At 26.3% G+C, this 67,686-nt stretch overlaps 13 protein-coding genes across 13 annotated transcripts in view; 3 read left to right on the top strand and 10 right to left on the bottom strand.

The window, feature by feature from the left end:
* LOC134830429 (uncharacterized) overlaps positions 1-3,467 on the top strand; it is a 7,113-nt gene extending 3,646 nt beyond the window's left edge. Inside the window, exons 2-3 of the mRNA XM_063843916.1 lie at positions 1,847-2,376; positions 2,943-3,467. Coding sequence (XP_063699986.1) covers positions 1,847-2,376; positions 2,943-3,372 — 960 coding nt within the window. The 3' untranslated portion in view covers positions 3,373-3,467. The remainder of the gene's footprint in view (positions 1-1,846; positions 2,377-2,942) is intronic.
* Positions 3,468-6,775: 3,308 nt separating this feature from the next.
* On the bottom strand, positions 6,776-7,456 carry LOC134829112 (nucleolar protein dao-5-like). The gene has a single exon (XM_063842109.1). It carries the CDS (start codon positions 7,454-7,456, stop codon positions 6,776-6,778), a length of 681 nt encoding a protein of 226 aa, XP_063698179.1.
* Positions 7,457-13,537: 6,081 nt separating this feature from the next.
* Positions 13,538-15,494, top strand: LOC134830200 (probable cytochrome P450 6a13). Its single transcript, XM_063843604.1, has 3 exons — positions 13,538-14,670; positions 14,735-15,324; positions 15,473-15,494. Exons 1-2 carry the CDS (start codon positions 13,581-13,583, stop codon positions 15,148-15,150), a joined length of 1,506 nt encoding a protein of 501 aa, XP_063699674.1. The 5' UTR covers positions 13,538-13,580; the 3' UTR covers positions 15,151-15,324; positions 15,473-15,494.
* A 541-nt stretch (positions 15,495-16,035) lies between these two features.
* On the top strand, positions 16,036-20,177 carry LOC134829111 (uncharacterized). The gene is made up of 4 exons (XM_063842108.1): positions 16,036-17,161; positions 17,217-17,626; positions 17,959-19,060; positions 19,673-20,177. The coding sequence occupies exons 1-4, from the start codon at positions 16,072-16,074 to the stop codon at positions 20,089-20,091; spliced, it is 3,021 nt and encodes a 1,006-aa protein (XP_063698178.1). The 5' UTR covers positions 16,036-16,071; the 3' UTR covers positions 20,092-20,177.
* Positions 20,178-20,346: 169 nt separating this feature from the next.
* LOC134831879 (luciferin sulfotransferase-like) lies at positions 20,347-21,766 on the bottom strand. Its single transcript, XM_063845709.1, has 4 exons — positions 21,279-21,766; positions 21,083-21,215; positions 20,701-21,022; positions 20,347-20,643 (listed from the first exon to the last, which is right to left on the bottom strand). The coding sequence occupies exons 1-4, from the start codon at positions 21,602-21,604 to the stop codon at positions 20,444-20,446; spliced, it is 981 nt and encodes a 326-aa protein (XP_063701779.1). The 5' UTR covers positions 21,605-21,766; the 3' UTR covers positions 20,347-20,443.
* A 1,615-nt stretch (positions 21,767-23,381) lies between these two features.
* Positions 23,382-29,268, bottom strand: LOC134829110 (uncharacterized). Its single transcript, XM_063842107.1, has 6 exons — positions 28,358-29,268; positions 25,964-26,209; positions 25,386-25,733; positions 24,383-24,515; positions 23,660-23,981; positions 23,382-23,595 (listed from the first exon to the last, which is right to left on the bottom strand). Exons 1-6 carry the CDS (start codon positions 29,227-29,229, stop codon positions 23,396-23,398), a joined length of 2,121 nt encoding a protein of 706 aa, XP_063698177.1. The 5' UTR covers positions 29,230-29,268; the 3' UTR covers positions 23,382-23,395.
* Positions 29,269-29,845: 577 nt separating this feature from the next.
* On the bottom strand, positions 29,846-31,557 carry LOC134831121 (luciferin sulfotransferase-like). The gene is made up of 4 exons (XM_063844776.1): positions 31,181-31,557; positions 30,425-30,696; positions 30,107-30,368; positions 29,846-30,053 (listed from the first exon to the last, which is right to left on the bottom strand). Exons 1-4 carry the CDS (start codon positions 31,504-31,506, stop codon positions 29,939-29,941), a joined length of 975 nt encoding a protein of 324 aa, XP_063700846.1. The 5' UTR covers positions 31,507-31,557; the 3' UTR covers positions 29,846-29,938.
* A 103-nt stretch (positions 31,558-31,660) lies between these two features.
* LOC134831758 (luciferin sulfotransferase-like) lies at positions 31,661-32,815 on the bottom strand. Its single transcript, XM_063845569.1, has 2 exons — positions 32,206-32,815; positions 31,661-32,152 (listed from the first exon to the last, which is right to left on the bottom strand). The coding sequence occupies exons 1-2, from the start codon at positions 32,801-32,803 to the stop codon at positions 31,755-31,757; spliced, it is 996 nt and encodes a 331-aa protein (XP_063701639.1). The 5' UTR covers positions 32,804-32,815; the 3' UTR covers positions 31,661-31,754.
* Positions 32,816-33,772: 957 nt separating this feature from the next.
* LOC134831881 (sulfotransferase 1E1-like) lies at positions 33,773-35,107 on the bottom strand. Its single transcript, XM_063845711.1, has 3 exons — positions 34,749-35,107; positions 34,276-34,535; positions 33,773-34,221 (listed from the first exon to the last, which is right to left on the bottom strand). The coding sequence occupies exons 1-3, from the start codon at positions 35,090-35,092 to the stop codon at positions 33,821-33,823; spliced, it is 1,005 nt and encodes a 334-aa protein (XP_063701781.1). The 5' UTR covers positions 35,093-35,107; the 3' UTR covers positions 33,773-33,820.
* A 443-nt stretch (positions 35,108-35,550) lies between these two features.
* On the bottom strand, positions 35,551-37,410 carry LOC134830258 (luciferin sulfotransferase-like). The gene is made up of 4 exons (XM_063843677.1): positions 37,029-37,410; positions 36,511-36,668; positions 36,061-36,442; positions 35,551-35,680 (listed from the first exon to the last, which is right to left on the bottom strand). The coding sequence occupies exons 1-4, from the start codon at positions 37,334-37,336 to the stop codon at positions 35,551-35,553; spliced, it is 978 nt and encodes a 325-aa protein (XP_063699747.1). The 5' UTR covers positions 37,337-37,410.
* Positions 37,411-37,533: 123 nt separating this feature from the next.
* Positions 37,534-39,673, bottom strand: LOC134830257 (luciferin sulfotransferase-like). Its single transcript, XM_063843676.1, has 4 exons — positions 39,338-39,673; positions 38,545-38,702; positions 38,109-38,487; positions 37,534-37,736 (listed from the first exon to the last, which is right to left on the bottom strand). The coding sequence occupies exons 1-4, from the start codon at positions 39,661-39,663 to the stop codon at positions 37,607-37,609; spliced, it is 993 nt and encodes a 330-aa protein (XP_063699746.1). The 5' UTR covers positions 39,664-39,673; the 3' UTR covers positions 37,534-37,606.
* A 2,304-nt stretch (positions 39,674-41,977) lies between these two features.
* On the bottom strand, positions 41,978-52,262 carry LOC134831964 (uncharacterized). The gene is made up of 6 exons (XM_063845818.1): positions 52,253-52,262; positions 44,398-44,795; positions 44,173-44,332; positions 43,934-44,108; positions 42,425-43,049; positions 41,978-42,002 (listed from the first exon to the last, which is right to left on the bottom strand). The coding sequence occupies exons 2-6, from the start codon at positions 44,781-44,783 to the stop codon at positions 41,978-41,980; spliced, it is 1,371 nt and encodes a 456-aa protein (XP_063701888.1). The 5' UTR covers positions 44,784-44,795; positions 52,253-52,262.
* A 4,873-nt stretch (positions 52,263-57,135) lies between these two features.
* On the bottom strand, positions 57,136-58,425 carry LOC134829109 (uncharacterized). The gene has a single exon (XM_063842106.1). The coding sequence runs from the start codon at positions 58,423-58,425 to the stop codon at positions 57,136-57,138; it is 1,290 nt and encodes a 429-aa protein (XP_063698176.1).
* Positions 58,426-67,686: the final 9,261 nt, after the last annotated feature.

Raw genomic sequence — 67,686 nt, 5'->3', positions numbered from 1 at the left:
TCCCTTTTGTGTTTTGTTTGTAAAAAAAATAAAGTTCGACTACCTTTTTTTAAATAATTTATTTACTTATATTTTTTTATAAAAAATGACAAAAAAAAACAAAAAAAAAATCGTGAGGTAAGAATTAAGTCTGTGACATTTTAAAAAAAGGAAGATGTAAATTTTTTAAGTGTTTTCATTTCTTTTCAATGTCACCTGAAAAAAAAAGAAGATGATGTCTTATTTTTTATTTATTTATTTTTTCTTACGTAAACGACAAAAATGGAAGATTTATGACCTTAAACTTTTTTTAATGTAATAAATTTCTATATAAAAAATTTTTTTTTCTTAGAATTTTTTTTTTATATTTTTTTCTAAAAAAGATATAAAATTTCAATAAAATTGGATAAAAATCTTTGGTGAATTTTGTAATTTATTACAAAAATGCGCAAAAGCGTTAAACAACAGAAAAAGATGATATCACCCAGAAATGGTCATTTGTTTACACTCTCGTGCCTATTATCTCTAATAGAATGACGTTAATCCGTGATCAAATACAAATAAAGATATGGGATTAGGGTTTTTCTACATTTTATTTTATTTTTATTAAATAAAATGTCAAAAAGGTTAAAAAACGTGATTGAATGTGTGTGGTATTTGACTAATTGGGGTGAGAATTATTGAAGGGTGAGGTTTTTGTTTAATAAATTATTTTTTTTTAAATTTTTTTTTTTATTTTTTTTTTATTTTTTTTGAAAATTTTTTTAATTTATTTATCAAATTTTTTAGAAGATTCAAAAATATTTAATTTTTTTAAAACAAATTTTCATTAATTTATTTATTTTTAATAAAATTTTTCGTTTTTTTTATAAAATATTTGGTTTAAAAAAAATCTTCAAAAATTTATCAAAAAATTTCAAAAAAATTAACAAAATTTAATTAAAATTTTAAATTAATTAAAAATTAATTAAATAAAAAAATTAAATTAAATAATAATTTATTTTAATTGTAAAATTTTAAATAATAATAAAAAAAAAATTTTCAAGGAATATTTTTCAATAAAATATTTAAATAATTTTTTAAATATTTAAAAAATAAAAAAATATTAGGTATTTATTTAAAAAAAAAATATTTATTTTAAAAAAAATATTTATTTAAAAAAAAATTATTATATTTTATATTAATTTTTTTTATTTAAAAATTATTTATTTTTTTAGTCAAATAATATTTTATTTAATTATTAAAAAAAAAAATAAATGCTTCTAAATTGAAAAAAAAATTATCAAGAAAATTTCTATAGAACAGAAATCTATAAAAAAAAAATAATTCTTAAACTTTTATTCTTTGATGATCGATCATCATTTTCTATTCTTCTTCTTGATTTATTATTTTTTAGACACTAATTTCCTATTCACACAATAACTTTTTTTTACTTCAATTCTAACAAATTTATTTGCGAAAGAAAAAAAAATCTACGACGCATTAACCAGAAGTCGCTTTGTAATGCTAATCAAATATTGATACAAAAATTGTTAATTTACCTTTTCAATAAAATTCTTTCAAATTAAATTCCAACAACATCGCCGCTTTTTTTATACAAAGAAAAAAATCATAGACAAAGGCTTAAAAAAATTCAAAGAAAAAAATTCCACAAAAAAAAGATTAGCTTTAAATGATAAAAATGCAACAAATAGGCGATTTAACGGTATTTTAACGACCAAACATGTCCCATAAATAGAGAAATAAAGAAAAAATGAAGATTTTTCTATAAATTTGTGATAAGAAACGTTCGTCGCTTGTTTTTTTCTTCAATTAAATGAAATCTTTTGTTCTAACGTAAATTTTTCTTCTTCTGAATTTCTTGCAGGTACCCGCAGTTTTGTGCGAATTGGTTCATCACAACATTCTTACGCCCGAAGAAGCTCGTGGTTTCTTGGAAAAGCAATCTTTGGACTTGAAATATGCGAAATTGCTCGAACAACATCCAATTCCCTTTGGTCGAAGTGATGAGGGACCTCGCGAATATTGGTATCGCGGCAGAAAAATCGACAATCCCGACGATTATGTCGAAGAAGTTTACGACGTGAATCAATTCCATGGGCAAGATGGCGAAGGACGTGCCTTGTTCGGGTATTCGGACAATCAACAATCTCGCGTTGAAGCCATCAATGGAGTCGGAGACGTTCGCGGTTCGTACAAATGGTTGACACCAAGCGGCGAAGAGATTGAAGTTAAATATTGGGCTGATTCGTTGGGATTCCATCAAACGGATAACAGACCAGTTGTTGAATTGAAACCAGTTGAAGAGACGGAAGAAGTTCGTGCTGCTCGTGAAGCTCATCAAAAGGCGTGGGAAGAAGCTGCTGCTGCTGCGTCGAATAATCCTGATCCTAATAGGTGAGAAAATGTTTAAAAAATAATTAAAATTTATTTTTAAATTAATTAAATTAATTTAAATAAATTTAAAATCAAGCAAAACTTAAAAAAAAAAAATAAATTAAATTAATTTAATTAAAAAATTATTTAATTATTTTTTTTTAATTTTTAAATTAATTCAATTTTATTTTTTTTAATTAAAAAATTAATTAAAAAAATTATTTAAATTTTTTAATTCAAAAATTAATTTAATTTTAATTTTCAATTTTTTTTTAAATTTTTTAATTAATTATTTTTTGAATTAAAAAAAAATTAAATTTTAATTAATTATTATTTTTTAAATTTTTAAAAATTTTCAAACATTATTTTTTTTTAATATTTTAATTAATTTAATTAATTTAATTTTATTTTATTATAAATTTAATTAAATATTTAAAGAATTTAAAATTTAATTTAAAAAATATTTAAAATTAATAAAAAAAATATTTTTTTTTTTTTTTTTATAAATTTAATATTTTTTTATTTTTTTTTTAATTAATTTTTTTTTAAATTATTTAATAAAATTTTTAATTATTTTTTATTTTTAGCGACATTTACAACCGTGCCGCCATCGCTCGCGACGAAGAAATCTCCCGCCGCGAACAAGAGCAAGAATTGATGCGCGCTGCCCAAGAAGAAGAACGCATGCTTAAACTCCAACAACAAGCTCGTGCCTACGAAGAATCCGAAGAACCCAAAGGCGAACCACGTGGTTTCTTCTACAGCGTCAATTACCCCGCTCCCGTTATCGTACCCAAAGAAGGACATGCCGAAGTTCGTGCTTACCAACAACAACGTGCTCTCGAAGGTGCCGCTTCCGAAATCCAAGCTGTTGCCGTGAAACCCGATAACGCAAGAATTTCCGAAATTGCTCACAACGAAGGCGCGATTCCCGTTGATGCGGTTCACGATGCTCAAGTTCACCCCAAATTGATGGCTGGAATTGTCAACAGTCAAAAATTGCCAGTGCATTCGTAAAAAAATGAAAATTTAGCGAGTAAGGAAACTGGATTGCCATGACCTTTAAAAGTATTTTTTTGTCAATAAAATTTAAAAAAAAATGAAATAAAGAAAGAGATTATTATTGAATAATAATTAAAAGTTGTTCTAATTTTTTTTCTACTTCGGCATCTTTTCATCATATATGAGAGTTTTCACGCATGGCAAGTTTAACGGCTTTAAATTTTCGCACAATTATGAGCATTCAAGAGTGAATTTTGCTTTGAAAGAAAGAAAAAGTTACAAATTATCGATTAAAAAATGCAGACAATGGGAATAAGGTCGAGATTTAATTATAAAATTCTTTGAATTAGCAAAAAAATTTAATAAAAAAAAATTTTAAAAAATAAATTTATTGTTTGAAAAAAAAATAAATAATTTTAAATTAAATAAAATTTAATTTAATTAAAAAAAAATTAATTAAATTTAATAAAATTTAATTAAAAAAATTTAAAAATTTAATTAAAATTTATTTATTTAAAAAAAAAATTAAAAAAATTAAAAAAATTTTTTAAAATTATTTTTTAAATTAAATTTCATAAATTTATAATTTTTTTTATTTTAATATAAAAAAAAATAATTTAAAAAAAAATAATTAAAAAAAATAATTAAAAAAAAAATATTAAAATTTTAATTGAAAGTTTTAAATTTAAAAAAAATATTTAAAAAATTAAAAATAAATGAAAAAATATAATTTTTTTTAATTGAATAAATAATATAAAAATAATATTTATTTTAATTAAAAAATTTAATATTTTAATTTTAGAAAAAAATTTAATTAATTAATTATTAATTTATTTAAATTAAAAAAATAATTTAAATTTTTTTATTAAAAAAAAATATTAAAAATTAGTTAATTTTTTTAGAAAAAATATTTAAAAATTATTAAAAAAATATTTTAAAAAAAAAATTTTTTATTAAATTAAAAAAATAATAACTTAATGAATTGAATGAAAAAAAAAATTAAATTATCCAAAAATTTCGCTCATTACTTTATTTTTTATTGCTTTTTGTTTCACATTTCATCGATAAAATTAAAAACAAATAAATACTTCAATTAACGTATCTTCACACTTTTTTTCGTGAATTTGATTGATTTATGCGAATTTGACGTGTTTCCATTCGAAATTTCATCCAAATGTGGGCCACAATCCAAAAAGCCCCATAAAGAAGTAATAATAATTCGTATAGTCAATTACTTTTGTGACTTCCTTGTCATCTTGGTACTTTTTCCTTCGCTTCTTCTTTCGCTTTTTCCTCTTTTTCTTGTCTTTATTCGGCTTTTCTTCTTCCTCCTTTTCATGATCTTCCTTGTGATCGTCTTCCAACGTCGACATTATTGGCTTTTTCTTGCGATTCACCTTTTCTTGTCCCCATTTTTTCTTTATCTTATTCGTCACAATTGGAATTTCCTCTTCATGCTCGTACAAATACGCGGGAATTGTCGGTTTTGGCGTCGTTGGTTTCCTCGAACCTCCTTGCTGTTGTTGCCACCATTCCTGTGCATTGGCCCACATTTGTTGCATGCCCGACGATAAATCCGTTACGGTATCTTGTACGTTAATTTCAACGGGCACAAGACCCGATTCCTCCAATTGTGACCACAAAAAGCGATTACCCTTGATGTCGTTTGCGGTAGCTTCATTTGGACCGATTATGAGAAATGCCGCGAGAAATTTCAGCAAAATTTCATGCATTTCTTTTTGTTATTTGGAAAGAGGCAAAATAATGAATATTATTAGCGAAAAAGTAACAAGACATGTGTGAGCGTCTTATTCGTTGCACGTTGCTTGAGAAACTAACTGCGATTTCTTTCATGATTTGATAATTTTTTTTATTTTGATAAAAGCAGTTTGCTCATATTTGTATAAATATTTTTTCGATGCAGTTGTAGTTTTTATTATTATATGTTGTTTGTGTTGTTTCATATGGAAAAACATGCTTGCTTCGTGTAATTGCGAAAACAGAAATATATAAGTATGTGAAATAAATATGGGGAATGAAACGAGGTAAAGCACGTTAAAAAAAACTCGACCAATGCAAGTTGACAGAGTACGATGAAACCGCATTTCCGTCCTACACGTCAAAAAAAAAATAAGCAAATGACAGAAACTCGTATTCAAGAATTGAAGAAATTGAGTTCAATAACTTAAAAAGTTTTAGAACTTGAAAAAGAAAAAAATTGTCGAGGTTAAAAAATTATTAAAAAAATTCAAAGCAAAAAGTTAAATTAATTTTTAATGTGATTCAAGTAAAAAAAAAAATTAAGACAATTAAAAGAAATTTTGGATCTTTAAGAAATCGCAATCTTGTCTTAAGCATTTTGATGTTTAGTCAAGGGCAGCTTTTGTAGAAACCTTTTATTCGATGTTTTGTTTTGGATACTCGATTACTGAACTGAAGTCTATGTATTGTCATTCTCCAATGCAAATAGAAGCATTCAAGTGATTTCATCTGTAGGCGACTTTTTGTGTTTACCTTTAACAGCTCCATCTTAAAATTTGTTGAGACTTTGTTTTTCTGATGAAAACTTTTTAAAGAATTTGTGAAGAACATGATTGAGAATTTCATTAATTTCTGAACTGTTTTCTGCAATGTAATAAGCTTAAATCCAGACTTTGAAGAGTAATAAAAACTTTTTCATTAGTCTTAAAAAAATTAATAATTTGATGAGATGTCGTTCAAAATTTTCCTTCAAAATGTTAACGTCTTATAATGTTTGAGTTCTTTGTGGCTTCTGCTTATTTTCAAAATCCATCTGAAATATTCAAGAAACTTAAAAATTGTTTTTTTTTTCATTAAGAAGATTTAAAAAGAATTATTGTTAAAGTTTATGTTATTATAAAATTTAATGATGATCCGTATTAATTTATACCTTAAACAGACAGACCAAATTTTTTCCACACAGGAGCATTTTTTCTCACAAAATGCCATGTTAATGAAATGAACGAAGATTCACTCGCCTCAAGCAGGTTTTTCTTGAAATTCATCATTAAGCAGTTAATTAAAGGAGGTTTACCAAAAAAAAAATCCGACATGAAATTTTTAATGATAATAATAAGGATGACACTAAAATCGAAAGTTTTTCTCATGAATTGCTGTTTAACACTTTTTCGTAAAAAAAAAAAATAAAATGATAGGAACTAATTTTTTACAAAATTTAACAGTGAGAGTGAATTATGAATGTTATTTTTTAACATTTTTGAATATATTTGCGTATTCTCGTGTTGTCAAGAGGAATGCGGATATTTATGAGCTTCTTTTTCGACAGTGAAATTTTTGGAACAAATAATTTGTCACTCAGCATTAATTTTTTTTATCAATAATTTATTTTTTTTTAACTTAATTCCCTTAACTTTCTTTTTTATTGCTTTTTTGCATTTTATCTAATGCCAAATAAGTCTAATACCGTTACGATTCCCCCAAGCACCAATACAATTTTATTCCAATCGAACCATCCTTCAGGCTCTTTTTTAAGCTTTTGATCTTTCTTTTTTGGCGGAGGCTTTTTCTTTGCCGGCGGTTTCTTTGTAGTTGGCGGTTTGGTTTTGCTCTTTTTCTCTGGTCCAATACTCAAACTGTCTTTTTTGACTTTTTTTGAGGGTCCTTCATAGGTTATGGGAGTCACAGCGAACGATGATTCGAGATCTTTCCACCAATGGTTGATTTTGGAGTAAACTTTTTTGTATCCTTGCGTCAAATAGGGGAAGAGATCTTCGGAGGAGTCGTCGTCGTCATCTATGGGTTTTTTCTTATTGGCAACTTTTTTCGTAGCAGGCTTCTTCGTGGCTTTTTTCTTTGTGGGTTTTGTAGTTGGCTTTACTCGAGCTTCGACGAGTTCTGTTTCGTCAGAATCTGTTGGCACTTCATCTTCGTCGTCTTCATAGTCGATCGTTGATTTTTTCCTCGAAGTTATCTCGAACAACGGTGCACTTGAACTTGTACTTTCCGGTTCTATTGCAGCAGCGGCGGTCGTTGACTTGTTGTTACTACTATCCGTAGGAGCTGCATTCGTGTGCAATGTTATTGTTAACAACAAACAAAATAGGACTTTATACCACATTTTTTTTTGTTTTCTATTCTTTTGTTTTTTTTTCTTATAATTTTTTTCACTAATATAGATTTTTTTAATCCGATAGAGAACGGAACAATGTGTCAGACAACATCTTAAACGGCGCACAATCAACAAGCGACTAAATCAATGAGTTCCGTAAAGAAATTGTCTGATCAAATTTCTTTTCGTATATACTTTCTTCAACTGTGTATGGCGGAATGTACGGCAATTCCTGCGCCAACGTGCTCGCGAATAGTAGATACAGTGTTGCGATCGTCGTCGTACCTTTATTTGCTTTGGTGACGATTAACAGACCGAAGATGCTTTTTTTTCACGCAAAAGGCAATAAAACCGTTGGTTTTCGTGTAAAAATGTAAATAAAAATAGCTCTGGATGAATTGTAAAAGATGAGAAATGAAGCGACAGAAAATTTCTCCTTGACCCATAAATTAATTCAGAAGTCTACCTAAAAATTTTTTTGATAAAAAAAATCGAGCATGCGTGAGTTTCATTTTTAATTTGATTCAAAACATAAAAATAATAATAATAAAAACTCACCGGAACGAAAAATATTTACTTTCGTTTGGATTCCGTGACTAACAAGTGACTTCATCCCATTTCATCTTGATTTCATCCGAACTAATGTACTTTTAAAAATGGTACTAAAATCGTTCGTGGTCTGTTGTTTTGGTAAGTATCATTACGAAAATTGTCAATAATAATTTGTAAAAAAAAACTTTTAATTTCGTTTCAATTTAATTTTTTGTTGGTAGGTTTCATCTTATTACGCACAAAATGTGTGTTACTGAGAGGAAAAGAAGAAAAAAAAATTAAAAAGTTTATTGACTCTTTGACTGACATATTATTATAATGAGACATAATTATGCGTGCAAGAAAACATTTAAATTTTTTGTGTAGAAAATGAGACAAACACAAAAAGTGAGTTGTTATCAAAAAATAGTGTTCGAAATAGAATTGGGCTAAATTATAAGAGAAAAACCGGTTAATTGAATTTTAATAAATTTTGGGTGAAGGCTTTGAATAAATTGATAAGAAAAGTGATTCTGTAGACTGAAATTCAAAATTCGATACTTTGGTAAGTAAAATATTGATTTTTTAAGTTTTTATCACTTTTCTTATTTTTTCAAGTTTTTTAGGTAATTAGAAGACTTTATGAATGAGTCAATTGTCATATGTAGCTGAAAACAATATTCCTTTGAAAAAACTTCCTGAGCTTCAAATACATATTGATTTAAAAAGAACATTTGAAACAAAGAAACATTTGAATATTTACACGATGACTTAAGAGAAAATCGTACAATTGAAAAAAAACATCTTATCAAAGGCTGAGCTATATTTTGCTAATAGAACTAAAATCGCATTATTGTTCCTGTATACTTAATATAGGTAACCTTACATAAAAAATTCCTGTTAGAAACTTTCTTAACATTTTATGGCAACATTTGAAAGGAAGGATCATTAGAAGAAATACAAGGTTGATGACAGAAACGAATAAAAAATCCATACCTGAGGAAGTATGAAAAAGAAGAAATTTTTTCTAATTCAAAATTTTTGATTTTTTCTTTTTAAATGTCTTCTAAATTATTATTTATAATTAACGAAAGTTGAGTTAACGTAATTTAAAGAAAATAATTAGAATAGGATCTTCTTTTTATCTTTTATTCAACCTTTTCATTTCAAATTTTCAACATATTCGTACATTCCTGAAAGATTACAATTTTCCTTGTTACTGTTCTAATCTTTCAATAAAAAAACAATTGAAATTTGAAAAATAGAATTTTACATTTTCATAAAAAAAACGAAAACCGTTTGTTAAAAAATCGGTTCACAAACCTCATTTTAACACAAAATTAAATTGCTACTATTTTAAATAAATACAATGTCCGCCTATTTTCCCTCGAACTTCTGCTTTATTTACCAAATCAATCAAGTTTAATCAAATTTCACCAATTTTCTACAATATTCTGTTTCCTCTTCGCAAAAGAGATAAACAAACATGTGAAAAACAAAGACTGCAGTTAACATTGTCTTTCTCTTCTCTATTTGTTTTTAGACATTTAAATAAGTGATTCTTTCTGTCTTCCGTCTGTCGTTTTTTTCCTTTCATTGGATATTTCGCGCGATGTTTTTATAAAAAAAAGCTAATTAAATATTTCCGTTAGCTTGATTAGTTTCACATTTTTTTTTCATCACACACATCCAAGTCGAGAAGAGAAGTTTCGTCGAAAAAGACGCAATTATTGTTCCACTTAAAAAGTTAAAAGAAAGAAAATAAAAAAGTATAATTTATTTTCTCATTTCTAGACATTTAAAACTAACAGTTATTTACGACAATTAAAGCTAGTTAAACACTGACAGATGAAGTGACTGAAAAAAAAGGGAGAGAAGTAAATGCATCAAATCCTTGAACCCTGTTGAGTGACTGTCAATGGCAATGTCAAACAACGAAATTACAACAACACCCGTCAATAAATATTTAAAAATAAATAACTTAACAGCTACGCTTAAATACTTTCTGGATCTGCAGATACGCTTGTCGAAGCTGCAGTACTGGCATCAATTGCTATGGCACTAACGGCAGGTTTGCGATTTCCTTTGCGAACGCCCTTGCGGCGTTTTTTGTTTCCCTTTGTGCGACGTCGTTTCTTCGTTGGATTTGGGGCAGTTGTGACAGCTTCATTCTCATCATATTCAACATCGCCTCCAAGGGGTCTTCTCGAGGGACGAACTCGAGTTGTTCTTCGTGCGAGTTTTTGTGTCGTTGTTCTCGGCGTACGAGTCGTTCGCGTTGTTCTTGGTTTTTTTGTAGTTGTAACTCTCGTTGGAAGTCTTGTAGGTTTTTGAGGAGCTTTAGTCGTTGTAGTTTTAGCAACTTCCTCTTCTTCATCGATTCTCAAGCCATCATCTTGTGTTGATTCTTCATCAATTTCTAATTCAACTCCGTTTGGTCTCTTCGAAGGCTTGACCTGAATTTGGTTCTTTTCGACTTCAGCAATTTGGGCGTCAGTTCCATCGGATGTATCGACAGAAATTAGGACTTTTTGATTCTTATTGAATAACATAAGAACTGATTTCTCGGATTGACATCCTGCGTTAACGACACTTATCTTTACTAAAGTAACATTTTTGTTTTCAGTATCGATTAAATTTGTAGCATCAGCAAGTTCTGAACTGATCTTGTTATTTGGCATCCTTGTTGGATAACGAATAGTTGGCTTCTGAAAAATCAAATTTTTAGAAAATGTCTTTTAAAAAGTATCAGAAGAAGTAACTTACAGGAGTTGTTGTCTTTCTCCAAAAACTGGTAGGGAAAAATTTCCTCGTCGTAGTTTCCATTTCCTCAAAGTCAGCAGGAATTGTTTGCCCATTATCGGCGGTCGTAAATCTCTGCCTAAAAGTTGTCCATGGATAAGGTCTTCTTGTAGTTCTAAAAGTCGTTGGAATTCTCGGTTCTTCGTCACTTTCTTTCAAGGTCGTTGATTCAACATTATTTGGCAAAGTTACTCCAAATTGTTCCAAGAACGATTGAACGTTATTAATTGACTCGACAGTTTCTTCCTTAATGATATTATTTGGAAAAGTATTACTTCCCATCGTCGTCGAAGGAGTAGTTTTAGCTTTTGTCGTTGTTGTCGTCGGCAATTCATACGAATAAGTATAACGATCAAAAACTACATTTGGCTTATAAGTAAGTTCTTGTTTCCCTTGATTTTTGATCCCAAATCTATTTAAGATTCCATTGAATCGATCGCCGAATTGCTGAATGGGACTTCGAACAGTTGTCGTTGTTTCTGTAACTTTTTCAGTAGCGGAAGTTTCAGATGATTGTTTTTCACTTGTAACAACAACATTCGCTTCTGTTACGATTTCTTCCATTTTTGTTGACAACTTTCCAATTAATTGTGACCCAATTTCGTTGATGGTGTCTTCGAGAATTAGCGGTTTCGATGTCACTGTAGCAGATTGTTTTTCCGTCGTCGTCGTTGTCGTTTGTAAAGCTAAGATTTCCTCCTCTGAGGGTTTTGGAGGCATGTTAGCTTCAGTTTTGTTATTTCCCAAGAGATTTACGACACGATTGTAGGCGTTAGAGAAAAAGGGAGGCAAAGTAGGAGAAGGAATCTTTTCAACTAATGAAGTTACGACATTTTCCTTTGCTTGAGGTAAGTCATTGTTCAAAGTTTCCTTGATTTTTGTTTCAAGCTGTGAGATGTTGTTTAATTTCTCGTGTTTTTTGTTCAAATAATTCGTAATTCTTTGATTAATTTGATCGTCTAAAGACATAGGTTTTGAATCCCTTTTCGAATCAGTTCCTTGATTCTTGCGTTTATTGTTGCCACGTTTCAGGGCAAAGTTTACAGCATCATTGTTCTCGATTAAGTAATCCAAAATTTTCTCCGCCGTTGACGTGTCATTAGCAACCAGAACTCCTCCATCTGCTGTCGTTTCGATTTTAATGATGGGAGAATCCTCTTTGGGATCTGCAGGAGCTGTCAGAGTAAACGTCAAACATCCTAACAAGAAGAGACACTGAAGCTGTGCTCTCATTTTAACAAAAAAAAAAAATTCAAAAATTGATACGCGACAGAAGATGCAGAAGAACAACCGATCACTTCTACTAACCGTCGTTTACTAACATGGATCATTTCTTTTACGAGAAAGAAATTAAATATACTTAAAAATGTACTAAAATGCGATAACATATACAGCAACATCCATACGAACGCAGGTAACATTAGGCTTGCCATTCACGTTGCCATTGCTAATTTATAAGCGGAAGACGTTCACACTCTGGTTTAGTTTTAAGTTCATTGCCAAAGAGTTGTTTTGCTAATAAATTAACGGCTCATACGAGAAAAAAAGCATAAAAAATGGATTTCCTAATATTTTTGTAAATGAACACATTTAAACGAAACGATCGGTAACAAATTACCGAGAAAAAAGAAAGGAGAGAGAGAGAAAAAAAGAATGTTCAGCAAAATCAACAATATCACAAGATTTTTTTTATTTGTTACCGTTATCTCAAACTGATTAACGCTTCAACGTGCAACTCTTTTTTAAAAAAGTTTAAGAAAAGAAAGTTTTGCCCAAATAGGCGATAAAGAGTTAAGAACTTATGAGAAAGCGATGAGACACGATAGGAAGCAATAACAACAATAATAATCGATAATTATGTAAATTTATATTTTGGAAAGATGTGAAAAGAGATGGTTATGAAATTGGAGGTTTTATGACATTAATGACGCCTACAAGTGGTTTTATAGGTCAATTACAATACAATATGGGACAAATATTGGTAAGTTTTTATAATTTATGATTAATTCAATTAAAATTTTTGATCGAAAAAAGCAATTTTTAAATCTATTGTTAAGAAAATTTTAAAAATTTTGTTAAATATTTTTAAAAAATTCCTTTTATGCATAAAATTGAATTAAATTTTTAATTAAAGTAAAATTAGTAAATTAAATTAAATAATTTTTCTTATTTTTATTTTTTTTTTCTAGATTTACATTTTGTAAATGACTTTTAAAAAAATTAGATTTGAAAAATTGAATAAAAATGTTTTAAATACTTTTTTTGTTGAAATTTTTTTAAAAAGGAAAATTTATTTTTGTCTTAAAAAAATTTTTTTTTGTTATAATTTTTTGTTACAATAACTCGAAAAATTAAAAAAAAAATTTTTAAATTGAAAATTTTAACTTCAATTCCTTATCTCGTTTTATATTTTAACTTAAATTTGAGCCCAAAAAAGCAATAAAGTGTTAAAAAGTAATGTAGGTTCAATTGCATAGATTCAGGCGTTATTTTGATTTTTTAAAAATTATTTGACATATAGAAAAACTTGCCGGTTTTATGATGATAATATAAACAGTGAGTGACTATAAAAATCAAAACAATGAGATACGATGAGTTTCATTCAGTAAGTTTCACAATGCTGACGTAATTTTTGTATCGAATTGCTGTCGGTGTATTATTATCTATCGCTCTCTTATAATTCAGCATGCGAATAATAAAAAGGCACGATCAAAACAGAGAGCTCTCAGTCTACAATTCTCTCTTGAGTGAAACAGAACAAAAATTATTAAATAATACTCCAGACAAAAGCATATTCAAAATGTTTTTGACTATTCTTCTAATTCTCGTAACCTTGACAATACTATATTTGTACATTTTTAAGTACAAATACAAATATTGGGAGCGTCATGGCATCCCATATTCAACTCCTGTATTCCCATATGGAAACATCATTCTTGGAAAAGAATTACATTGGGGACAACAAACTCTTCGTGATTATTTGAAGTTTAAAGATCAAAGTCCAATTTATGGCGGCTTTCGTATGGTTACGCCTTGTGTTTACGTTACGTCACCTGAACTCGCAAAAAGCATGATGATCAAGGATTTTCATTCATTTTACGGAAGAGGAATGTACGAAAACTATCGAGATGATCCATTATCGGCGCATTTGTTTAATCTAAGCGGACCTCGTTGGAAGAAATTACGTGAAAAACTGACTCCTGTCTTCACAACTGGCAAAATAAAGTACATGATGCCAACTTTGACAAAGGTTGGAGAGAATTTAGTTGAAGCTTTAAGTGACGAAGTAAAAATTGAATCAACAGTCGATATGAAGGAATGGATTGCTCGTTTTACTACAGATGTAATCGGTACAGTAGCATTTGGATTGGAATGTAACAGCTTAAAAGATCCTGAAGCTGAGTTTCGAAAACAAGGAAAACGTGTTTTAAGTGAAATGAATCCATTAAAAATTTTGATGGCTTTGAACTTTCCGAAATTCTCTCGAGATGCTTTACATCTAACAATTACTCCAAAGGATTTGACAGCTTTCTTCTTAAAAGCTGTAGAAGATACTGTCAATTTTAGAGAAGAGAACAACATCCAAAGAAACGATTTCATGGATTTACTCATCAAAATGAGAAACAAAGACAAATCTAATGATTTTGACAAGGATCAAGACAAAGAAGGGTTTTCTTTATACGAAATGGCGGCACAAGCTTTCATTTTCTTCGTTGCTGGATTTGAAACATCTTCAACATTGACTTCGTATACTCTATTAGAACTCGCTTTAAATCCTGAGTTACAAACAAAAGCTCGAAATCACATCAACGAAGTATTGAAAAAGCACAATAACGAGTTAACGTACGAAGCTTTACAAGATATGACTTATATCGAGCAATGTATGAACGGTAAGATAACAATTTCAATAAAAATTAACGATATAATTACCTGTTACTTGATAATTTGTTTTAGAATCATTACGCAAGTATCCAACCTTGGCTTTGTTATTCCGTGAAGCAACAGAAGATTATCCAATTCCGGAAATCAATTATACGATCAAAAAAGGAACTTTTTGCCTTATACCTTCTTACGCCTTTAACCATGATCCAGAATTGTGGCCTGAACCGTCAAAGTTCGATCCAGATCGTTTTGAAAACTTTACAACCGCAATGGGACATGAAAAAGGATTCTATCCATTTGGTGAAGGACCCAAAAATTGCATCGGAGAACGTTTTGGCAAAATTCAAACCAAACTTGGACTTGTAATGATTTTGAAAAACTTTGAGCTTATGAAATCAGAGAAAACGGAATTCCCTGTGAAGTTTAATACAACAATTGCATTATTGGCGCCCAAGAATCCCATTTATATCAAAATGGAAAAACTGTAGAAAATTCGCAGTTAATGTGATATTTATATAATTTTTGCATAATTTGTGTTTCAATGAAAAATAAAATGATTTAATCTATATACATCACACTATATAAAGCGAATTATAAAAAGATTTTCTGTGGCAATATTTGCATTGTGATAAAGTGTTCATATACAATTATTGAGTTTTAAGGTCAAACTTATTTTTCAATTTGTTTGTTTAATTGGCTTTAAAATGTTTTCAATTTTTGATTTTCGTGGAAAAATGCACTAAAAATATTTTTGAAAATATAAGTGAAAATTTCGTGATAAAGTGTTCAATACAATTATTGAGTTTTAAGGTCAAACTTATTAATTTTTTTTCAAAAGATAAAAAAGTTCAAATAAGTTAAAAAAAAGATACCGGTTAAGTAAACAAATTTTGATAAACAACGCTAAAAACTTTTTTGATAATAATAACAAACAAAAAATGAATTGCCATGACAAACAAAAAAATTAATGAAAACAATGAGATCTGGATTCATTCATCTCGCAGTTTCACAATGATACTGCAATTTTTGTACTATCAACTGTTATCTGTCGCTCTTTAATTATTTATTCACGCAAAGAAATCTATTTAGAAAATTCGTTATATTTCAATATTTGCTTCAATGAGTTTTGGTGAGTACATTGAAGGTTAAAAACTGGCTTTAAAAAATACTTCAATTTTAGTCAAACTTTTTCATTTGATATATACTTTTTATTCCTTATTGATTTCTGAAAATAAAGAAATCATATAATAACGAAGAAAAATTTGGTAAACATTTGTCTCTGCGTGTATTGTTTATTCAAAAACCCTCTATATAAGGGTACGATTAAGACAACGAGTGTTCAGTACTTTCTTCTCTTTTGACTGGAATAGAATAATAATTTAAAATAATACTTCAGACAACATATAAACATGTTTTTAACTTTTGTTTTAATCCTCGTGACTTTTTCATTCATCTACTTGTACATTTTTAAGTACAAATACAAGTATTGGGAACGTCTTGGCATCCCATATTCAACTCCTGTATTTCCATATGGAAACACAATTCTCGGCAAGGAACTTCATCCGGGAGAACAAGCTTTACGTGATTATTTGAAGTTCAAGAAGCAAAGTCCAATTTTTGGAGGCTATCGTATGGTTAAACCTGTTATTTACGTGACATCGCCTGAACTCGCCAAAAATATTTTGATAAAAGATTTTCATTCATTTTACGGAAGAGGAATGTACGAAAACTACCGAGATGATCCATTATCAGCTCATTTGTTTAATCTTAGCGGACCTCGTTGGAAGAAATTACGAGAAAAATTAACTCCTGTGTTTACAACTGGAAAAATAAAATACATGATGCCAACTCTTTTGAAGGTTGGAGAAGATTTAGTTGAAGTATTAACGAATGAAGTGAAAATTGAATCGACAATCGATATGAAGGAATGGATCGCTCGTTTTACAACTGATATTATCGGTACAACAGCTTTCGGTTTGGAATGTAACAGTTTAAGAGATCCTGATGCTGAATTTCGTAAACAAGGAAAACGTGTTTTTGCTCCTACAAATCCATTGAAATTGTTGTTTGCTCAAAATTTTCCTTCGTTTTCTCGAAATGTCCTTCATCTATCACTGAGACCTAAAGATTTGACTAAATTCTTCTTAAAAGCTGTTGAAGATACTGTTCGTTATAGAGAAGAGAACAATATACAAAGAAACGATTTTATGGATTTACTCATTAAAATTAGAAACAAGGACAAATCAGAAGACTTCGATAAGGATCAAGACAAAAAAGGATTTTCCTTACCTGAATTGGCGGCACAAGCTTTCATTTTCTTCGTTGCTGGGTTTGAAACATCTTCAACTTTGACTTCTTATACCTTGTTGGAACTCGCTTTAAATCCTGAGTTACAAACAAAAGCTCGAAATCACATCAACGAGGTATTGAAAAAGCATAATAACGAGTTAACGTACGAAGCTTTACAAGATATGACTTATATCGAGCAATGCATGAACGGTAAGATAACAATTTCAATCAAATTTATTGATAATTACTTAAAATTTGTTTGTAGAATCATTGAGGAAATATCCAACCTTGGCTTTGCTTTTCCGTGAGGCAACTGAAAACTATCCTTTACCAAATATGGATTATACGATCAAAAAGGGAACTTTTTGCCTAATACCTTCTTATGCTTTCAACCATGATCCAGAATTATGGCCTGAACCATCAAAGTTCGATCCAGATCGTTTTGAAAACTTTACAACCGCAGTGGCTCATGAAAAAGCTTTCTATCCATTTGGCGATGGACCCAAAAATTGTATAGGGGAACGTTTTGGCAAAATTCAAACTAAACTTGGGCTTGTAATGATTTTGAAGAACTTCAAGATGATGAAATCCGAGAAAACAGAATTCCCTGTGAAGTTCAATACGAGAAGTGCATTGTTAGCTCCTAAAAATCCAATTTATATCAAACTCGAAAAATTATGAAAAAATGCTGAGTCATTGTATTAATTCTAATTAAGTTATATACAAGATTTTATGTCATAAGTTACTATTGTATTGAATATTTTGTTATCAAATTTGCCATAAATAGAACGTAAATAGCATTAAAGTTTTACATTAATAGATTTCAAATAATCTGAATGCATATTTTGTACGAAAATTCATCAAAACAGATACCGATAGTCAAAAAATGAGTTCTTCACACTTGAATTCTCTCATTTTTTGTGTTTGTTAATATTATCTAATCAACTTTTGATGATAAATACAACAAACAATACTCAAATTCTCTCAGTATTTGTTCGTATTCGCAGGTATCAACACTCCAAGTCATGATTCACGGTTTGCTTTATATCGCAGCAATTTGCGTGGCAATTTATTATTTCATCTTTAAATGGCGCTACAAGCATTGGGAACGTCATTCTATCAAATACGTCGAACCTAAATTCCCTTTTGGTACAGTATCGTACGGAGGTGAACTTCATTGGGGACAAATTGCTTTAAGAGATTATCTAAAGTACAAAAACGATGGTCCAATTTACGGAGGATTCCAATGTTTAAAACCTTTGATCTATGTGAACGATAAAACTTTGGCAAAGAACATTTTGATCAAAGATTTCAACATTTTCTATGACAGAGGAATTTATAGAAATCCTCATGATGATCCAATAAACGAGAATCTGTTCATTATTGGAGGTCCCAAATGGAATAAACTACGTCAAAGTTTGACTCCTGTTTTCACTTCAGGAAAAATCCGAAATATGTTGCCAATGGTTACGGATATCGGAAAAAATCTAATTGAAATTGTTAAGGATGAGATAAAGATCGATCCTGTTTTAGACATGAAAGAATGGGTTGCCCGATTTACAACTGATGTCATTGGCTCTTGTGCTTTTGGCTTAGAATGTAACAGCTTAAAAGACCCGAATGCCAAATTTCGTGAAATGGGAAAGCGATACCTTTCCGATATGAGTATCATTCAAGCTCTGATCTGCGTAAACTTTCCAACGATCGCTTTGAAACTCGGCATGAAATTCTCACCGCAACATGTCACAGACTTCTTTATTAAAGTCGTTGAAGATACAGTCAAGTATCGCGAGCAAAATAACGTGACGCGAAATGATTTCATGGATTTGCTTATCAAGATGCGTAACAAAGATAAATCAAACTCTGATAAGGATGCCGAACTTGAGGGACTGTCAATGAATGAAATAGCTGCACAAGCTTTTGTTTTCTTCTTTGCTGGATTTGAAACGAGTTCGACAGTTGTTTCTTATACTTTAATTGAATTGGCAATGAATCAGGAGATTCAAGATAAAGTCAGGAAGGAAATTAATGAGGTTCTTAAAAAGCATGGAGATGAAGTGACGTATGAAGCTTTACAGGAAATGACTTATTTGGATCAATGTATTTATGGTAAGGGATTTCAAGATCTTCTGAATTGAATCTTTGAGAATTGAACCCATCATAGGTTCAAATGAAAGTTTTAATCTTAAGAAGCATCTTTGATTCAATATTTATAGTGAATCTTGAAAACTTACGAAACGGAACTGTTCTGAAGATTGATATGAACTTCAAGTTGAATCAATCTCAAGAAACCTCTTTGAAAGGATGAAGCTATTGAATTGAAACTTCAAACATAGTTCATTGAATCAATTTGAACCAAATTACAAAGTTTCAGTTTGATCAGTTTTCAAATTCACAAGTTAGAGAATTCTTTAGATTCCTTATCGCATTAACTTCAGAGCCTCTAACGTTTGAATATGAAAACTTATCAAGCTGAAACTTTGTAAATTGGTTCAAATTGATTCAATTGAACTCTGTTCGAAGTTTCAATAGCCTTCCAAAGAGGTTTCTTGAGATTGATTCAACTTGAAGTTCATGTCAATCTTCAGAACTCTTCCGCTTCGTAAGTTTTCAAAGCTTTGAATCTTTGAACCAAAAATGATTTTTAAGAAAAAAGCTTTCTTTTAAACCTAAAATGATCCTGAAAACTTAAAAAAGTAACAAAAATCTTACCTTTTCCAGAATCCATGAGAAAATATCCAACATTAGCAATCCTCCAAAGAGAAGCCAGCCAAGATTATCCCATCCCAAACACAAATCTTAAAATCCCAAAGGGAACATTGACCATTATTCCTTCTTACGCTTTCAACCATGATCCCGAAGAATGGCCTGAACCCTCAAAATTCGATCCTGATCGTTTCACTGACATGAGTTCAGGATTCAGACAACAAAAAGGCTTCTACCCTTTTGGAGATGGACCTAAAAACTGCATTGGCGAACGTTTTGGCAAAATTCAGAGCAAAGTTGGACTGGTTATGCTCTTAAAAAACTTTAAATTCAGCAAATCGCCAAAAACAGTATTTCCGGTAGAATTTAATACTGATTTTGAATTATTGACAGTTAAAGGCGGAATTTACTTAAAAGTTGAAAATCTAGAGTAACCTTTGTGTTTTTTGTCAAATTTAACAAAAATATTTCTATTTTGTATAAAATTCAATTTTTTCTAAGAAATGTGTAAGAAAATCCCTTTAAAAGTGACTTTTTACTCATTTTTTCGTTATTTTCAGCGAGAAAACCCTTCGTTACTGCCGTAAAAAGTGGCGAATTTCTCTCATCTCGTCATGATTCAAGAAAAATTCGTCCTACAACTGAAAGTCATAATTCTCGAAAATCAATTGATCGAACTTTTGGCGTGATTCGAACAGCTGATATCCTGTCAGAGCTCAAAAAACTCCGAAGTGACACGACAAATCAAGGAGATTTATTGCGAATTTACAAGAAACAGGTCAGTTTTTAATACTTGAACGGAAAATCCGTGCCTTTGAGTGACTCAGCGATCCATTTATCGAACTTGGCTTTGTACTCGTCGCTCATTTCCTGTTCAAAAGCCTTCGTTTCTCCCTTGCGAATGAACTTGTATTCCGTTTCGCTTGACATTTTGTTGAATTTTCGCGCTTCTCGTACGAGTTCGTCGTTATTGCATGCAGGATTGTCTGTAAAAAATTTTTTTTTAATTTTTTTTGATTTAAAAAAAAATATTTCTTCAATACTTCTCATATTTTTGAGTGATAAATGATCCGCTGCCTGCATTAATTGCTCCTCAGTATAAGATTTGCCCAAAAAGTCGCTTGTTTTCCTCAGAGCTCCCATAATATCGCGTTTCATGTCTTCGTAAGTGAGAAAAAGAACATTTTCTCGCTTTCGGATGTCCCAAAAACCGAGAAGATGGTCGAAAAATGGCGCGTAAATGATTTTTCCTTCCATATAGGCGTCTAAAAAGTCTTCTTTTGTGCCCGGATACCCCACGAGATTCCGATAATGATGAAAAAAGGAGATTGCTGCATCTTTTGGATTGCGTGCCACGTAAATAATCTTCGAAAAAAAAATATCTCTTGTACAAATATTCACTTTTTAGGTCATTAACTTTCTTACTTTGGCTTGACTGGACCAAATTTTGTCGGGTAATAAATCGACGTTCAAGTGACTTTTGATATGACGCGGTCTTGGTGCGTTAAAAATCACGTCTTCCGATCCATCCGGGATTTGAGACAAAACGCCGCTCAATCTAATTATCAAAAAAATGTTAAAAATTTTTTTTTCTGTCAATCAAAAAAACAAAAAATCTTACTCTAAAAACGGAAATCTCTGTAGCAAGTTGACCTTTTTCGCCTCGACAAAGTTGAGATTGTTGTTCAAAAGCCAAACCATCTCCTGAGTCCATGTCGTGCCGCATTTTGGAAACGATACAACCCAAACGTCGTCGTCATAAACTTCCATTTCCTTAATTCGTGGCGCCATTTTTCGATATTTTTCGAGAATTACCATTTTTTTGGGGATTTCTCGCTTTTCTCCTAATTCATCGTTGTTATTGGAGCGATTGATGCTCACGTAAATGTGAGTGTTTGCGCCAAAACAGTCGATTTTGACGGGACCAACAGGTTCAAACTCCAGCATGGTTGACGAAGAACTGACGAGAGACAATTTGTGATCTTATTTTTATTTATTGAAAGTTTTTACGCGTACGTGAGATTTTTTTTTGCTTTTCTTTGGAAACATGAATGGAGAACATGATTTGTGTGTACGAAGAACATGTTCGTTGTCAACAAAATTTTTACAAAAACGGAGATAAACAAATACGACAACGAGAGTGAGAAGAAGAAATTGCGTTGATAATTTTATTAAAATTACTCAAAAATTTCTTCAGATTTTTTTTTCGAGTAATGAATGGTAAGAAAGTACGAAACACCTGTAATTTTTGTTCATATTATTAATTAAATATTTGCTCATAACGAAATTTACCCTGTGGTAAAAAAATAACTTAAAAAGAGTTGAAGTTCACTAAATTTAATATTTAAAAAATTATTTAAAAAAGTCTTAAATTATTGAATTTTTAAAAAATTTCTTCAAAAAGAAAAATAAAATAAAAATAAAAAAATAATTTAAAAAAAAAAATTACAAAAAAAAATATTTTTTTTTTTAATTTTTAAAATTGAATTTAAAATATTTTTTATTTAAATTATTTTTTTGACATTTAAATTTTTTTTTTAAGTATTTATAATTTTTAATATTTTTAAAGCGACATCTATGTTATTTTTTTTTTCAAAAATGCTTCAACTTAATTTTTAGAAATATTTTTTGAAGCACAAAAGCCTCATAATTCAGAAATATTTCAGTCATACAATTATTAAAAAACTAAAAAAAAAATTTGAAATTTAAAAAAAAATATAAAAATATAGCGCCATCTACTGTACTTTTGAGTCACTTAAATGGTAAAAAAATTTTTATTATTTTGGAAAAATTTTAAAGAAGTAAATATTTTTTTTTTAAATTTAGAACAAAATTTTTAAAGATTTTTTAAAATTTTAAATTAAACTTAAACTTAAAATTTTTAAAAATAAAAATTCTAAACTAAGATTTTGAAGAAATTTGAAATTAAAATCTTAAACGAATTTTTAAGAAGTTTTAATGATTTTTTAATTCAGTATTTGTACAAGATTTTTTAAAATAATTTTAACTTTAGAATAAATTATTAATTTTTTTGAAAATTCAAATATTTTTAATTTTTTTTTTTAGTTTTCAAAATTATAAAAATTTTATCAAAAGTTAGTTTTAAAACTTTAATACTTTTAAGATTCCTTATGACATTTATTTATTTTTTTTTTTTTAAATATTTATTTATTTTATTTTATTTTTTAATTTTTTAATAAATTTAGAATTTTAAAAGTTTAATAAAGAAAATCTAATTTGTAATAAAAAAAATAATTTTTTTTTTATTTAATTTATTTTTTTTTTATTATTTTTTTTTAAATATTTTTTAATTTTAAAAAAAATTTTATTTTTTTGACAAATTTAAAAAGCCCCTTAAATTATGCAATTAATCGAATATACAAAAAATGTCTCAATTTAAGCAAATTTTTATCCACAGGGTAAGAAATTAATTTCATGTAGTATTGCACGTAAATTTGTCATAACTAAATATTTTCTTACATTCGTTAGTATAATAAACAAGTTTGTTTGAATTTTTGTTATTAAAATTGCTCATTAAACAAAATTTTCTACATTTTTTCACTGAATTGATTTAGAATTAAAGTCCAAAGTAAAAAATTTGCAACATTTTAACAAAATTTAAATTTATTTTTTTAAACCTTATCAAATTAACAACTTTTTGTCTGTAATGATTCATTTAAATTTTGATTTCATTATCATCTCTCAATTTTTTTTTAAAAGTTCATTGACCTCCTTTAATCAAAATTTGAACTTAAAATCGCTCCCTTTAAGATTCTCTTCTGTCCAAGCATCGATTTTTTTGATGTATTCTTCGCTGATTTCCTCTTTGAACGCTCCCGCCTTGCCTTTTCGAATAAATTGGAAATTCGTGTCGAAAGTTGCTTTGTGATATTGTCGCGCATCGTTCAAATGTACCTCATTGTTGCACGTCGGATTTTCTGTAAACACCAAAAAATAATAAATCAAACAAACAAAACCGGTTTCAAATATTTACAAACTCACTTCTCATATTTTCGACTGACAAATGTTCCGCAAGTTTCGCCAGTTGCTCGTCCGTGTATTCTTTCTCCAAAAAGCGACAAACTTTCTTCAGGTTTGACATTAAATCCGCTTTCATGTCTTCGAAGTGAAGAATGAGGATTTTCGGGTTGTCACGGAGGGCGTAAAAGTCGAGAACGTGTTGATGGAAAGGAGCGTAAATTATCTTGTTTTCCATCACGGTGTCGAAAAATACCTCTTTTGAGCCGCTGTATCCAACGAGGTTGCGATAATGATGATAAAATGATAACAATGCGTCTTTAGGATTGCGAATGACGTAAATTATCTACCAAAAAAGTTAAAAGAAAAATATTTTTTAAATTATTTTTAACGTATTTTTAATTTAAAAATGTGCATTGGGTCAAAATTTTTAGAAATTGCATTGGGATAAAAATCTTAAATGTTTTTAAGGGACAAAAATAAATATTTTATTTTGGATAAAAATTTTCAAAAATCATCATATTGAATTTTTCCCAATAAACATTTAAAATTTTTGTCCCAATGCACATTTTAAAAATTTTTAATGCATTATTTAGCACTGAAAGCTGTCAATTTCCAATGTGCATTAGAATAAACATTAATTATGAATTAGGCACAATTTTGACCCAATGCATACTTTGAATTTTCGACCCAATGCAAATTTTTGATTAAAAATTGGTTTAAATAATTAAAAAATTATTTTTATACCTTAGCTTTGCTTGTCCACATTTTATCTGGCAAATTATCGACCGTCAAATGGCTCTTGATGTGTCGAGGGCGAGGTAAATTGAAAACAACATCTTCTGATCCCGGCGGATAATTGCTTAAAACGCCGCTTAACCTAAAATATTTATAAAAAATAATTAAAATTTTATCTTTTAAAATTAATTTTTAATTTAATTTAATTTAAAATTTATTCTAAAATTTTATTTTTTTTTCCAGATAATTTTTTAAAATTTGTCTGTATTAAATATTTAATTTTACTAATTTATTGTATTAATTATTTTAATTAATACCTATATTTTTTAATGAATTTTATATAAATTAATTAATTTAAATTAAAATAAATTAAAAAAATTATTTTTTTTTTTAATTTAATTTAATAATTTTTTTTTTACTTTTTCGAATTTTTCTGAATTCAATTTTTAATTAATTTATTTTATTATTTATTTTAATTAATTATTTTTTTTCTGAATAATTTTTAAAAATATTTTCGAATTTATCTGAATTAAATATTAAATATTTATTATTTTAATTAATTTATTTTTTTTTTATTAAATTTCAAATAAAATAATTAATTTTTTAAAATAAAATTAAACTAAATATTTTTTTTTATTTTTTCGAATTTTTCTGAATCAATTTCAATTATTTTTTTCAGAAATATTTTTTAATTATTTTTTAAAAAATATTTTAAATTTTTTTGAATTAATTTTTCAATTATTTTTTTTTTTATAAATTAATGTTAGTTAATCTTCAAATAAAAATTAAAAAAAAAAATGAAACATTGCCCTTCCAACAAAAAATTTTTTTTTAGAAATTTGGGTCTTTCATTGACTTTTAAAACAAGTTAGGTACAAATAAAAAATTGCCTGTCTAACTATTTTTTATTTCGCTTACACTCGCAAGTTCATTAAACCCATTACTCAATTATTATTTTATTTGAAAGTATTATCTAACGAGACGCGATTTGACGTGTGTTACGACAACTTACTCCATAAAGGGAAATCTATGCGAAAGATCGACTTTTCCCGCAGTTTCGTAATCCAAATTGTTGTTAATCAGCCACGCCATCTCTTGGGTCCACGTCGTGCCGCATTTCGGGAACGACATGACCCACAAATCGTCGTCATAAACTTCCATTGCCTTGATTCGCGGCGCCATCGGGATATACCGATCGATAATTGTCATTTTTCGGGGCTTTTTCGCCGCTTCGCCGTTCGTGTTGTTGTTATTTTCCGCATTTTCCCGCACAACTTCGACGGTAATGTAATTTTTGCACCCCTCGCAGTCGATGGGAGTTGGACCGAACGATTCGAATCGGAACATGGCTAAACAGAGACTGACGCGATTTGTGAAGTAAACAAAAATTTTCGACTCGGAGTGAGAGAGAGAAAGCTAGCGAAATGCAAATAACTTAAAGAGAGAGACGATTGAAACTGAAACATAGACGAAAAGTGATAAAAAGCACAATTAACGACAAATGTTTATTTTTTTAATTATTGAGTAAATATTGTTTGCTACTTTTGAGGAGATAAGATAAAAAAAATACATTTTTTCAGTGTACGTGACTATTTGCAGCATTTTTCGGTGCATTTGCAACAACATTCTTTGCCTTCGCCGTCTTTCGAGCAACAATTTTCGCCGTCTTTGGAGCAGCAACCTTCGCATTTTTCCTTTATGCAACATTCGTCTTCTTCGAGATGCGCTTTGAAAATTTCAGGCTCGAATTTTCCTTGAATATATTGACAGAATTTGACGATGTACTCGACGGGCATTTCTTCGCGGAATGTTCCAACCATCGCTTTTCGAATAATTCTGAAAAAAATTAAATTTTAATTGAATTTTTTACCAAATTAAATATTTAAAATTTTAAAGATTTTTAGTCAAAACTGTGTCAAAGCTATTTTTGTCAAATCTTGCTCCAAATGAATAAAAATTTGTCAGAGGGCTATAATTTATCATTTTTAATCATTTTATAACTCAAAACTGCCAAAAAATTGAAACTGAAAAAAAAATTTTTCTTTGACATAGTTTTGTTTTAAAAACTAAATCAAGAGCAAAAAAAAACTGTGTCAAAGCAATTTTTGTCAAATTTTGCTCCAAATGGATAAAAATTTGTCAGAGGGCTATAATTTATCATTTTTAATCATTTTTCAACTCAAAACTGCCAAAAAATTGAAACTGAAAAAAAAATTTTTCTTTGACAAAGTTTTGTTTTGAAAACTAAATCAAGAGCAAAAAAACTGTGTCAAAAACTGTGTCAAAGCAATTTTTGTCAAATCTTGCTCCAAATGGATAAAAAATTGTCAGAGGGCTCTAATTTATCATTTTTAATCATTTTTCAACTCAAAACTGCCAAAAAATTGAAACTGAAAAAAATTTTTTTCTTTGACATAGTTTTGTTTTGAAAACTAAATCAAGAGCAAAAAAACTGTGTCAAAAACTGTGTCAAAGCAATTTTTGTCAAATCTTGCTCCAAATGGATAAAAATTTATCAGAGGGCTCTATTTTATCATTTTTAATCATTTTTCAACTCAAAACTGCCAAAAAATTGAAACTGAAAAAAATTTTTTTCTTTGACATAGTTTTGTTTTGAAAACTAAATCAAGAGCAAAAAAACTGTGTCAAAAACTGTGTCAAAGCAATTTTTGTCAAATCTTGCTTCAAACGGATAAAAATTTGTCAGAGGGCTCTATTTTATCATTTTTAATCATTTTTCAACTCAAAACTGCCAAAAAATTGAAACTGAAAAAAATTTTTTTCTTTGACATAGTTTTGTTTTGAAAACTAAATCAAGAGCAAAAAAACTGTGTCAAAAACTGTGTCAAAGCAATTTTTGTCAAATCTTGCTCCAAATGGATAAAAATTTATCAGAGGGCTCTATTTTATCATTTTTAATCATTTTTCAACTCAAAACTGCCAAAAAATTGAAACTGAAAAAAATTTTTTTCTTTGACATAGTTTTGTTTTGAAAACTAAATCAAGAGCAAAAAAACTGTGTCAAAAACTGTGTCAAAGCAATTTTTGTCAAATCTTGCTCCATAAGGATAAAAATTTGTCAGAGGGCTCTAATTTATCATTTTTAATCATTTTTCAACTCAAAACTGCCAAAAAATTGAAACTGAAAAAAAAATTTTTTCTTTGACATAGTTTTGTTTTGAAAACTAAATCAAGAGCAAAAAAACTGTGTCAAAAACTGTGTCAAAGCAATTTTTGTCAAATCTTGCTCCAAATGGATAAAAATTTGTCAGAGGGCTCTAATTTATCATTTTTAATCATTTTTAACTCAAAACTGCCAAAAAATTGAAACTGAAAAAAAAATTTTTCTTTGACATAGTTTTGTTTTAAAAACTAAATCAAGAGCAAAAAAACTGTGTCAAAAACTGTGTCATAGCAATTTTTGTCAAATCTTGCTCCAAATGGATAAAAATTTGTCAGAGGGCTCTAATTTATCATTTTTAATCATTTTATAACTCAAAACTGCCAAAAAATTGAAACTGAAAAAAACATTTTTCCTTTGACATAGTTTTGTTTTAAAAACTAAATCAAGAGCAAAAAAACTGTGTCAAAAACTGTGTCAAAAACTGTGTCAAAGCAATTTTTGTCAAATCTTGCTCCAAATGGATAAAAATTTGTCAGAGGGCTCTAATTTATCATTTTTAATCATTTTATAACTCAAAACTGCCAAAAAATTGAAACTGAAAAAAATTTTTTTCTTTGACATAGTTTTGTTTTAAAAACTAAATCAAGAGCAAAAAAACTGTGTCAAAAACTGTGTCAAAGCAATTTTTGTCAAATCTTGCTCCAAATCGATAAAAATTTATCAGAGGGCTCTAATTTATCATTTTTAATCATTTTATAACTCAAAACTGCCAAAAAATTGAAACTGAAAAAAAAAAATTTTCTTTGACATAGTTTTGATTTGAAAACTGAATCAAGAGCAAAACTACTCATAAAACTTACTCATAATCCGGCAAATTGGTCGACCAACGTGGCGTCGATCTATTGACCAAATCATCTTGATTACACGCCGAATTTCTGCGCATTTTCTCCGGTTGCAAATGATCAAACAGCAGTTCAATGTCCTCCATAGATAATTCCTTATCGCAAAATTTGGCTGTTTTACGAATAATTGCCCGTAAATCCGCTTGCATCTCCTCATACCGCAAAAACAAAATATTTTTCCGCTCTTGCATGCGATAAAACTCGTTCACATGACTATCAAACGGCGTATAAGCAACCAATCCTTCCAAAAATAATTCACAAAAATCCTCCAATTTCCCTTCGTACCCATGCAACATTTTGTATTGATGATAATATGACACCGCGACGTCTTTTGGATCTCGAATCACGTAAATTATCTTCGGATCTTTCGTCCAAAGCTCTTCCGGGAGGAACGCGAGAGGCAAATGTGTCTTGATAATTCTCGGAGAAGCTCGTTCATCCACGATATCGATCATTGCTTTGATTTCTTTGTGATCCAGGGAGTCCCGAGTGAGAGATGAAAGCTCGAAAAACGGGCAACGAACCTTAGTTTTGACAGAATTAGCGGTGTCGTAGTCCAAATCGTGTTTGAGGAGCCAAACGAGTTCTTGCATGATCGTGATGCCGCATTTTGGGAAGGCAGCAATCCAAACGTCGTCGGGACGAACATCGAACATTTTTATCTCGTCGATGAAATTTAAGTGTTTTTCGGGCAGAACGCAGTAATTTGGCTTCCAATCGTCGCCTAAAGGTGTCTTTGGAGGAGATGTCATCCAAACTTTTGCTAATGGGAAGTTGAAGGAAAATTTATTTTTTGGATGGTCGATTGTTTCGAAAGTGTAAGATGCCATTTTTGAGAATTTTTCTTAATTTTTTTCTTTTAAAAGTATTTTTTTTTGTAAAATTTAATTTTGTGAATTTTAATTTAATTAAATTTTATTTAAATTTTTATTAATTTTTTTTAATTTTAATTTAATTTTTTATATTTAAAATTTTTTTATTTAATTTTTTATTTAAAATTTTTTTTATTTAATTTTTTTATTTAAATATTTTTTATTTAATTTTATTTAAAAATTAAAAAAAAATTTTTTATTTTTTTTTAATTTTTTTTTTATTTTATATAAAAAAATATTTAAAAATTTAATTGAATTTTATTTAAATTTTAAAATTAATTTTTTAAATTTTAATTTAATTTTATAAAAAAAATTAATTTAATTTTTTTTAGTTTATTTTAATTTTTTAAATTTTTTTTTAATTATTTTTCAAAATAAAAAAAATTAATTTAAATAATTTTTTTTAAATTTTCTCAAATTAAAAATTTTTTTTCTCGAAATGTTTCTTGTGCAATGAACAAAACCCAACTGAGATGAGTTTTTTGTTTAAAAGTCTGCAAAACACCTTTTATCGGTGTTAAATGCTCGCTGCTTATTTACCCAACTGATTAGATAAAAACGTCTTAAAAATATCTTCTTCTGATAAAATAAAAAATTGTTTATTTATTTTGTTATCTTTTGTGAAGAAACGAATGCGCACGAGAAAAGTCATTTTAAGAACGCAATTTCACCGATACAGAGGACAGTCACCCATTTCAGCGCTAATCGCTTCGTCAAATTTCTTAATCCACTCTTCAGGCATTTCGTCTTTGTACGCTCCAGCAACGCCTCGACGAATAAAACTACAAAAAAATCAAAAATTATTAAAAATTTCAAAGAAAAAATCAATTTTTACTTGAAATCCTTGTTAATAGCGGATTTTTTCATGCGTTCCTCAAAGTTACAAGACGAATTTTTGCGCATCGAATCAATTTGTAAATGATCGAACAAACGATCGACGTCTTTTTCGTTCAATTTTTTATCTAAAAATACTGCTACTTTGTGAATTACTTCTCTCAAGTCACGTTTCATGTCTTCGTAAGTGATGATAAGAATGTTCTTTAACTCACGGAGCTTCCAGAAACCCATTAAATGATCGAAATATGGACCCATTAGTACTGAAAAATACAATTTTTGAGATTTTGAGGTTAGAATTTGTCAAAACAAAACAAACTTTGACCCGAAAGATACAATCCAAGAAAGTCTTCTAAAGTTCCTTTGAATCCTCGAACATTTTTTAAGTGATGGAAATAGGAAATCGCAGCATCCTTCGGGTTTCGAACAACATAAATGATCTTGGGATTGACTTCCCAAATGTTTTCCGGGAGAAAAGCGACGGGCAAGTGACATTTGATGTGACGAGGGGAGGGGGATTGGTTCAAGGCGTCGATGTCGCTTTCAGTTACTCCGAGGATTGTTGCTTCGTTTGCTTTTAAAGCGTCTCCTCTGAAAAATTTTTGTATTAGAAACTGATTTTTAGTTTGAAAAATGTTTGAATTAGCGAAAAAGCGATTTTCAAATTTTTTAACGGACATTTTTTGAATTGACATTTACGAATTTTTATTCGAAAGTTCACAAAAACTTTTCAAAAATTGAAAAAATTTAAATTTTTCAAAATTTTACATGATTTTTTTTTAAAATGAATTATTTGAATTAACAGAAGGCAATTTTCAAATTTTTAACGGTCATTTTTTGAATTGACATTTGCAAAATTTGTAAAATTTTTGACAATATTCTTGTAAAAAATTATTTTAAGAATTTTTTTATTTTTTAAAAATTTTTAATTTATTTTTAATTTTTAATTAAAAAAAAATTAAATTTAATTTTTTAGATTTTTAATTTTAAAAATTTTATAAAATAATATTTTGAAAAAAAAATTTTTTTTTACTTTTTTTCAATTTAAAAATTTAAAAAAAATTGAAATACTTACTCCAACAATCGAAATCTCTCATAAAGCAAATTCTTGCTCTTGGCTTTCTCGTAATCCAAGTCATTATTTATTAGCCAAACCATTTCTTGAGCCCATGTTGTTCCTGACTTCGAATTCCCGCACAAAAACACGTCATCTCCTCGTACTTTGAAATTCTTAACTTTTTCATGAACTTCCGCATACTTTGCCGGCAAAACGCAATAATTGGGCTTAAAATCAGGCCCTAAAGGAGTTTTTGGTACATAATTCAAATAAAATTTAGTGAAATTTCGATCAATTTCGTATTGACTACGAGAATCTGTGATAGGAACTGCTTTAATAGACATTTTAACTAAATCAAACTTTGAGCTTGATTTATTTAAAAGGCGACTAAATAAACAAATAGACACTCATTAAATGATAAGAACAATCAGCTGACGACTTGATAAAACAAGTTTCTGCAAAAAACGAATGAAATTGATGAATTTTTTTATCATTTTCATTCGTCTCACAAATTTAAGGCAAAGTCTTAAAATTTTAAGGCGTCGCCTTAAATTTTTTAAAAATGAGTTTTATTGCATATTTTTAGGATTTTTTACAAATCTTCATAAGAACCAAATATTTCGTTGGTTTTTTCATCAAATCTTTGAACAAATTCCGGCGACATTTCATCTTTAAAGCATTGACTTTCGCCTTTTCTAATGAAATTAAATCCAGTTTTCTTGCAACGTTCATCTCGATCATCATCATGACTCGCATCTGCCATTAAAGAGTAATTAACTGCTGGATTATTTCGCATTGAATTGAAGCTCAAATGTTTGAGTAAACGTTCAATTTGCTCTTCAGAAAGATCTTTTTTCAGAAATTTCGCTAAGTCGACAAGAACTCCTTTTAGATCTCTTTTCATGTCTTCGAACTTGATAAATTTAAAGTTTCTTAAATGACGAATGAAGCTAAATTGTTCCAAATGAGTCCAATAACATCCGTCTTCAACTAAAAAAAAGTTCAGAAATTTATCAAAAATTTTAAGAAATTTAAATTTTTACCCATTCCATCGAGAAAAAGTTCAAAAAACTCCTCAGAAGTCCCTTTATAAGTTCGAAGGTTACTATAATGATGAAAATATGAAACCGCAACATCTTTAGGTTCACGAGCGACGTAAATTATCTTCCTCGCTGTCGTCCACAAGTTCTCCGGAAGAAAACAAATTGGCAAATGAGACTTGATAAATCTCGGGCGAGGCGAATTCCTCACTTGATCAATCCAGTTTTTGCTTTGATCCGGAATTAACGATGCAAATTCCATAAAAGGAAATCTCGTTCGAAGCGATTCCTTCGACTTTTCCGAGTCCAAATCGACGCCATTGTAAATCTGCCAAATTGCTTCTTGAGCCCAAGTTGTTCCGCATTTTGGAAAAGTAATGACCCAAATGTCGTCTCGGTAAATTTCGAGATTTTTGATGTCCTCCATGAACTGAACGTGTTTCAAGGGTAAAACGGTGCTGCAGAATTTCTTGCAATGAACATTTTTCAGAGGACATAATGGCGAGCATTTATTTATCGTTAAGCGATATTGGATTAGAGCAGTACGTTCAAAGTTGCTCGCTTTTGGAGGTAATTTTTCAACTTCTACAATCACGCTCATGTCTTTGCCTGTTTTTGGTTAATCGGATACTAAACCGTTTTTTGCTAAAATTAAAAATTTGTTGTTATCTTGTCTTATCTGCTTCCTATTATTGTATTTTTATCAGGATGATAAGAAAAATATCACTAAAATTTGATTTGCACAAATTGAAAATTTAAAGAAAAAAATAAAAATTTGTAAATCGCTTTTTGCTAATTCAAATTTTTTTATAATTTTGATTTTTTTACAAATAATTTTTAAGTTTTATTACCTAAAGAACAATTTTATTTAAATGAAATTTAAAATTGAAAATCAGATTTTTAATTTTATTTTACCAAAATTTATTAATTAATTTTTTTAACTAAATAAAAATATTTAATAATAAAATTAAATAAATTAAATAAAATATTTAAATATATTTTAAAATTTTAATCTGCACAAATATTTTTTTTCTTCTTTGTTAAAACATAAAAAGATATAAAATTCATAAAAATTTGAAAATCGCTTTTCGCTAATTCAATTTTTTTTTATTGTCAAATAATTTTCTTTAAATTTTTTAATGAAAATTTAAGTTAAATATTTTTAAATCAAATTTTTATTTTTAACTTCATTTTATAAAAATTAATTAAAATAAAATTTAAAAATCAGGTAATTAAAAATAAAAAAAATAATTAAAATAAATTTTAAAAAATATTAAAATAAATTTTGAACATTTTTGAAAATTTTATATTTTGGAAAATTTTGAAAGTTAATTTTTGCTAATTCAAAAATAATTTTAAATTTAATAATTCTTGAAAAGCTTAATTATTAAAATAATAAAAATTTAAATATTATTCTTTGAGCTAAATTAATTAAAAAATTTTGATCAATCGAAATTTGAAACTTGCCTCTCTGCTAATTCAAGCAAAAAATTCAAAATTTTAAATACAAAAAATTTTTTTTAAAATTTAATTTTAAATTTTTTTTAAACATTTAAAACAATTTTTTTAATTTTATTTTTTAGACATTTCCCAATAAATTTATCTTATGAAAGTAAATTTAATACAAATTCTCATAACCTCCAAATCGTTCTTTGGTCTTCTTATCAAACCGTTCGATAATTTCTTGTGGCATTTCATCGCGATGTGATCCAGTTTGACCTCTTCTGATAAAATTAAATTCCTTTCGACGTTTATTTTGATCATCATCGACATGTCCCTCAGGCGGCGGTTGCAAACTATAATTAACTGCTGGATTGTTTTTGATATTTTCAAATTGCAAATGTTGTTCCAACTTCTCCAATTGCTCTTCAGACAAAGATTTGCCCAAAAAATTCGCTAAATCCACAAGAGTTGCTCTCAAATTGTGTTTGAGATCTTCAAACTTGATGAATTTAAAATTAGGCAAATGTCGAATGAGATGAAATTGTTCAACGTGATCCCAATAATCGCCGAATTCAACTAAAAAATAATAAAAATTTTAATAAAAAATATTTTTAAAAATTGAAAATTTACCATTTCCTTCCAAATACAAGTCAAGATACTCCTCGATGGTGCCTTGATACTCGTGCAAGTTGAAATAATGATGAAAATAAGAAACCGCAGCGTCTTTTGGATCACGAGCGACGTAAATAATTTTTTTAGCTTTTTTCCATAAATCATCCGGCAAGAAACAAATCGGCAAATGGGACTTTACGAAACGAGGACGAGGCATTTCTTTGACTTGTTGAACTCGACTTTTCATTTCTGGATTTTCAGCCATTAAAGATGAAGCTCTAAAAAAATTTTTTAAAACAAAATTTAAAACAAAATTAAAAAAATAAAAATTAAAAAAAAAAAAAAATAAAAAAAAATTAAAAAAAAATTTAAAAAAATAAAATTTAAAAAAAAAATTAAAATAAAAAAAAAAAAAAAAAAAAAAAAAAAAAATTAAAATAAAAAAAAAATTTAAATTTTGAAATAATTTAAAAAAAAAATAATTTTCTTACTCTATGAAGGGAAATCTCGTCCTCAACGACTTTTTAGCTTGTTCCGAATCCAAATCGACGTCATTCGAAATTTGCCAAACCGTTTCCTGAGTCCATGTTGTTCCGCATTTCGGATACGAAATCACCCAAGTGTCGTCTTCATAAATTTCTAAATTTTTTATCTCCTCCAAGTATTTTTCATGCCTCGCCGGTAACACAGTATTGCTGAATTTTTCGCATTGTTCACGAGTTAAGGGACATTTTTGCGAGCAAGAAGTCAAAATGAACCGACTTTGGTTGACGGGAGGCTCCGCAAAGTTATTCGCTTTGTCAGGAAGTCTCTCGATGGTGAATTGAATGCTCATGTTTGGTCTCGTCGAACGTCGTTTGTCAACTGAGCAACGAGAAATGCATTTCTGTAATTTATCTTTGTACGTCCTTCAACTCTCAGATGTTTTTTTTAGATGTAATTGTGTGAATTAAATACACAAAGAGATAGTGCAAGTGTAAAAAATTGAATGCAACGTTATCAGTTGAGTGGTTTTTTGATGCTTTAACCAACGAATAAATAAGAGATAACACATTTTTTTGCTCTCGACAAAAGATAAGTAAGAATAAACTATCAAAATTAGGTCGAAATTTTTAAAAAATTCTCAACTGAATAATTTTATTTAATTAATTATTTTTATTTTTTTTTTTAAATATTTAATTATTAATTTTAATTTAATTAATTAATAATTTTTTTTTAGTAAATTAATTTTAATTTTTTTTTTAATAATAATTATTTAATTTTTAATTACAAAATATTTTTTTTGAATGTAACTTATTGTTCAGGTTTGTACAGATCGCATCCCTTATCAGTGAGTTCACGTTTTATGAGAGCATCGAATTTTTTTGACATTTCTTCCGACATTTCATCTTTGTAGGATCCAGCTTCGCCTCTTCGAAAAAAACTAAAATGAAAGAAAAAAATTAAATTAATTTCTATTTTATGAAAAAAAAATAATTTTTTTCATTTAGAATGTAAAAATTAAAAAATTTTCCAAATTTTGAGTAATTTATTTTTGACTATTTTTTTAAATCTCATAATTAAAAAAATAAAACAATTAAAAATATTAGAGAAAAATAAGATTTTTTTTAAAAACTTTTAATTGTAAATTTTCGTTAATTTTGTTTTTTTATTATTATTATTTATTTTTTTTTTTTTTTTTTTGAATAATTAATAAAATTATTTTATTTTATTTTTAATTATTCAATTAAAAATTAATTAAATTAACTGAAAAATATTAAACTTCAGAAAAAAATTAAAATTTCTCACAAAATTCAAACTTACTTTTTTTGATAAGTTTCTAATCCAAGATTTTCTAAATTAACACTCTCCTTCACAGGTATGACATTTGTGTTCTTTCTCATCGAATCAATGTGCAAATGTTCCTTCAACTCTTCAATTTGCTCTTCAGATAGTTTTTTATCCAAAAAATTTGCAACTTTTTTCAAAACTGCTTCCAAATCTCGTTTCGTCTCTTCATAAGTTAAAAATAAAATATTCGGTTCGTTTCTCATCCGCCAAAAATCATAAATATGGGTAACTTGGGGTCCAAATTCAATCAAACCATCCAAAAACAATGAGAGAAAATCATCTTTTGTGCCTTCATATTGATAAATTAACTTATAATAGTGATAAAAAGAGATAGCAGTATCCTTTGGATGACGAGCTAAAATTGAAATTTATGTAAAAATAATTATTTTAATTAATTTTTATAAGAATTTAAGAAAAACTCACCAACATAAATAAGTTTGGGCTTTACATCCCAAAATTTATCAGGCAAATATTCCGCTGGCAAATGATTTTTTATGTAATATGGCGGATTTATTTTATCCAAGGGATCAATTGCGACATATAAATCATTTGGATCTTCGATTTTTTGTTGAATTGAAATTCTGTAAAAATATTATAAATTTTTTTTTTAAGAAATAAAATTAAAATAATTTTAATTTTAAATTAATTTAATTTAATTTAATATTTTTTATTTAATTGAATTTTAATTTATTTTAATAATTTTTACAAATTTTAAATTTCAGTTAATCTTAGAAAAATAAAAAAAATAAATTTTAAAAATTAAATAATTTAAAATATTTTTTTTTAAATTTAATTAATTAATTATTTAAATAATTATTTTTATTAAATTAATTTTCAATTAGGTAATTAAAATATATTTTTTTTTATTTTTAAATTTTTTTACAAATAAATAAAAAATTAAAAAAAAACTTGAAAATAATAAAAAAAATTAAAAAACTTACATCTTCCTCAACATCGGCGATCGACTTGTTAGCGGAATTTTTTTCGCCGCCTCAAAATCGCAATTATTATCGATCAACCAAACGATTTCTTGCATCCATGTCGATCCTGATTTCGGGAATGTAATAATCCAAATGTCGTCTTTTCGCACCTCGTAGCTCTTCATTAATTCCATATACGGCTCATAACGCCAAGGAATTACACAGTAACGACTTTTCTCCAAATCTTGTTTGAAATAAACTTTATGCCAATTTTGATCGACTCGACATTTGATTCGAGGATCCTCGATTTTTTCCCAAATTAAAGACATGACTCGACGATGGTCAAAACAGAAATGAAATTCGTTAAAAAAAAAATTTTTTTTTTGAGTGAATTGCAGTTGATAAGAATTACTGATAAGAAATTGAAAAGGGTTTGTTTTAATTTTTAAATGAGAAGATAACAAAAAAAAATCTGTAAAAAATTTTGTGCAAACTGAATGAAAATAGGTCAAAATTTAAAGAACACTTATCACTAAACAAATAAACTTCTTTAATATTTTGCAAAATAAATTGTTTGAGAATAACGATGACGCAGCTGTTTATTGTTCAGGTTTGTATAAATTGCATCCCTTATCAGTGAGTTCACGTTTGATAAGAGCATCGAATTTTTTGGACATTTCTTCCGACATTTCGTCTTTGTGGGAGCCAGCTTCGCCTCTTCTGAAGAAACTAAAAATTTTGAAAAAAAAAATAATTTTATGAAAAAATAATTTTTTAAATTTTTATTTAAAGTTCAGAGCTTAAAATTTTTTAATTTATGCAATTTGAAAAAATTATTTTAAGGATTTAAAAAAATTAATAAAAATATAAATTAAAAAATTTTATAAAAAAAAATTAATTAAAAAAAATAAATAAATAAAAAAATTAAATTAAAAATTAATTTTGTAATAAATAAATTAATTAATTAATTTTATTTAATTTATTCTTTTTAATTTTCTATAAATTTTTTAAATAATTTTTTTAAAATTTCTTTTGAATTATTTTTTTTATATATTTTTTTTATAATTTTTTAACTTTAATTTTTAATTAAAAAAAACTTACTCTTTATGAGCTGTTTTCAACTTCTCTGCCAACTCCGCATTATTTTTAACATTAAAAACAACCGTATTCTCCCTCATCGAATCAATATGCAAATGTTTCTTCAACTCCTCAATTTGCTTTTCACTCAATTCTTTGTCCAAAAAATTCGCAACTTGCTTCAAAACTGCCGTTAAATCCTTTTTCATGTCTTCATAAGTCAAAAATAAAATATTCGGTTCATTTCTCATCCGCCAAAAATCATAAAGATGGGTAGTTTGTTGACCAAATTCCGTTAAACCTTCCAAAAATAACGAAAGAAAGTCATCTTTTGTGCCTTCGTACTGATAAACCATCCGATAATAATGATAGAAAGAAATTGCAGCATCTTTTGGATGACGAGCTAAAATTAAAAATTGGTTAAAAAATTATTTTTGAAGAAATTTTGTTAAAAATTTACCAACGTAGATGATTTTTGGCTTGACAGTCCATAATTTATCAGGCAACAATCCAGCTGGCAAATGATTTTTAATGTGATATGGCGGCTTTACTTGATTCAAGGGATCCATTGAGACAAAAACGTCAGCTGGGTCGTCAATTCCCGCTTGAATTGAAATTCTATGAAAAAAAAAATTTTTTTTTAAGTTTTTAAAATAATTTTTTAATTATTAAATTATTTAAATGATAAAATTTTTTATAAAAAATTAAAATTTTATTTAAAATTATTTATAAAAACTTTTAAAAATTATTAAAATTAATTGAATTAATAAAATTTTTAATTTAAAAATTTAATTTATAATTTTTTTTATTTAAAAAAAATTAAATTAAAATTAAAAATTAATTTAATAAATAAATTTAAAAAATAATTAAAAATTAATTAATTAATTTTTAAATTTAAATAATAAATTTTTAAAATAAATTTTAATTTTTTAAATTAATTTTTTTAATTAATAATTTTTTTCTAAAATTTAATTTAAGAATTTTTTGCAATTTTTTTAAAAATATTACTTTTAAAATTTTCATTAAATAAATTTTTTTTCAAAAAAAATTTTTATTAAAAAATGCATTTTTAGTTTTTAATATTCTTTAAAAAAAATTAAAATTTTAGAAAATTTTTAACAATTTGTGTCTAAATTTTCATTAAAATTAAAATTTTTATTAATTTAAAATTTATTTAAAATAAATTTTTCTTTAAAAATTCATAAAATTTCAAAAATCCAACAAAAAAATCACATTTCAAAGCAAAAACTTACATTTTCCTCAACGTCGGCGATCGACTACTCAACGGAAGTTTCTTCGCCGTCTCCAAATCGCATCCATTATTAATCGCCCAAACCATTTCCTGAGTCCAAGTCGTTCCTGACTTCGGATACGTGCAAATCCAGATGTCATCCTCTCGTACTTCGTAATTTTTAACCAAATCCATGTAGGCTTTATACCTCGCTGAAAGGACACAACATCGATTTTCTTCCTTTTCTCCCCCTTTTAAGCTCTGTTTGTAATGCAAATTATTCCAATGCGCATCAATCCGACAATTTATTCGCGGATCTTCGATTTTCTCCCATTTCAAAGACGACATCGTGCCTCGAAAGCAGCGCAAAAACTGCAAATCTCGAAAATAGTTCGAAAGTTTTCGAGTGTTGCACTTACAGAATGCAGTTGATAAGATAACTCGACGACTTGACTGCAATTTTTTGTTTATTTAATTACAAAATGACGAAAGATAATAATTTTTTTTTGTTTCAGATCGACGCTCGTGATCAGGAAATTTCGCGCTTGCAAAAACTTGTGACGTCAAAAATTTCGGAAATTTCATCTTCAGAAGTTGTTGAGCCGAAAAAAAATTCTCAGAGCGATTTTACGCAAAAACTTCTGGAAATCAAAAAATTACAAAACGAAAAAGTCGAATTGGAGCAAAAATTGTCAGCTTTGTTAACGCATCAAAATGAGACAATCGATCGTTTGCTGCATCTCGCCGAAGCGAACAAAGTCATGTCGCACCAACTGAAGCAATTGGAGCAAATTGCCGTTTCCACAGAGACTGAAGCGAATTCCGTAATAAAAAATAAAGAAAAAGAAATTCGTGAACTGAAAAATTCCCTCAAAGAAGCCACGGAAAAGATTTTTTCGCTTGAAGAAGAGAAAAATTCCGCTCCGCCGTTCATTAAAAACCTTCGAGAGTCACTCAATAAAGCGAATAACGACAAAAAACGGTTGACTAAAGAGCTTAATGATTTAAAAGCGAAGGAAAAATCTTGCTGTGAGGAATTGAAGCAACTTAAAAAATCATCAAAATTATGACTAGATACGGAAAATGTCGTCAAAGAAAGAGACGAGTTAAAGGAAAAGGTAGAAAAACTCACGAAAGAGAGAGAAAATGATGAAATTCAGTTGAGGGAAGTAATGGAAGCAGTAGAAAAGGAAAGAAATGCGATGGATGCCGAACGAAATGTTCTGAAAAAGCAAACGACGAATTTGGAAAAAGAAAATAGTGAGTTGCGGGTTTCGTCTTCGAAGATCAAGTGAGTTATTTTACGTTTTTTCAATAAAATTTAAAAAAAATTCGAAATTTTTAAAAAAATTAAGAAAAAAAAATATTTTTTAAATATTTACTTAATTTTAATTTAATTTAATTTTTAATTTATTTAATTTAATTTTATTTATTTATTTTTTTTAAATTTAATTTTTTTTTTTAAATTTTAATTTAAATTTTATTTATTTTTTTTTTAATTTAATTTTTTAAATTTAACAATTTTTAAATTTTAATTTTATTTATTTTTTTTTAATTTAATTAATTTAATTTTTTAAATTTAATTAAATTTTTTTTTTTTTTTAATTTTAATTTTTTTTTTTAATTTTTTTTTTTTTTTTTTAATTTTTTTTTTTTTTTTTAATTTTTTTTTTCTTTTTTTTAATATTTAAAATTTTATTAAATTTTTTAATTTTAATTTAATTAATTTAATATAATTTTTTTTAATTTTGAAGAAAATTTTTGTATTGTTTTTTGTAAAAAAAAAAAATTTTAAACCGAAAATTATTTTTAAGCATTAATTTTTTTTTTTTTGAAAAAATATTCTTCTTTATTTAAGAAAGTATTAAGGTTTTAATTTTAATTAAATTTCTAAAGAAATCGACAAGACGAAAAAAAAAAATTAAAAAAATATTTCTCTGAAATTCATAATAATTTTTAAAAGTTTAAGAACAAAAAATTAAAAAAAATTAAAATAAATTTAATTTTTAAAAAATTAATTTAAAAAATTTAAAATAAAAATTAAAAAAAATAAATAAAGAAATATTCTTAAAAAATGTATTTTTTTTTAATTTTGAAAAATTAATAATTTAATAGAATAAAAAAAACCTAAACTTGCGTTTTTTTAATTTTTTCTCAGAACTCTTCTTGACCAAGCCCAATCAAGACGCGTCGAAGCTGAACAAAAAGTCACTGAAATCCAAAGTTTCGTCAATCTCTTGAAAGAAAGTCGCCCTCATCTCGTTCCAAATTCTCAAGAATCACCATTAACCATAAATCTTGCTTCCCAATCGAGCCAACTTCAAACTTTCAATGGAGGCTTTTTACGAAAAGATTCTAAGTCTGATTCTGAAGTTGTTGAAATTCAAGCAAATCGACAAAAAAGTGAAAATTTTCCAAGGTAACGATTTATTTTTTATTAATTTTCATTAATTTTAATACTTTTTTCTTTACATCTACTGACTATTTCTTCTAATTTACTCAAAATTAAATTTATTTTTAACTAAAATTAATTCTTAAGTTGGAATGTATCAAAAAATTGCCATAAACTATGAATTATGGCACACTTTCTATCCTAATTTTAAGTTTTTTATCAAGTTAAGTAGTACTTAAACGTCTAAATTTTCCGTTTTTTGTGCGTGTTTTATCCAAAAATGTTTAGAAACCACCTAAGAAGGATGAAATTCGTTTCATTTTATATTTTTTAAAAACATTTCGTTAAAAAATTGGAAATAATATCTTCAATCAGCAGCATTCTATTAGAAAATAATACAATTTTAGAGCTAAAATTCTATTTACAACTTAAGATTACGAACGTATAAAATCTAAATTAGGTCTAAAATAAAGTTTTTCACAGCTACGAGGAGGAGCAAGACACGATTTTTAACTGTTTCGTGTCAGTTTTTAAGCGTATTTTAAGTAAATACTAAAAATTAACGTACAAAAGAGGAAAAAAATTATTTAAAGCCGTCACCAGATATAATATCAATCGTAAAAAGAGAGTATAGGAATCTACTTTTCATTCACGTGCAACGTGCTCATTCGCCTAAATCCAAAAGTATACGCTTTAGAGTTACGCCCATTCAAGTACCTGGCAATATTAACGCTCGGCGCATGACATCCGCTAATCCCGAGTTCCGTTTCGTTGTCGCTGTACGGCGTAAATCCGGGTCTGCATTCACATTTTGCCTGTTTTGGTCCATTTTGCGTCTCTTTTTTCGGTACAAGCCATTGATTGGGTCCGCAAGGTCCTCGTTTGTACAGTTCATAACACTCGCCATTCATCTCAACTTTGCCTGGAGATCCGTCGCAAGCACTTTTTGGCGGATAATTCTCATCGCACTTTTGATCGAGGTTCACGAGAATCCCGTTGCAGCCACAAACGCCGTTGTACGAGACGCCATTCAACGAGGGGCGAGCTGTAAAGTCGAAAATTACAACTTGGTTCTCGGCGCAAGGTCCTTGAGAGCCGATTCGGTAGCAAGTTTTCTCTTCGGGGAAGTACAAACGACCTTTTTCGCAGGGATTTTTGATGCAAGTTGTTGAATTCAGGAGAAATTCGCCTTCTTCGCATGGGCCGCGGGTATATTGACGATAACAGACGCCATCTTCCCATTGAACGTGATTCTCCTTGCATTGACATTGACCTTTGATGAGAGATTTGGAGTTGTCAGCTATTGTGAAAATATGTCCCGGAGGGCAGGGACCTATTTGACCTGCGAAAAATTAAATTTTAGAAATTTTTTAAAGAAAAAAAATTAAATTAAAAAAATTTCTTAAAGAAAAAAATTAATTTAAAGAAATTTTTTGAAGTAAAAATTTTAATTAAGGAAAACTTATTAAGAAAAATTTTAAATTTAAGAAAGTTTTAAAGAAAAATTGAATTTTAAGAAATATTTTTATGAAAAAAATAAAGTTTAAAAAATTTTTTTAAAAAAAAATTAAAATTTAAAAAAATTAAAAAAAAATTTCAAAATTAAAAAAAATTGAAATTTAAAAGATTTAAAAAAAAATAAGGAAATTTTTGAATAAAAACAAAAAATCAAATTTTTGACCAAAAAAATTAAAATTTAAAAAATTTTTTAAGAGAAAAAATAAAAAAATTTTTTTTTCAAACAAAAAATTTGAAATTTAAGAAATTTTTAAAAAAAAAATTAAAATTTATGAAATTTTTCAAACAAAAAATTAATTTAAAAAAAAAAAAAATAAAAAATTAAAAAAAAAATTTTTTTTTAAAAAAATTAAAAAAAAATTTTTTAATAAAATTTAGGAATTTAAAAAAAAAAATTGAAATTCAAGAAATTTTTTTAAGAAAAAATTGAAATTTTAGGATATTTTAAAAAAAATTAAATCTTAAGAAATTTTTCAGAAAAAAATTAAAATTAAAGAATTATTTGAAGAAAAAATTTTAATTTTAGAAATTTTTTAAAGAAAAAATTTAAAGTAAAGAAATTTTTAAGGAAAAATTTAAATTTAACAAAATTTTTTAAATGAAATTTAAGAAAATTTTTATTAAAAAGGTAAAGTCAAAGAAATTTTTTGATTAAAAAGTGAAATTTAAAACATTTTTGAAGAAAAAGTTTCGTAAAAAAATATGTACCAAGTTCGTAACAAATTCCTGAAGATTGATCGTACTGAGGAAGCGACGAATGACAACTACACTTTCTGGATGGCAAAAACAATTCTCCGTGTTCACAAGGACCTTTAGTGAAATGTTCAAAACATTGTTTGGATTTTGGATCAAAAAACTTGGAAAGATCGCCTTTTTCTTCGCACTAAAAAAAATTAAAATCAGGTAAATTTTTTATTTTTTAAGAATTTTTTTAAAATATTTCTTACTTTACAGCTTGCCACTCGATCATCATCGATAGTCAACAATTTCCCTTTAGGACACGGACCTCTCGAGTGCATCGTGTAACATTTTCCATCTTGAGGCCAAAAAACACTTCCCGTTGGACAAGGACTTGGCGTGCGACAAACTCCCCATTTTTGTCTTGGACTGCAAAAAAAATATTTTAAAAATTAAAATTGTTGCAACTTTCACGTGCTTATAAAAAAACTTACACTGCGCTCTTTACCATATCCTTAATCGGCGCAAAATACTGCCCCGTTTCGCAAGGTCCTTTTTCAAACAATTTGTGACATTGCGACGTTAAGGGACTCTGCGCTGTTCCCGGAGGACATAAACAAACCGCTGTCGTTTGCGTCGCTGTGATGCCAAATCCAACGGGACTCAATTCCATCGAATCCGGGCATGGATATCCTTTTGTGAAAATTTTGAAGCATTGATCCAACGGAGGCCAATAGAGCAGTTGCCATCCGCCGGGCATCGCTGCGCAAGGGTTTTTACTCGGATCAGACCATGGCGGCGGCGCAATTGCAGCTTCGACTGCGACGGAAATGGAGATAAAAGTGACTAAAACTCTCACGTCGAATGCATAGCTCAACATCACACGATTCTTCTGTTGATTCACGAGGTTGACAGATGCGTGAATTAAAGTGACCGAGAAAAAAAAATGAAAATATTGACCCATATAGTTAACAGCACATATAATTTTTTATAAATTGTTACAAGTTTTTTTTTTGTACAATATTATGTCACACATGCGATCCATATACGATCGTTGACCATCCATTCATATCCGAGCGTACAACATTTATGGTGATGTAATAAGTAATAAGCTATGGAGCGCCATACAAGTACGAATATCGAGTAAAAAATAAAAATTTATACAGCAAATGAAGCTCATTATGACCAACGAAGTAAACGAAGATTGTAAAAAAAAATAAAAAAAAATTACAACGAATCATCTTCTCTATGGATGGCGCAAGTTTCAGTAAGCAGCAGATGAATTTGCATCGATTGTACCATATTGAAAATGAAAGTTACTTAACAACAACTTGCAGTTTAGATAATTTTTTCTAAGATTTACTGACAAGGTAGCAGTAAAGTCGTGATGATCACGTGTAACGACAAAACCGCTGAGAAAAGTTTAATTTTGAAGGTTCGTCGTTTGATGTGAATCTTTTGAAATGGCCTTGAAGTGTAAAAAATACTTCTAAGTGAAAAATTTTAATTAAAATACGGAAGAAACTTTAAAAAAAGACAAAGCATCAGTTCTGTAAAAGTGTAAATTTATAAATTAATTAATTGATCACGCAAATCGTCGGCACATTATTTAATTTATAGGAAATTTGCATGCAATTACGAGGAATTTATTAAGTTAGATGCGCGTTAATTGATTATAATGTGAGAGGTTTTGTGTTTAATGAGGTTTTTCACAGAAAAGATAGGGGTTTTGATTGATAATGACATTGATTTAATGGAAAATTTAAGAATTTATTTAAAAAGTTATTATTTTGTTCATTTCGAGTCGACTTTTTGACAAATTTGTTCATTTCGAGTCGACTTTTTTAACAAATTTGTTCATTTCGAGTCGATTTCTTGACAAATTTGTTCATTTCGAGTCGATTTCTTAACAAATTTGTTCATTTCGAGTTGACTTTTTGAAAAATTTGTTCATTACAAGTCGAGATCTTAACAAATTTTCTTTTTTGGAGTCGAATTATTGAGAATTTGTTAATTTCGAATCGAGCTATTGAAAAATTTTTTCCTTTCGAGCCATACTTTTGATTATTTTTTTATTTCGTTTTTTAATTAAATTGTTTTAATGAGATGAACTTTTAAAAAAATTCAATAAAAACTTTTACAATTTGCCTTGAAATTCCTTTCTATAAAAACAAATGACAAATTTTACCATTTTTCATCATTTCACGAAAGACTTTAATGACATAATTGATAAAAACGCCGTAAACATTCACAACTGTCATTAAAAATTACTAAATAGCCATTTATTACTTAATCCGCTATTTGCTCTCTGACCTCTAAAAAAATGCACGCACATTAAAATATTCATAAAATAAATAAATTATTATCCAAATGAGACGAGCCACGAGACACGAAAAAGGATTAACTAATTATTAAGCAAGTTTTCTCTTTCATCGACAGTCCGACAAAAACTGTGAGGAGATAGAAGAAACATGTTCCGTTCGCCGTTGTGTTGAGTAAAAAGATAACAACAAAAAAATTATAAATATTTATTTATTTACATTCATCAACAACGCAAACTTTGAGCTGGAAACGAAAAAACTAAAAGCCATAGGAAATCATACACAAACTATCATTAGAGATAATTTCAATTTTTTTTTTTCAACTATCGACAACTACTGGTTTGGTTACATTTGTCTGCTCAGTAACACACTTAGCGAAAGAAATTTTTATTTAATTCAAAAAGTAGTAAATAATTAGACCAGTTACGTAAAAAGTGAAAAAAAAATGTTACAATTCGCACAAAAATTGCAATTCATTTCCACAAACAATGGAGAAGGTCATTTCAAGGTTAAACGTTGTTAATTTGTTATGTCATCATCAGACACTTGATTTTTTTTTAAGTTCTTCGCCTTTTAAAGAATCTTGGTTCAAATTTTTGGTTGAACGACTAACGGCATACATAATCGGTGTCTCGAGTTGCAGTCAAGTATAAAAAAATTTGTAAAAAAAAAGTGAATCGATAAAATGTAAACAAACACTTTTTCTCTCGTGGAATCAAAGCGAGACGAAATGCATGCGTGCGATTCGTTCATTGAAACAAAAAATCGAGAGAGAAACCCACATTTTATTCAGAAATAATTACAAATTTTATGCATGTGTGAAACTGGATCAATTATTTGATGAAATGCCCGTGATGGTAATTTGGTACTTTGTATGGTAATTTAAATGAGTTCAGGAGATTATTATGTTACGCAGCATTTTTTTATCGGTTTTGGAGACATAAATTTATCAAAGATGTCATGTGATTTTAAATGTTTGTAATTTTTTAAAAATAAAGTTGAAAATGAACAAATTTGATCATTTTGAGTCGATTTTTTAACAAATTTGCGAAATATTCGACTCGAAATGAACAACTTTGCCAAATATTTGACTCGAAATTAACAAATTTTTGTCAAATATTTGACTCGAAATGAACAAATTTGCCAAATATTCGACTTGAAATAAACAAATTTGCCAAATATTCGACTCGAAATAAACAAATTTGCCAAATATTCGACTCGAAATAAACAAATTTGCCAAATATTCGACTCGAAATAAACAAATTTGCCAATTATTCGACTCGAAATATTCGACTTGAAATAAACAAATTTGCCAAATATTCGACTCGAAATAAACAAATTTGCCAAATATTTGACTCGAAATGAACAAATTTGCCAAATATTCGACTTGAAATAAACAAATTTGCCAAATATTCGACTCGAAATGAACAAATTTGTCAAAAATTCTACTCAAAATGAACAAATTTGCCAAATATTTGACTCGAAATGAACAAATTTGCCAAATATTCGACTCGAAATGAAAAAATTTGCCAAATATTCGACTCGAAATGAACAAATTTGTTAAAAATTCGACTCAAAATAACCACATCTTTAATTTTCATTAAAAATTAATTTAAAAAATCATTTCTCATTAAAATCATAAATTCAACAAAATTAAAATTCTTAACATAACTTCAGGAAAAAAAATTCTCAGAAGCAAAACAAATATTTGCAGTACAAAAAAAAAACAAAAAATGCTAAAATACTTCATGACGCGTCACTTAACGTTCGCCTAAACTTCACTGAAACTACTTACAAAACACAAAAATATCACACGAGACGCACGTCTGCGATGCGAGCAATAAAATTTTCACATGCTTGTGCCAATATTGACAGTAGCAAGTCTTTCTTGTCATGTCACTCTTCAAAACGTTGCCGTAAAATTACATTGGTTGGTAATGAACTTCAAAAAAAAAAAATTATTTGCTCAGTGTAAAGACAAAGTATTTATTTTAAGTCATGTCAGTTTTTTGTTTCCAAATATTTGCTTTAAATATTTGAGAGAAATACGACAAGACAATGAACTCTGCAACATTTGTTACTTTTATTGTTCGATTTTATTGTTATTGACAATGAATGAACAATAAAATGCACAAATAATGACTTTTTGATATTATTACAAATTTTATTATTTATTACTCGACTTAGTAGTGAATTTATGTAGTTTATCACAAAAAAAGGTAGAGATAAAGGAGGAAAGAAAGAGCTACTGGTTAAAAAGCGATAGTTTTTGACTATTGACTTGGAACGACGATTTTTGTGTTATTACTTAACATGACTTTCGTAATAAAATTATAATTAAAATTATTTTCTTTGATAATATTTTTTTGAAAAATTTTTAAAAATTATTTTTTTAATTAATAAAAAATTTTTAAAAAAATTTAAAAAATATTTAATTTAATTTAATTTAATTAAAAAATATTTTAAAAATAATAAAAAATAAAAAAAAAATAATTTTTAATTAAAAAAAAAATTTTAAAATTAAAATATTTAATAAAAATAATAAAAATTTAAAAATCAATTAATTTAATTTAAAATATTAAAATTAAATTAATATTTCAAGAAATAATTTTTAAAATATTTAATAAAAATTTAAAATAAATATCTTGAAAAACAATTAATTTAATTAATAAAAATTTTAAAAAATTAATTATTTTTATTTAAAAAAAATTAAAAAAATATTTTTAATGAATAATTGATTTAATTTTAAAAAATTAAAAATAAATTTTAATTAATTTTTATTTTAATTAAAAATTAATTTTCAAATATTTATTAAACAATTAAAAAATATTTTATAATTTTTTTAAATTTATTTTATTTTAATTCAATTTAATTTAAAATAAAATTCCAAATAACTTTGATTTTTTTTTATTAACTTTATTAAGAAGTCAAATTTCGTCATCGATCGTCTCACGAATAAAAAAAAAACTCTTCAGACATTCTTTATTATTGTAACATGATCCCGACACTTGTATACATATGTTAATTAGCACGTTTGTGTCTTCGACTCGTAATTTATCAACAAAAGTTAGCAAACCGACACCTGAACAGATTTTTTTCATTCTTCGAGAAGCTCTTTCTTTCTCTCTGTTTATTTTTATGTCTTTCATAATAAAATGAAATATGACTTCGATGACGACTGTGGACAAGCAGGACAAGACTGGAATGATGATCATGATGAGATCATTAGTATTTTATTATGCCAAGAAGTTATTTTTAAAAATAAATAAAAACACACGCAATTTTTTGTTCGATACGATCGAAACGTGTCTCAATTTAAAGAAAAGAAGAATGACTTGAATGACTTTTGATGTCGTCAACTGCGTTTTAGAATGTTTGAAGAATATTTCATTGAACAAAATTTTTTTTTAAAAAATAATTTTTTAATACAAAATGACAGCTGTCAAAATTTTTGTTGAAATCTTATTTTTTGACCGAATTTTAATTCCATTTTTATTTTTTTATTAGAAAATAAATAGAAAAATATTTTTAATAAATTAAAAGTTGCTTAAAATTTGTTCAAAATTCAAGATTTTAATAAAAAAAATTTTGACAGCTGTCATTTTTTTTTATTAAATAAAAAATATCTTATTACATTCCCGTAAAAAGTTTTAAAAATGTATTTTACGAAGACATTTTTTAATATTTAAAAATGTTTTTCATTAATTTTTGACATTTTTTAAAATAATAACTTCGAAAAATGTCAAAAATTCAAAAAAAAAAAAAATAGTAAAATATTTCGAATTTTATATCGTCTAATTCCTAATTCTAGAAATTTTATTACTTTAAAAAAATTAATTCTTAAGATTTTAAATCATTAAATTTCATTCACAAAATCCCACAATGACTCATCTTTTTTTTTTGATTCAAAATAATTTAATTTAATCTGATTTATTGATGCTTCGAGAATCATTCAATTCGTTCTTCTTCTTCAAATTCCTTTTAATTCTTATTCTTCCTTCAGGTTCTTTTAAATAATTTTAAACACAAAAAAATGTTACAAAACATTCTTATGTAACAACAAATAACGCAACAAGGAAATCATCAATTCACGATTTCCTAAAAAAAAAAATTTAAAAAAATACAAAAAGATCAAGTTGAAGATGAGCAAAATGTCCTCGGGGAGAAACCTTTTTGCCCTTATTTTATCTCGACGTTGATCTATTAAAAACGATGCAAAGTTCAATTAATTTTCAATTTGCTTCGCTAATGGCATACTTCCTGTGTAGACGAAGCTGCGAATATATTTCGGTCGATAAATTTGTACAAAAGCCTGAAGGCAAATTTGTGTTGATCACGTGTTAAAGTGTCTAAGCTGATGGTTTGAGATGTAAGAAGCATGATTGATCTGTTTTAGTAACATAGGCGGGATTTTGTGTTAAATTTTTGTCTGAAGCGTTATGTCATAATTTTTATTTATTTTTTTTATTTTTTTAAAAATATTAAATTTAAATTTTTATTAAAAAAAATTTTTTTATTAAAATTAATTAATTTAAAAAAAAATTTAATTATTTAATTAATTTAAAAAAAATAAATTTTAAATTAATTAATTTTTTAATTAATTAATTTAAATTTTATTTAATTAATTTAATTAAAATAATTATTAACAAAAATTAATTAAATTAAATTTTTTATTTTTTTTAAAACTTTTTAAAGTAAATTTTCATAAAATAATAAATAATAAAAATTTTAAAATAAAATTTTATAAAATTTTAAAAAGAAAAAAAATTATCCCTCTTCTTTCGATTCAAGTACTTGTCTTGAATCATCAAAATTTGCATTGGGATTTTTTTATATTTTTTTTAAACTGATTTTTTATCTCAGCTCTTCATTATTATATTTTTTTTTTATAATTTTAAAACTTTTTTATGTAAAATTTATAAAAAAATAAAAATCAGTAAAATCAGAAATTGAAAATATAAAAAAACCCAATGCAAATTTTGATGATTCAAGACAAGTACTTGAATAGAAAGAACAGGGATAATTTTTTTTCCTTTTTAAAATCTTTTTAATTTTAATTTAATAAATTTCTAATATTTATTATTTTAAGAAAATTTTCTTTAAAAAATTACAAAAAAAATTTAAAAATTTAATTTAATTAATTTTTAATAATTATTTTAATTTAATAAAATTTAAATTAATTAAATAAAAATTAAAATTAATAAAATAAAATTTCTAATAAAATTGAGATCTTAAAAATTGAATAATTTTCTAAATTAATTAATTTTTTTAAATTTAATTCTTAAAATAATAAAATTTAAATTAAAAAAATTATAAAATTACAATTTAAATAAAAAATTCAAAAACTTCAATTTAATTCAATTCGTAGAACTTCAGAATCTCTTTAAGAATGCAAATTCTCTTTTATTTTATTCTTTATTTATTTAACATTTCACAACATTAACATGCCCCAAGCATGCCAATATTTATTTTTATTCGCAACTTTTATTCTTTTACTATTGTTACAAATTCCTACATTAAAAATTCATGCTTTTTATTTTTTTATTGCGAATCGCAAATTTAACAATAAATCGCACGACAAAAAACCCAAAGGCAAATAATTTCAGGGTCAGAATGTTTAACGCATTTTTAACAGTCCATCGCATAATTTTACAACACACACCATAATTTTATTAGCACGATTTAGCGTGGCTTCCTGTCATTGTTGATTCACTATTTTTTATTTTTTTATAATGTAATGTGGTTTTTATGTCATTTTGTAACAATAATGCGTTCTTTAATTTTTTTTTTAATTTTTTTTTTATTTTATTAAAAAAAATAAAATTTTTAATCCACTTGATTTATTTAATTTTTATTTATTTATTTTATTTAAATTATTTGAAATATTTTTTTTTTCGGTTATGCAATTTTATGATATTTATTTTTTTTTATTATCTTGATTTGAATTCCATTTTAAAACAAAAAAAAAATCACTCTCAATATGCACATAACTTATCTTCTTCCAGTCAATGGTTACTTAATAGCATACCTTAGCAACACTTTTTACTGCAGCAGACACACACGGGAGAGAGGAAGATCTCTAATTTCTCGTTTCAAATATTTTTTGCAGTTGTCACTGAATTTTTGCAATATTTTTTCGCCAGTTACTGCATAGGAAAAGGCACAAAAAAAAAGTAACATTAACAATTAAATTTCGCTATTTTTGTTTATTATTATTTTAACAAGGAAGCATATTTCTTCGCTTTTTCGTAGGTTTCTGTATTTTTCTGTACACGAACGACGAAGACGAAAAAAAAACTTTATTTTTATGCGGAGAGCCCGATGTTGTCACGACAAACTGTAAACCAAAACTGAAGCTGCATATTTTAGGTTTTGGTTGAAATATGGTATAATGCTCGTACGCACGTACAGGCTGTCTATGGAAACGTGTGAGGTACGTTCGGATTAAACAGGGTTCGGAAATTGTTTGGGATTGTACGTGATTTGATGCAATGGATTGTCGTGCACAGCTGTTGGAATTTTTTTAAGACCTACGTCAACATTGAATGTATTTGAATGGATTTCGGAGTTCTTTGGATTTAATCTGATAGAGGGCTGTGAATGAAAAAAAATATTAATTATGGATTTGATTGATGAATTTTTGATTTGAGTGGTTTTTAATTACGGGTTTAAATTTAAAAAAAAAGTCAAAAAAGAGATTTTTTAAAGAAAATAGATGAAATCAAGATAGAATTGTGTTTTTATGGTTTATATAATTTTTTTGATTGATTAGATAATTTTGTTATTTTTATTTGCTTGAAATTTAATTTTTATTTAAATTAATTCAAATTAATTTTTATTTAAATTAAATTTAATATTATTTTATTTTTCAATTATTTAATTAATTTTGGTAAATTATTTAATTAAAAATTATTTTTATTAAAAATTAAAAATTAAATTTAATTTAATATTATTTTTTTTTAAATTTAATTATTTTTTTTTAAATATAATTATTAATTTTTTCATTAAATTTCAAAAAAATCTTCCTATTTTAACACAAAAAATTATGCAAAATATATATTTTTTAAGAAATTTATATTTTATTCATTTTTATATTTATTTAAAATTTAATTTCAAAATTTATTTTTATAAAATTTTTTTTTAATTTTAAAAATTTATTAATAGTTTTAATTTTTAAATAAATTTATTATTATTTTTTATTTTAATTTTTCAATAATTATTTTATTAATAATTTTAATTTTTTTGATTTATTTTAATTAATTTTAATTTTTAATTTTTTTAATTAAAATTAATTTGAATAATATAAGTAATAAAAAAAATAATTTTTATAATAATTATAATTTAATTTTTAATTTAATTTAATAATAAAAAAAAAATTTTAAAAAAATAGAAAAAAAATTTAAATAAATTTATATATATATTTTTTAATTTCACACAAAATTTAAGGTCTATTGAAACTGAATATTTATTTAGTAAAGAAAAACTTTTGGTTTTTGAAAAAAAAAAGTTAAATATTTTTTTTTAATTTTAAAATAAATTTAAATAATAAATAAAATTTAATTACTAATTAAATAATTTTAATAAAATTAAATAAATTTTAATATTCAGACAGAAAATTCATTAAAAAATTATTATTTTAAATTTTTAATTAATTTAAGTTTAATTTTATATTTTTGACATTTTAATTTTTTTAAAATAATTTTTGACAAATTTTTCTTATTTTTTTTCAGCACAAAGAACCCTTCAAAAGAAGAAATTACCAACAAAGTTCAATCTGAAGCCAAAACCCAAAAACCTGAAAGCTCAAAAGATGACTTTCACCCCAAAAATGACAATTTAATCACGAAATCTCGTCATTCAACCAACTTTGAACTGCCCAAAAGCACAAATTTCATTCAACGACGCGATCTTCTCCGTCAAAATGCTCCTGTCTCTCCCATCAGCGAAGAAACCGAAGATCTGTTCAAAACCATCAACGACATACGAGAAAAACAAAAAACTGAAGTAAAAACATTTCGCGATAAATTAATCGAACTCGAACGTCAACGAAACGAAGCAAACTTGAACACTTCCGAATCAACTTACAAAGATTTTGATCCGAAAAAATCTCGAGAAAATGAAGAAAAAACCATCGACATCATTCGCGACGTAATTTCAACGCACAATTTATCAACATCGAGCAACGGAACCGACGACGCCAAAAAACTCCAAAGAGACGTCGAGAGATTCGTTCGTCGAGGCAGCAACAGTTCCTTGTCGGAATACCTTTCGAGCAACGAAAAAATCATCGAAACGAAAAATTTGACGCTTGAACCGAAGAAAAAAGTCACAAAACCTCGTCCTGTAAAAAAATCTGTCTTCACGAAGAAACCAAAAAATGACAAAACTTTGTGGGAAGGAGATTCGTGGAAATTTTTCGAAGAAGAACTCTTGAAGAACCAAAAGCGAGTTGCCAACAAGCCTCAAGGGTATCCGCATCAACGAGACTTGGAAATTCCCTCAAAATGCGATTGTTTGTGCATTTCTTTGCCGCCCGAGTATCAAGTTTGTTGCACAGAAATTACGGAGGAAAAATATTTTTTTCACGCTGGCGACGGAAATGAATGTAAGAAATTTTCCGGTAAGTTTTTTGCGTTGCAATTTTCGGTTCTAATGAAATTTTTTGTGATTTTTAGGAGAAACGAAGGAAATTGTGTTGACAGGAAGTGACAGTGACAAAAGTTTTTTCATCGATATCGCAGTGAATACTTCCGATGACTCGATTTATGCTGTTGTGACGAAATAAATTAAAGAAAAAAAAAATTTTTTTTTTAATAAACTTTTTTTTTATTTTAAAATTTTAGGACGCATTTAATTGGAAAAAAACAGAAAAAAATAAATAGAACTTTGTAAAATGCACTAAGATCCGAGTTCTTATTAAAATAAATAAAAAAGAACTCAAGTTATGTTTTAAGTTTTAACAAATTTTGCTAAATTTTCATGCTTTAAGCTTTTATAAGTTTTCACAAAGGCAAAAAAATTTCAAAAGTGACCCAACGAAAATCTGAAATTTACATCATTACATTTTTTGAAGAAAGTTAAGTTATCTCGGTTGACGAGACTCTGCATTTAATTAAAATTTTGTGCCTGAATTGTTTTGCTTCTAATTTTTTTCAAATTGAACAATAAATTGTTTTAGTATTTTCGGAGTATTTACGGCATCTTGATCTAAAAATATAAGAAAAAAACGTCATTAAATAGCATTAATAGAACAAATTGATAAGAGTAATCAAGTAATTTGTACTTACGCGACTTTATCTTTGAATAAACTCAATTTTTTAAATAATGCAATTCAGGAAGAAAAATTATTTTAAAGTTATGAACGTTCATGATGAACGACGAGTTAATACTGAGATTAATTAATGCAAAAATGTTTGCTTTTATAAGATTATTTTCGGTTATCAAGTCGGATGTTTTCGTAAAAAAAAATCGAAGCGAATGAAAAAAAAAATACATTTTAAAATATTTCTCGTTTCAAAAAATGAAAAAAAAAATTTTTTTAATTAATTTAATTTATTAATTAAAAAAAATAAATTTAAAAATTAAAAAAAAAAATTTTTTATTTAAAAAATTAAAAAAAAAATATTTTTAATTAATTTTGCAAAAATTTTCTAAAAAAGTAATTTTCAAATATAAAAAGAAATATAAAATAAAAATAAAAAAAATTAAGAAATTGAATAGGTTTAACGTTCAATTATGCCAAGTTGTCTCTTCTTCTTTTAAAATAAGTTTTTTTTGTTGAATTTATTTTATACGGAATATAGATGGAGTTAATTCCAACAGGTATTTATTTTACTTTTCTTTGTGGAATATATTCCGTGATTAATTTTAAAGAGAAAGAGAGAGAAAAATAAAGAAATTCTCTTTGAAAGAAATTTAAGTTGACTTTAATAAATAAATTTTAAAAATAAATTTATATTAAAATAAATTATAATTAATAAATAAAGAAATAATAAATAAAATAAATTATTATTTGAAATTAATAAAAATAAAAAATAAATAAATTTTTATATTTAAGATTTTAGTAATTTATATTTAATATTAATTAATATTAAGGTATTTTTTAAAAATAATTTTATTAAAAATAATAAAAAATAAAAATTACAATTAAAAAAAAAATTTAAAAATAATAAAGTTTTTAATAAATAAAATATTTTTTTTTGTAAAAATAAAAATTAATTATGTATAAAAATAAATTTAATAAATAATAACATAAAAACAACAAATGAGAAAAATAATTAAACAATAATAAATTAAATTTAAATAAAATTTATAATTTTTAAAAGATTAATTAAAAAAATATAAAAAAAATTAAAAATAAATAATTTTTTTTTATTCTGAAAATTAAAATTAATTATAAATAATTTATTAATTAAAAAATTATTTTTTTTAAAAAAATGTATACTTTAAAATTATTTTTAAAAAATTTTTAATTAAGGAAAATACATATTTTCATTTAATAAATAATAAATAAATTTTTTTTTTTAAATTTAAATTTAAATTTTAATTTAATTTTAAATGAAAAAAAATATATGAAAGAATATTTCATTTAATTCAAACAAACAATTCTGAAGAACTTTCATACCTCGTAAAAACCGGTAGTCATTTAATTTGCATAAGCCAAAGAAATTACAAAAAACATCAAAAGGGCCCGCCAACAAATTCTCTATAAAAAAAATTAAGCTACTTATCACGACATTTTTTTATGAATCGAAGAAAAGTTCAACATTTTTTTTTCATATTTTTTAAATTTATTTAAAGTCAATAAGTTACAAATATAAATACATATAAGGAAATGGCATTAAGGCAAATGTTAGAATTTAAAGAACTTTTTAATACTAAAAAAATTATTTTTTTTTCATCAAAATTTCCCTAACTCTCATCGTCTTCGTACAACGTATAGGCAAGTTTCAAAAAATCATACAAATTTTCGCCGACAGTCTCTTTAATTTCCGTTTCTTCCAAATCATCTTGTGACTCTTTCAGTTGCGGTCCATCCTCAGTCGAAGGTTTCTCCGAAGTCTCGGATTTTTCGTCTTCATCTGAGACATCAATGTCATCAAAAACTGACAAAATTGCTTCCAAGGCGTCATAAGCCCCCGACATCAATGAAGGTTTTTTCGTGGGTTTTTTATTGGAAGTTGTCGAAGTTGTGTTTGTGTCTTCTTCTGAGGATGACTCAGCAACGGGCTCTTCTTTAGCAGCAGGTTTCGCGGAAATTGTCGGCGCAAACCACGAAGAAAATTTCTCGTAAGCAGTTTTGATGAGTGAAGGCAGTTTTATGTCGGTGACATTTTTAACAGCTTCCGAGCCAATAAATTCCGAAAGTTCGTCCTGGAGTTGGTCAATTACTTGGTCGTTCGTTAAAGTACTTGATTCTTCATCTTCATCGTCGTCATCATCATCGTCGTCGTCGGGTTCTTCTCTCAAAGTCGCTGGAAGGTCTGAAGAATTTTTTTCTCGTTCAGCTTGAAGTTCCGCCGCTGAAGGACGACTTGTGTCTTCCATCGCATAAACGGAGAAATACGATTGAATTCTTTGAACCACAAATTCAAGAACAGGCGGAAATTTCGATTCTGTGCCATCTCCATAAATTTTATCGCTCGTGCTGTTCGATTTTGTGTATTTAATGGTGCCATCTTTCTGCTCCCGTAAACTGATCCCTATTGAAGTCCCATTTTCGACCAAATATTTCAAAATTCTCTCACTAATTATCGTTAAATTTTTATTCGTAATCGTTGAACTTCCGGATTTTTTGTCATAGGCCGCCATTTCGTCTTGAATCAGTTTCAGCCATTCTTGACGCGTGTTCGGTTGTTTAAACGACGAAGGCTTTTGGGTCGTTTTACGGGTTTTTTGTGTCGTTTTGGGAGCTTTTGTCGTCCGAGACGTTGGAATTTCACTTTTTACGGAAGTACTACTCGTACTCGAAGTTTCCAGAACGATCTCGACGATCTTTTCCGTTGTAGAGGGCGCTGCTGTCGTTGAGTCTGAAATTGGCGACGAGGATGAAACTTCAATAACGGGTTTTTTTGTTGTTGTTGCATCTTCAGTTAAAGTAGCAGCAGTAGCGTTCTTAATTTCCTCCTCTAATGGAACAGCGTAATAACCAGTAATGGCGAAAAGTAGGAAGGTAATTGCGATAATTGAATGGCGGCGCATTTTGTTCTAATTGCTGTTTTTTGCTTCAGTGTTTGACCAAATGCATCCAAGTGTCACGAACCTAAAAAATTAAAAGAAAAAAATTATTAAAAATTTCATGATTTTTTTTTTTTTTTTTTTTTTTGAAAAAATTCCATTAACGCTAATTTGCATTTAAATTGAGCGATCCGTTATTTGTTTGAACGACTCATTGTCGTGCAAAATTTATTCTGAACACAATGCAAGTCGTTCAAGTGTCTTTTTTCTTTCAATAACTCGAAAATAGGTCACCTAGTTCTTCTTTTTTTTTTTCTTCGATTTATTTTTAAAAATTTTTTAAAAAAATTCTTACCTAATTTTTTTTATTTCTTCTTTTTTTCCTTAAAAATTAAAAAAAAAAAATAAAAATTTTATTTTAAAAAATTTTAATTAATTTTTTTTTTATTTATTTTCAATGCAGCTTTGTTCACGTTTAAAATCCAACTGTGCTGATGATTCTTTCTCGATCAAACACTTTTTTTCAAAGTCGGTTGAGTGTCGTCTTGTAACACATTTCTCTTCGTCAGTGGTGAAAAGTAGTAATCATAACATTACAAAGTGAGTGAGAGAAACTGAAAGAAACGAAGAAGAAGAAAATAAAAAATAAAGAGAAACAACAATAATTTTGCACTCGTTCGTGGAAACAAATAAAAATGAGTCAATGAAGATGATACAGAATAAACAACTATTTTTGTTGTGATAACGGTAACTCTCTCTCTCAAGTGTCTCAAGTGTTCGTCGGTTGTGACGTCATGGATTTTATGGCGATGAAAGCTTTTCGAAGAAGAAGGTGAGTAATTTTGATGCTTTTTATGTTTTTGAAGAAGCGGTTGAAATTTTAATTTTTTTTTCTGTGAAGTGTTGAATATTTAATTTTTTTTGTTAAATTTTTTTGATTGATTTTTTAAAATTTTTTTTTTTCAGTTCTGAGAAATAATTTCTATTAATTTCAAGTTTTTTTTATAATTTTAATTTTTTTTTAAATTTAAATAAATTATAAATAAATAAATAAATTATAAATAAATTATAAATTATTTTATAAAATTTTATTTTATTTATTTTTTTAATTTTTCTAATTTTTTTAAATATTATTTATGATTTTTTAACTGAAGGCTAAATTTTAATAGATTTTAATTAAAATATAAAAATTTTGTTCATATGATACTAAAATAAAAAATTATAAAGCAAATATAAAAAAAAAAAAAAATTATAAAAAAAAAAACAAATTTAAAAAATTAATATGAAATTTTCAAAAAAAAAAATTATATTGAAATCAAAAAATTAATTAAAAAAAAAATTTTTTATTAATTTAAATTTTTTTTTTTTTTCTCATAAATTTAATTTAGAAATTGATAATTTCATTAAATAATTTAAATTTTTTTTTATTTTTTTTTTCATTTTTTTATATTTTTTTTCACGCTAAACAGAATTTTTTAAAATATTGACCATTTAAAAAAAAGCAATTACTTAAAAAAAATAAATCATCAGAAAAAAATTAAAAAAATATTTTTATTTGTAAAAAAATTTTTAAAATTATTTCAAATGAAAAATTTTATTTACCAAAAAGTTAAAAAAAATATAAATTAATTTTTAAAATTTTTTAATTAAATAATAAATTTTTAAAACTTTTAAATTTCTAAACATTTAAATTAAATTTGTTTAAAAAATTAAAAAAAGGTAAAAAAAATATAAATTAATTTTTAAAAAGTTTTAAATAAATAATTAATTTTTAAAATATTTAAATTTTTTACAATTAAAAGTAATTAAATTTAATTTGCCAAAAATTGAAAAATATTTTTATTAAATTATTTTTTGAAAAACTTGCAAAATTTAATTTTAATCAATTTTCTTTAATAAATTATTTTTTTTTCTATTAGAAAAATTTTTTAAAATAATTTTTTTTATTAACTTACTTTTACAAATACTTCAAAACAAAGAAAAAAACAAAAATTCAATTTTAAACTTTTTTTTTATTATTTTTTTTCACTATTGCTCTCTTTTTTTTAATGTTGATGAGATGATTTTTTTTTGTGATGATGCCTTGTTATGTTAATGATGTGCATGATTATTGTTAGTAAGTTGCATTTTTTTTCGTGTGTTAGTAATCTAGTTAGTACGATATCTTTATGTCTTATGAATGAATGAATGAAAAAAAAAATTGAATGAATGATTGCACTGATCCTTCAAAAAATGAAATGATTCTTTCTTTCGTATACATTCGCACCCTGAATTTGAATGATTCCGCCACCATTTTTTTAAATTTTAATTTTTTTTTTGTGTCTTGAGCCATCTTCGCAGAAGCAAAAGCAGCTCAAGAAAATTCCCTTTTATGCCAAAAATGGATGAATGAAGCTTTCTTACAGACACGCCAATCACACAATGAATGAACTTATGAATGATTTGATTAATGGATAAAGTTTAAAAGGCTTTTAAATGCAGTCTATTGTTTCTTTTCTTCCTCTTCTTCGGGAAATTCGCCAGCAATGGAGGTAGCTTGCGGAGCGGAAACAGCGATGCCGCCGTCGCCGACAACGGAAGTAGCTACGGGACTCGCAGCTGAAAGACCTCCCTTGCCAGCGAGAGCGATCGCTTGGGGCTTGGCTTGAGCAACGCTTGGATCGTCGGATTCACGAACTGAAAAAAGAAAAAAATATGTTGAAAATTTTTTCAGGTATGTTAGTTTTAAGAAATTTGTTCATTTTTCATCATTTTTACTTAAAATTTTATTTTTTTAGCTTTATGTAATGTTTTATATTTTTTTATATTTTTTATAGTCAAAAAAAAATTTAAAAAAATCATAAATTTAATTTAAAAAATTTTTAATTATTTTTTTAAACATAAAAATTTATTAAAATTTCAATTTTTTCAAAAAATCAAATTTAATTTGCCAAAAATAAAAAAAAAATGTAAAAATTATTTTTTAATTGAATAATTAATTTTCAAATCATTTAATTTTTTTAAAATTTAAAAAACAAAATTATTTTTTTTAGATTTTTTAAAATTTTTTTACAACTAAAAAAAATTAAATTAATTATGCAAAAAAATTAAAATTAAATAAATCTCATAAATTAACTTTTTAATTTTTTTAATTAAATAATTAATTTTTAACATTTGAAAAATACATTTTTTTATATTTTAATAATTTAATTTAAAATAATTTAATTTAAAAATAATTATAAAAATAATATAAATTAATTTTTAAAAAATTTTAGTTAAACATTAAATTTTTAAAATATTTAAATTATTTAATATTTCAAAAAAAAAAAATTTTTTTGAAGCTTTTTAGAATTTCTTTGATTTTTTTTATAATTAAAAATAATTAAATTTAATGTACCAAATAATTAAAAATAAAATGTAAAATAATTAAATAAAAAATTATATTAATATAAAAATTTTAATTTAAAAATTTTTTTTTTAAAAATAATAAAAATTTTGCACTTATTATTAAATATTTATTTAAAAATTTTTTAAAAATTAATTTTTAATTTTACACATTTTATTTTAAATTTAAATTTAATTAATTTTAATTATAAAAAAAAATTAAAGAAATTCTAAAAAGCTTTAAAAAAAAAATAAAAATAAATAAATGTTATAACAATTAATTATTTAATTAAAAAAAATTAAAAAAAAAATTTAAAAAAATTAAATTTTCAAAAAAAAATTAATGAAGTATGATAAAAATTTACAAATCACAAATTTTATCTCTTTTAATGGATTTTTTATAATTAATCCAAACCAAGCAAAAATTTAAACGAAAAAAATCCAAAAGTTCCAAATTTCGATTTTTTGATTCAAACCTATTGCAAAAAGTTTGGAAAAAACTTACTTTCAAGATTCTTTTGTTCCAATTTGTTCTCTTCCTTTTCCTCTTTCAGCTCTTCTTTCAACTCCTCCTTCTTAATTTCCTCTTTCAGCTCTTCCTTGAGTTGTTCTTCTTCCTTCTTCTCCTCGATCATTTCGCTCAAAGCTTTTTCTTCGGCAACTTTCTCTTCTTCCGCGATCCTTGCTTGAACTTGTCTCACGGGCGCTTCCGGAACAACTGCTTGTTCTTGTACGGGACTCTGAGACTCTTGGGCAGCTACCAAAGGATCGACAACGACCACGGGATCAACGACGGGCTCAACAGCTTTCACCAAAGGCACAGATTCGGGAACAACTTGCGCCGGAGCAGCCACGAGCAAAGGTTGCTGTTGCTCAACTGGAGCTTCGGGAGTTTCTTGAACATTCAAAGAACGTCCTATCAACGGAGCGTATGGCGAATAGTAAAATTGCGGGGCATACGGATTCCACAAACGAACTTGACTGATGAACTGAGGTTGTTGCGTCAAGATGTAAAGTTTTTTAATTTCCTCACGTTTCATCGATTCAGGCATGAGGTTTCCTTCTTTGTCCATCATCTCGAAACTATCGGTGATTTTTTTCATTTGATCCATGGAAGAAGAGGCGCCTGATTCGCTGCCAGAAGCTCCGCTTTCTTGCCCGCCGAACCACGATTGGATCACTTGCACGAATTGATCCCATTGGTTCTGTCCCGAAGGCGACGAAGAGTCATCGCGAATCATGATGATCTGATAAGGCGACGTCAATGTGGATGCTGGTAGATAATAGTAGAGATTTTGTTTCCCATATTTCAAGAAGGGAGACGTAGTTTGAACAATTCTCTCGGGAATCGAGTAAATCGTTTGCTGCGGAAGACTCAGAGATGGCTCGTAGATGATGTATTGGGTTGCGGGATGCGGCGCTGAATGCACGATTGACACAAGAACAGCGACTATAAATAACTTCATCTGCAAAACGAAAGAGACAAAGAATGAAAAAGAAGCTTCTTGCATGCAAAAAGAGTTGATAATAATTGTTATTAAAGGGAGCATTGTACCGGATTAGCGCACGTATATTATTTCTTTCTTCCATTCTCTTGTTGTGTCGCTCTAAAAACTGGTCTTGTCTAGTCCGAGAATACGTATAATATAATGGCTTGTAATAATATCGTGTGCAATTTAAATTGTTACTTGTTATATAAAACGAAGAGGCGACCGAGAAGAAGAAGTTTTGCAACAAATAAAAAAAAATGTTGAGAATAGATAAATTAAGCTGTCACACTTGTTTGTGAAAAAAATGGTAAACGAAGAGAAATTGCATCTCTTAATTCGTTCAAGCAGGCTTAATGGGCACAACTTAATAGATTAATGAATTAATGGATTAAGTGTTTAGCCTTTGGCGGATTTTCTTTATGAGATAATGTGAGGTTTTGTTTATTTTTTTAACGATTTTTTATAGAATTTTATCTTAATTTTTCAAAATTTTATAAAGAATTTATTTAAAATTAAAATATATTAGTTTTAAAATAATTTTTAATTTTAATAAATATTAAAAATTATTTAAAATATTTTTAATAATTTAATTTTATTTTTTTAATTTGAATTTTTGAAAAAAAATAATTTTGATGAAATATATTAAAAAATATTTAAATTAAATTTAAATAATTTTATTAAATTTTTAAAATTATTTTAATAATTAATTGAAAAAAAAATATAAAAAAAAACTTTAATTTTTAATTTATTTTATTTTTTTAAATTTAAATTTTAAGATTTTAAATTTTTTACTTTTTTATTTTTTTCATTTATTTATTTTTTTATTTTATTTTTAGTATTTTTTTATTTTTTTTATCTTAAATTTTTATTATATCATGATTTTAAATTTTAAAATATTTTTTTAAGATTTTTTTAAAATTTATATTGATTTTGCTTTACAAAAGTTGAAACTAAGCACTTGTGACAAAAACTATGCGTTTTCTAGCATATGTTTCATGGGGAAAAGTAATTCTTATGACTTAAGGAATGTTTAGCGCAAAAAAAAAAAAAATTCAAAAAATTTTCACCAATGAAAACTTCATTAAATTTTTAAATTTATTTTTTTATATATTTTTTTATTTATTTTTTTTTATAAATTTGTTTTATAAATTTGTTTTAAATTTTTTAATATTTTTTAAAATTTTTTATATATATATTTTTTTTAAATAATTTAAATTGCTGATAAATTTTAAATTTTTATAAAAAAATAAAATTCAAGAAATTATACAGAAAATAAAATAATAAAATTTAAATTAATTTAATTTAATGAAACAAATTTTAAATTTTATTTTTACAAAATTTTATAAAAATAAAAAAATAATAATTTTCATAGAAAATAATTCTTTAGTGAGAAATCAATAAACCGACGTAATATAAGATAATAAAGGTCAAATACGTGACTTTTATGCTATTGGTTTCAAGAAAAAATTCTTCTTAATTTTTCTTCTTCTTTTAAGTTTTTCTCGATATTTTTATTTCTTTCCAAAGATGAGAACAAAGAATTTTTTCAACAATTTTTATTTTAATAATTTCAGGTTTTTGTTTGGAATTTTCCATGAAACTAATAAAAAAATTCCACATACGACATCTTTTAGAATCGTATTATGGTACTTTACGCTCCTTTTAAAGTCGAACTGGTTTAGGAAACGTGAAATTTTTCTACAAATAACCGTTAGTCGCCTACTTAAAAATTTTACTTTAATGTAACGGATTTACTGTCACTGTTTGATATTTATTGAAAATTTTCCATGACGAATTTTTATTAATTGAAAATTAAATAAATTTTCTTTTTAGATTTTTTTCTTTATAAAAAATCTTACTTTGTATTTTATACAAAAAAATAAATAAATAAATAAATAAATTTTCGTTAAAAAATTAAGAAAATTTTTTAATTTAATTTTTTTTTTTAACAAAAATCAATTTTTTTGTCTTTTTTAATTAAAAATAATTAAATAAAAATAATAATTTAAATATTAAATTAATTTAATAAAAATTTTATAAATATTTTTAATAATAAAAAGACGAAATTTCACTTTTTTAGCAAAAAATTATATAAAAAGTTAAAATATTTAAATAAGAAAAAAATAATTTTTTTAAATAAAAATAATTTTGGCAAAAAATTATCAGTTTATCCTACATAAATTTAAATAAAAATAATTTTTTTGTGATTTTTTTTTATTTTAACAAATTTAATGAAATTAGATTTTTAACAATTTTTTAATTAATTTTTAATAAAATTTATTTTAAAAAAATATTTTTTTCATATTCTCACTTTTTAAATAATTCAACACTCATATTTCCATTTTCACTTTTAAAATTAAATTCACTTGAATAATTTTACACTTTTAACAAAAGAACAAAAAAAAAATATAAAAAAATATATTTTCTTACCATTTCACTCTCTTCGCGCTGTTTAGAATTCAAAGTCGTTCTTTTCCGATCAAAGGTTAAGTGTGGACTAAGCAAACTGCCCGATCTACTGCGATCCTTTATAACCTTCTTCTTTTCAGCTACGAAGAGCAAAAATACCCGTTTTTTCTCACATATCGCTCTTTGTCTCTTCTTCGTCGTCGTCTTTAATTTTTCTTTTATTACACTATAAATAGCTCGTCTATTTGTTGCAAAAATACTCGTTAAAGACGATGCACTTTGCTGCCCATCTTAGCGTCATCCGTTCATTCAAACCATCACAAAAGCGCTTTTTCAGCCCATTTTCTATCGAAATTCTGACTTTTTTCTAACAAAAACGCGGAAAAACTTGTTTCTCGTTGGTAATTGACCAGTTTTCGAATGACTTAATTTTCCGCGCGGCATTTTTTTCGCAAAAAATAAAATTAAAAAGAAGAAAAGATGCTCGTTAATCCGGTTTTTCTGCTTTTTGTGCAGCATCATTATTATATTGTCTTTAATGATGAAGCAGCAAAAGAAGTTCTATTCTTGGCGCATTAAAATAAAATAATAAAATAGAAGCACTTTGGTACGGCGAAATACGAAGTGCGTGAGTTCAATAAACGTTTTATGCAACATAGGCCATAAATTTGTTCTCGAAGTAAAATATCGCTGTTTGCGCACGGTATGTGGCTTATCCTTGTGTATCGCAGTAGAACTTGGCTCAAGAAGTCATTAAAATAGTTTTTTTTTTGATAAAAAATATCGTTTATTTAGTATTTTTTTAAGTACTTCTATAAATAATCACGTTTATGGCTATTATTATTGTTTTTCTCGTTTGAATGTCGTTTTGCTGTGAAAAAGTTGATTTCTCGCAAGGTTAAATATTTTTTTAATTTTGTTTACAAAAAAAAAAAAAAATAAAATAAAAAATATTTAATTTTTTTAAAAATTATTTTTTTTTAATTTTTAAAAATTTTTAAATAACATTTTTAATTACATTTTTCTAAAATAAATTATTTTATTATTTAAAAATAATGATTTTTCTTATTTCCGAAAATTGGTTGAAAAAAATAAATAATAATTTGAGATTTTATTTCTCTAAAAAAATAATTAGGTATAAAATAAAATAAAATAAATTAAATTAAATAATTAATTATTTTAAAAATAATTAAAATTTGAAAAAAAAAAATTTTTTAAAGTTTAAAAATAATTGAAATTATTACTTAATTAATTAAATTAAATTAAATTTATTCTTAATAAAGTTTAAAATCAATTTTAAAAAATTATTAAAATTATTTCATTAAAAAAAAATAATTAAATAAATAATAAAAAAAATTTATTAAAAAAAATTTCATTAATTTTCTTTAAATAAATTAAAAATTAAAAAAAAATAATAATTCAAAAAAAGTTTGAATTTTAAAAATTTTTAAGAAAAATTAAATTTTTTTGTTGAATTTCTACTAAAAAAAATATTTTTTTTTTAAATTTTAATTATTTTTAAAATAATTAATTATTAAATTTAATTAATTGTTGATTTAAAAAATTTTTTTTTTTCAAAGTATAAAAAAATAAAAATAACCATAATTTAAAAATGTTATCAACAAAAAATAATAAAAAATATTATTTAAAAAAAAAATCTTTTCACAAATCTCGCAAGAAAAAAATTTCAACTTTGCGAAACATCAACTTTTCACAATCGAATTCAAAATATCAGAGATAAAAACACAATTAATAGCGGTAGAAATAATAGCTATAAGGCGGGTAATACAATGGCAATGCAGGCATTTGATATCCGAATCGAACAGGAGGCGCCGCAACGGCATTTCTTGGCGAATTATATGAAAAAGCGCCTTCTTGATCGTCTTCTTGTCCCTCATCTCCCTCATCAGCGACAATTTCCGAAGGTCTTTGTCTCGAAATTATCATTTGATGCGGCGACGGGATCTTGAAAGCGTTGTGATAATGCGCCGGAATGAGAGAATAAGGATCGAGATCGGGTTGA

This window comes from Culicoides brevitarsis, chromosome 2 (genome assembly GCF_036172545.1).
Source record: "Culicoides brevitarsis isolate CSIRO-B50_1 chromosome 2, AGI_CSIRO_Cbre_v1, whole genome shotgun sequence".
In the NCBI taxonomy this organism is placed as follows: Eukaryota; Metazoa; Arthropoda; class Insecta; order Diptera; family Ceratopogonidae; genus Culicoides; species Culicoides brevitarsis.
The sequence above is the reverse complement of the archived record's forward strand: the minus strand, read 5'-3'. Positions and strand labels throughout refer to the sequence as shown.

What these genes read in the sequence shown, in the direction of transcription:
- LOC134829112 (XM_063842109.1), bottom strand. Translation starts at nt 7,456, where the DNA reads ATGTGGTATAAAGTCCTATTTTGTTTGTTGTTAACAATAACATTGCAC.
- LOC134830200 (XM_063843604.1), top strand. Translation starts at nt 13,581, where the DNA reads ATGTTTTTGACTATTCTTCTAATTCTCGTAACCTTGACAATACTATAT. An exon ending in TATCGAGCAATGTATGAACG is followed by an intron (nt 14,671 to 14,734) that starts GTAAGATAACAA and finishes AATTTGTTTTAG; the next exon opens with AATCATTACGCAAGTATCCA.
- LOC134829111 (XM_063842108.1), top strand. Translation starts at nt 16,072, where the DNA reads ATGTTTTTAACTTTTGTTTTAATCCTCGTGACTTTTTCATTCATCTAC. An exon ending in TTTATATCAAACTCGAAAAA is followed by an intron (nt 17,627 to 17,958) that starts TTATGAAAAAAT and finishes TCGTATTCGCAG; the next exon opens with GTATCAACACTCCAAGTCAT. An exon ending in TTTGGATCAATGTATTTATG is followed by an intron (nt 19,061 to 19,672) that starts GTAAGGGATTTC and finishes TACCTTTTCCAG; the next exon opens with AATCCATGAGAAAATATCCA.
- LOC134831879 (XM_063845709.1), bottom strand. Translation starts at nt 21,604, where the DNA reads ATGCTGGAGTTTGAACCTGTTGGTCCCGTCAAAATCGACTGTTTTGGC. An exon ending in TTTGGTCCAGTCAAGCCAAA is followed by an intron (nt 21,023 to 21,082) that starts GTAAGAAAGTTA and finishes TTTTTTTCGAAG; the next exon opens with ATTATTTACGTGGCACGCAA. An exon ending in ATCACTCAAAAATATGAGAA is followed by an intron (nt 20,644 to 20,700) that starts GTATTGAAGAAA and finishes AATTTTTTACAG; the next exon opens with ACAATCCTGCATGCAATAAC.
- LOC134829110 (XM_063842107.1), bottom strand. Translation starts at nt 29,229, where the DNA reads ATGGCATCTTACACTTTCGAAACAATCGACCATCCAAAAAATAAATTT. An exon ending in ACCGAAAAATGCTGCAAATA is followed by an intron (nt 25,734 to 25,963) that starts GTCACGTACACT and finishes AAATCGCGTCAG; the next exon opens with TCTCTGTTTAGCCATGTTCC. An exon ending in TGTGGACAAGCAAAGCTAAG is followed by an intron (nt 23,982 to 24,382) that starts GTATAAAAATAA and finishes CTTTTTTGGTAG; the next exon opens with ATAATTTACGTCATTCGCAA.
- LOC134831121 (XM_063844776.1), bottom strand. Translation starts at nt 31,506, where the DNA reads ATGTCTATTAAAGCAGTTCCTATCACAGATTCTCGTAGTCAATACGAA. An exon ending in GAGAGATTTCGATTGTTGGA is followed by an intron (nt 30,697 to 31,180) that starts GTAAGTATTTCA and finishes AAAATTTTTCAG; the next exon opens with AGGAGACGCTTTAAAAGCAA. An exon ending in GCTATTAACAAGGATTTCAA is followed by an intron (nt 30,054 to 30,106) that starts GTAAAAATTGAT and finishes ATTTTTTTGTAG; the next exon opens with TTTTATTCGTCGAGGCGTTG.
- LOC134831758 (XM_063845569.1), bottom strand. Translation starts at nt 32,803, where the DNA reads ATGAGCGTGATTGTAGAAGTTGAAAAATTACCTCCAAAAGCGAGCAAC. An exon ending in ACTTTTTCTCGATGGAATGG is followed by an intron (nt 32,153 to 32,205) that starts GTAAAAATTTAA and finishes ACTTTTTTTTAG; the next exon opens with TTGAAGACGGATGTTATTGG.
- LOC134831881 (XM_063845711.1), bottom strand. Translation starts at nt 35,092, where the DNA reads ATGAGCATTCAATTCACCATCGAGAGACTTCCTGACAAAGCGAATAAC. An exon ending in ACGAGATTTCCCTTCATAGA is followed by an intron (nt 34,536 to 34,748) that starts GTAAGAAAATTA and finishes AAATTTTTTTAG; the next exon opens with AGCTTCATCTTTAATGGCTG. An exon ending in CTTGTATTTGGAAGGAAATG is followed by an intron (nt 34,222 to 34,275) that starts GTAAATTTTCAA and finishes ATTATTTTTTAG; the next exon opens with TTGAATTCGGCGATTATTGG.
- LOC134830258 (XM_063843677.1), bottom strand. Translation starts at nt 37,336, where the DNA reads ATGTCTTTAATTTGGGAAAAAATCGAGGATCCTCGAATCAAATGTCGA. An exon ending in TCGCCGATGTTGAGGAAGAT is followed by an intron (nt 36,669 to 37,028) that starts GTAAGTTTTTTA and finishes ATATTTTTACAG; the next exon opens with AATTTCAATTCAACAAAAAA. An exon ending in TTAGAAACTTATCAAAAAAA is followed by an intron (nt 35,681 to 36,060) that starts GTAAGTTTGAAT and finishes CTTTCATTTTAG; the next exon opens with TTTTTTTCGAAGAGGCGAAG.
- LOC134830257 (XM_063843676.1), bottom strand. Translation starts at nt 39,663, where the DNA reads ATGTCGTCTTTGAAATGGGAGAAAATCGAAGATCCGCGAATAAATTGT. An exon ending in TCGCCGACGTTGAGGAAAAT is followed by an intron (nt 38,703 to 39,337) that starts GTAAGTTTTTGC and finishes TTTTTTTCATAG; the next exon opens with AATTTCAATTCAAGCGGGAA. An exon ending in TTGAAAACAGCTCATAAAGA is followed by an intron (nt 37,737 to 38,108) that starts GTAAGTTTTTTT and finishes CAAAATTTTTAG; the next exon opens with TTTCTTCAGAAGAGGCGAAG.
- LOC134831964 (XM_063845818.1), bottom strand. Translation starts at nt 44,783, where the DNA reads ATGTTGAGCTATGCATTCGACGTGAGAGTTTTAGTCACTTTTATCTCC. An exon ending in GATATGGTAAAGAGCGCAGT is followed by an intron (nt 44,333 to 44,397) that starts GTAAGTTTTTTT and finishes TTTTTTTTGCAG; the next exon opens with TCCAAGACAAAAATGGGGAG. An exon ending in ATCGAGTGGCAAGCTGTAAA is followed by an intron (nt 44,109 to 44,172) that starts GTAAGAAATATT and finishes AATTTTTTTTAG; the next exon opens with TGCGAAGAAAAAGGCGATCT.
- LOC134829109 (XM_063842106.1), bottom strand. Translation starts at nt 58,425, where the DNA reads ATGCGCCGCCATTCAATTATCGCAATTACCTTCCTACTTTTCGCCATT.